Here is a 72,089-nt window from a genome sequence, read left to right on the forward strand (position 1 = left end):
CAATGTATTTTATCGCGTGGCTCAATAACACATAAAATTTCCCAAATAATACTGCAAGTATAAATATCCCCATGTAAATCCCCATGAATAAAACCCCAGCTAAAATCATAATAATTTTATTCCCATGTAATTCTGCAGGTACAAATATCCCCAAGTAAATTCTCAAGAATATATCGCCAACTAAAATCGCAGAAACTATATCCGTAGGTAATTCCACAGGTTATATCCCCAAGTAAATCCCCACGAATAGATCCCCAACAAAATCCGCAACAATAATATCCCTGTCGCACCTCCCTTTTCCGCCCCCGCGAGGGGCGTAGGAGTTTTTTCCAATTAAAGGACAATCAAAAAGGGATTTGTTTATTTATTTCAGAGTCGCCACTTGGGAGATTTAGGGTGTCCCAAGTCACCAATTTTAATCCCGAATCGAGGAAAAGAATGACTCCATATTACAGTCTGCGTACCAGAAATCCGGATAAGGAATTCTGTTAACCCGGGAGAAGGTGTTAGGCATTCCCGAGTTCCGTGGTTCTAGCACGGTCGCTCAACTGTCATATTTGGCTTGATTATCTGATTTAATACATGTTGAACCTATGTGCAAAATTTAACTTTTAACCGCTTTTATCATTTTTCTTATTATTATTTTATACAAGAATTGTGACGTCGTGAAAATGCATCTCGAACCACGTCACAACCAGTGCACACGTGATTTGTTGACGCATTTTGACTCCGTCAAGATCGGGATTTGGGTTACATAAATGCACACCCATATTTTAAGAAAATAACCTTATTAAATATGCGCCAAAAGACTACGCATTATTATACTTTTAGGTAGGACCGTGAAATTTACTAAACGGCCCATCCCGGGATCTAAGTATTTTTTTAAAAAATAAATAAATAAATAAATGAGATTGGAGAATCCTGCAAATTTTTGTATTGTTTACATCTATTTATTTTTAGCGAAATCCTTCCTTATTTTATGAAGATTTATTAATGACTACATTTTTATTATTACTAAGTTTGTCTATAAATATAAAATCAATCTCTACATACTTAAAAATAACATATTAAATAGAAGAGAAAAACAAATATTAACGGAAAGTAATATTACTAAAATTATAATTATAAATACAACATGGAATTGTCAAATAATTTTTTTTTTTTAAAAAAAAAAAACTAATTATCCCATAGTCAGATTAAAAATCATATTGTTAGATGACTTGAGCTATTGAAATTAATTATTTACAAATACTGAAAATTAGAAATAATCTTGATTACTAAACCGTATTTCTAAAAATTAAATAATTTAACCTTAACTAACCTTGTTTTAATTCAAATCTTGTCCTAATACTTGATTCGCAAAATTAATTCATGTTTTAACTGAATTTAGCTACATGATTCCGATTAACTTAACGTTGGCGATACTAAAACCCTTATGAATAAGGAACTTAATCAATTTTGCCAAACTGATTTAATAAAGCCATTTTTACGTTATTTTCTTCTATTTTAATTATTTGACAGTTTAATCAGTAATGAACATGCTTAAATATATACTACCTAATAATCAGGTTAAAGTAAAGCATTATTTAATACATCGCTACAATATGCCTAATTATGCAACACAACGGCGATTTACAGAATAATAATACATGAAATAACCTAAATGCAATTAATAAAAAAAACTAAATTAAAAATTTAAACTTCCATTCTTCATTTTCAGCTTACAAAAGGCCAAAATTACAGTTGTGTACCTGGTATTGTCAACATAAGAAGAAGAAGAAAGTCAGTCACGTAGTACGTAACACAGCAACAACAATAATAACCAGCAATCCAGTCAACAGAAATCTCAGTGACAGATTTGAAAATCAAAATAAAATCCAGAAACACCAACAACAAACAACGGACAGAAACCAAGAGAATTTTCAGATTTTGAAAGGCTAATTAATGTTTAACCCTTCTTTTCTAAACCCGTATATCAGAATATTTATCAGGTGTGTACTACTCTCTCTTCTAATTTCCAGCTCCTTTTTTATTTGTATTTTTTTTCTTTTCTTTTTCTTGAAAGTTTTAATATTTTTCGGAATTTTCTTTCTCTCTTAAATATTCAGCTCTTTTTTTCTCTCTATCTATTTGTCTCCTCTTTTTTCTGTCTGTCCCCAAAATTTGATTCAAGCCTTTCATTTATATCCCATCCCAAACCCTTTAATCAATTAATAACAACCACTTTGTCATACCAAACCCACTATCTTCCCACTCATCCCCCACTACATTAAACAAATATATCAATCCAACTCATTACATCTTGTCCCCCATGCCTAACATAAACAATTATCATATTCCCCTCCACTACATTATGTCCTGTCCCCCATTTATATTAAACAATTATATCACCCACACCCCATTACATTTTGTCCCCCATGCTTAACATAAAGAATTATTCAAAATGTTCAATTCCCAAACTACCCCTCCGACCTTATTACAATTACCATTTTACCCCTGAACGTACTGCAAATTACCAAACTACCCCCATTAGCTATAACCAATTCACCTAATCAATCTTAACCAAAATATAGCCAATATGATCAATTTCTAACAATGTTCAATAACAAATTCAAACTAAATGATGAACAACAAGGAAACAACTAAAATTATCTTGATTGAACATCTTTAACAACAAACAAACCTACTTTCAGATTCAACAACAACAACAACAAACAAATATATTCAGATTTCTAAATTCAATAATCATTTGAACTTAAAATCTAACAATTTTACAACCAACAATTCCTATATTAAAACTTAAACAAAATCATGAAGCAAACTAAAGAAATAATCAAAAATGAAAATCAACAAACAAGAAGATCAAACTATACTAATTTCGGATTCAAGATCAATCAAACAAAGTATGAACATAAATGAAAAGATTCAACAACAATAACAAACAAGCTTTATTCAAACTTCGAATTAAACTTAAACAAAACAAATAAACATATTCAAATCACTAATCTTCAAATAATCAATTAATCTTTTTAAATTAAATCCAACAAAATTATAACAAAGATACATAATCCAAAAATTAAAAACCAAAACATAACTTCACATTAAATCACTGAATTAAAAACGAACTTCAAAAAAAATGAATACGAATTAAATCTATATTAACAACAAACAACGGATTCAAATGATTTAAGCTAACACTTTTCTATATTAAAAATAAATCATCTTAAAATTAATAAAACAAACTGAAAAATAATTTAATTGAATCTTCAACTTAAATCTATCAACAATATAATTAATCAAACTAACAATTTCTACAAAAATAAACAAGAAAAATGAAACAACTGAATAAAAATCAAGAACAAGAATCAAACATTTAATGATTTCATATCCGAAAAATATCAAACAAATTACGGATGGGAACGAAACTTAAACCAACTAACCGGATCGGAACGATGATAAACTCGAACGAAAACAAATCTGCCCGAAAACAAATATCGCACCTAAACCATTTGACGCCGAAGACGATCACGAACGGACAAACGAAGAACTTGAAGGAGAAGTAACGGACAGCAGCAGCGCAGGCAGCAGCGGGGAGCAGAAGAAGAAACGTGAGCAGCAGCACGGAGGAGCTGGAGAAGATGAAGCGACAGCAGACTGGGTTTTCATGGTGGAGCTCGACGGAGCAAGCAGCAGTAATACTGCTGGAGCAGTGAAGCAGTAGCAGCTCGACGAGGCAGCTGGAATGGAGCAGCAACGACGGGCTGGTCGTTTGGAGTGATGGGGTCGGTTTTTCGAACCAACTGCTCGACCATGCTAGATGCAGCAGGAGCCGCTTGGCTTTGGAGCAAAGGCGACAAGGCCGTGGTCGTTCATGGATGGTCGTTCATGGGTGAAGCCGCGGGTGTGTGTGTGTGTTACGTCGCCGTGGTTGTGTGTGTGTGTGTGTTGTCGACGTGGTTGTGTGTGTGGCGTGGGGATGAAGGGAACGGGAGAGGGGCAGCCATGGGAGGGGCTTTGAGCTCTTTTTGGAGAAGAAGGAGAAGAGAGCAAGAGGGGGGATGGTTTTCTTAGGTTTTAGGGTTTTTTTGAGTTTTTTTTTTTGTTTTTGTTTTGTTTTGGGAAAAATGAAAAATGAAGAGGGGTTGGGTATTGGGGTTATGGGGCGGACCGGGTCGACCCGGTTTGAAGTGGACCGGGTCATGAGAAGGTTGAGTATTTTTGGGGCTTGTGGGTTATAATTGAAGAAGTGGCCCAATTCCGATTTTTTTTGTATTTTTGCTCTCTTTTCTTCTTTTATTTTTCTAAAACTAAATTATAAAAATACTTAAATTATTATTAATAACTAAATTAAGTTATAAAAGCGCAAATTAACTCCCAATAACAATTAACGCACAATTAAGTAATATTTAAGCATAAAATTGTATATTTGGACATTAAATGCTAAAAATGCAAAAGATGCCTATTTTTGTAATTTTTTAATTTTTGTAAAACAAACTTAATTACTAACAATTGTAGAATTAAATCCTACATGCAAAATGCGACATATTTTTGTATTTTTATTAATTTAACAAATAAACATGCACAAACAAATACAAATAATTATCCAAAATATCACAAAATTGCACACCAAGGAAAATCATTTTATTTTTGAATTTTTTGGGAGTAATTCTTTCATAGGGCAAAAATCACGTGCTTACAGCTGCACCTCTTTGCCCGAAGACACGATGTAAAACCCCATGTGATTATCCCTAGCAAAACTCGCAGGTAATCTACCTGGAGATATTCATGCGGATTATTAAAGGAAATTTTTATATTTTTTTGGTTCTCTTTTCTGCGGATTTACCTGCGGATATGGTATATGCGGATTTAATTCCCAACTAATTCCCCAAGTGCTATTTTCGCGCTTGATGGCGCTAAATATACCTGCGGAATTTCCCGGGAATTACGTTTTCGCAAGTACCATATTCTTATATTTAGGAATTTTAGATTTTCCCATGAAAATCCGCATGTATTACCTACAGAAAAATTTCCATGTAAAATTCCCATGTAAATGACACTTTTCTTGTAGTGGTTGATACATTTTGTACTATCAAATATTGCTCATACACTTCTGGTATCATGAGAGAAAATTACAATCAAATAAACAATGTAAAACAATTATTTAAGCACAAGAAAACTCTTCTTCATAATATTTTCCTACTTCAGGAGGCAATTTCAATTGTGTTACTTCTTCAGGAGCAAATTTAAAATACGAAATATTGGGTATATATTCTCTCAATTATATTACCTCTTCTGGAGGTGAATTGTAATATATTCACATCAAGAGCGCGTTCATATTTACCAGATTTATTAATATTGTCACATTCAAGAATGAATTAATATTATCAAATGTTCTCATCCTCCAGGAAATCGAACATAATTATCTGAATGCGCATTAATCACATCAAATTGTGATGCTTCAACCTCTTTTAAAATATTTACTACTTCAGGAGCAAATCGAGGCGTGCATTTAATATAGAGAATATTTATGTAGCTTATATTCAATTGTAACTATAGAAAGCCTAAATTATCACTTCTGATGATCATAGGCATATACCACTTTTGGTGGTTAACAAAATATAATTACAATGAGATATACGAAATATAACTACTTCTGGTGGTTGTATATTTCTTGCAAACTCTGCTAGAGTTTAAGTTGATCTAATAATGTTATTCATATTCTTCAAATAACGTAAATAAGATATATTATAGTAAAATATCATTATCAAATCATACCTTTTATTTATGTACAACAATTACATAACCATACTATCTATTGCAACCAACAAAAATTAAAATATTTACATTTCTACAGATTCACCACCGATCACATGACTTATTTCTCCATCTGGGAGTGCAAGGTAATCAGCTACATCTAAATACATAAAGTCTAAATTATCTTCAGAAATAAGATTTGCTTCAGCATTTTTCTGTCTTCTTTAGGGAGGTTGATAAAGCTCAACCAGGTGCTTTGGCGTACGACAAGTACGTGACTAGTGCCCTTTTCATCCACATCTATAGCATGCATTTTCTGCATTTGGTGCTTGCACCGCTTCATGCTTTTGTTCCTTCCTTTTTCACTGCTAGTGGTGAGGAGGGTTCTTTGGTGCATTATTATTACCATGATTAAAATTTCTTTCCCGACCACGGCCATGACCACGACTGGGTCCATGACCTCCTACACGCTTAGCTTGATGGAAGTTCGTCTCATTCACTTCACGGAATGGACAAGAACCAGTAGGCCGACTTTCATAATTTTTCATTAATAGCCCATTATGTTGCTCGGCTACAAGAAGATGTGAGATAAGTTCAGAATACTTTTTAAATTCCATCTCTCGTTATTGCTGCTGCAGGAGCATATTCGAGGCATGAAAAGTGGTGAAAGTTTTCTCCAACATATCATGATCAGTAATATTATCACCACATAATTTCAATTGAGAAATAATTCTGAACATAGCAGAATTATACTCACTGATAGATTTAAAATCTTGTAGCCTTATATGAGTCCAATCATATTGTGCCTGTGGAAGAACGACCATCTTCAGGTGGCCATATCTATCTTTCAAATTATTCCACAGTATGACTGGATCTTTAACAGTAAGATATTCCATTTTCAGGCCCTCATCAAGGTGATGACATATGAATATCATTGCTTTGGCATGGTCTTGGTTTGATGCCTGATTTTTATCCTTGATAGTGTATGCCAGACCCATCACATCAAAATGAATTTCAGCATCAAGCACCCAAGACATGTAGTTTTTGCCCAATATATCCAAGGCTACAAATTCAAGTTTAGAAAGATTTGACATTACATAGAAAAAGAAAGTTCGTACCTCAGATACTTTCAAAGTATTTACTCGAGATGGTAGAGTCTCGTGCTGATAACGTGTTATAAAATAAAGACTGTAAAGTAAAGACAAGTATAAAGAGAAACTGATATATTATTCGAATTCAAACTGATATACATAATGAGCTGAAATCTCTTCTATTTATAGAAGAAAGGAAACTGTTGTGTAAGCTGCTACAACAAGCTGCTGTGTAAGCTACTACTGCAAGCTGCTGTGTAAGCTGCTACTATACCAGATATGGATAATCTTCTACTGAGAGTAATGTTTATCCATAACGGAGTACTGAAAGGATAAACTTATTGTACCCGGTAGGGATAATCTTCTACCGGGGTAATATTTATCCATAATGGAGTATCGAAAGGATAAACTTATTATACCTAGTATGGATAATCTTCTACGGGGGGTATTGTTTATCCATAACCGGGTACCGAAGTGATATGTTTCTTCAAGAGGCTTATTTCCAATAGAGTACTAAATAGATAAACATATTTACGGCGGAGTCCCATATGGATAAGTTTCTTCAGGAAGCTTGTTTACAATGGAGTAATAAATGAACATCCATAATATAATATATTTATAACAATGTACACATTTTATGCTTGGTTTACCTTGTTTAGGGCCCGTTTGGCCATAAAAATTATCACTTTTTTGGAAAATTCTACTTTCTTTTGGAATTAGTGTTTGACCATGAAAATTTCATATTTCACTTGAAGTTGAATTTGGGAAATTTGAAAAACTTCAAATAATTGTTTTCAAAAAATTTTCACTTCAAATAACTCACAAAAATTTAAAAACATCTCCAAATTGTATTTATATCCAAACACAATTTTAATTTTCAAATACCATTTTCACTTAAATTTTTTTCCACTTTATTTTTTGTGAACTTCACAATTCTTATGTCCAAATGCCCACTTAGTTTATTTATCCTTATTTCCTATTCAAAACCATTCTCTAGTTTCTTCTTTTACTGTTTCAGATAAGCATCTGGAATAATTGTTCCTGTGCCACTATCCCACTACAACTGTTCCTTTTTATTTGCTAGATTCGATCTTTCTTTGTTGCCATATTATAATTGGAGGACCCAAATACTTAAAACAAAAGAAATACGTAGTCTACAGAAAGGCTAAAGAACCTTCTTTTCTGCATCAACAAAACCTCCTCCTTTTCTTGTTTTAACCAGACCCCTGATCATATCCTGAACCAATCTCTCTGTTTTAGTTAGTAACCAAACGATTTTCCTCTTCTTTTGAAGCTGTATTTGGGCTGCTATTGTTGTTCAAAATCCATGTCTATACCAATAGAACATGATTACATAGGTTTATCAGAAGCTTCTTTAATGGAAAGAAGTTGTGATAAAATCTCTTCTTCTTCTTCTTCATCATCATCTTCTTCACCTACTGATTGTGAGGAGCTTGAGAAAAGTAATGTTCTAAAGCTCAAGGAAACTGAGCTAAGACTTGGGTTGCCAGGTTCGTGGTCTCCAGAGAGGAAGGCTGAAAATGGGGTGTCTCCTTTTGGCAAAGATTTGGAGGATAAGAATATTATTGTTACCCCTTTGAAGGTTTTTGTTTCAGGAGCTAAGAGGGGATTTTCTGATACCATTGATTCCTCTAGGAAAGATAAGGCTGTTGGTCCTCAACCTCTAAAGTCTGTTGAAGAAAAAAAGTCTACTCCGGCGCATGGAAATGGTGTTTCTCATGCTTCAAAGTAAGTTTGCCCCCCCCTCCCCCCACCCCACCCCCCAAAAAAAATGGCTGGTACTTTGCTTTGCTTGTTGATAGGAAATAGGAAAAGAAGAAACTGTCTTTGTGAGAATTGGACCTATATGTAACCATGAGGGATCATTTAATGCCCATATGTTTTAAAAGTTTATGTATATATATATATATATATATATATATGTATGTATGTATGTTTAAAATAAATAATATTAATCACTTGGCACCCTGAACCCTAGAAGTCATTAGGGGCACTGGTTGTGCAGAATATTGATACCCCGTCTGGTTAAAATCCTAGGTGTCTGTAATGAATGTGACCTACAAAAAGGATAGTCTTCTAGCATATTGCATTTAATAAAAGTATAAAACAGCCTCAAGTGGAGTGAAATTAATATAAAGGATTGATACAGTTGACCCCAACTAGTTTGGAATTAAGGTATTAATCGTTGTTGTTGACATCGGTTTTGTGTAACTGAATTGGATGGACTTGTAACCTTAGGCCCTGTCTCTGTCACTGCGAGAGGCTAAAAGGGATGAAATTAGCCCCAACCCTGCTAATTTTTTTTTCTTATACTAAGACCACATATCTGTACTTGCCAGTCTTAAAAATATAATCTAGAGGGGAAAAAAAGGAAACTGTTTTTGTGATGTAAATAAATAAGTCTTATAGCATATTGCATTTAATGAAACGGCTTCCAGTGGAGTGGAATTAATATATACTATGAAGGATTAATAAAGTCGATCCCAACTAGCTTGGAATTAAGGTGCGATTCTTGTTGTTGACATACGTTTCTCTTGTTTGTGTAATTGAGTTGGATGGACTTGCAACCTTACGCCTGGCTCTGTCACTATAAGATGCTTGAAAGGATTAATTGGCGCGTTAACCTTCTATTTTTTCTTTCTAATGCTAAGACCGCAGACTTGTACCAACTAGTGTGATCATTGTGAAGTCTTGCTGCTTCTCTGTCACCGCAAGAGGCTTGAAGGGATGAAATTGGAATGTAGCCTTGCTAATTCTTTTTGTAATACAAAGACCTACATATCTGTATTTATTAGTGTGAATATATTGAGTCTGTCGCTGCATTTGTATAATTTGGTTATGGGTTTTACTATTAGCCTAATAACTAGATTGCTATTATGTTCTGTATTAGGGCACAAGTTGTGGGATGGCCACCAATTAGATCTTTCCGCAAGAACACCCTTGCCAACAATTCGTTGAAGAATAACGAGACTGAAGGAAAATCAGGAGCAGGTTGTCTTTATGTTAAAGTTAGCATGGATGGTGCGACGTCAAAATCTACACCAACTATGCAGAACTCTCATCAGCTCTTGAGAAGATGTTCAGCTGCTTCACCATTGGTAAAACCTTTGTAGAATGCAAAGAACAAGTACTTATGCAAAGCCTTAGGAGGCAGTTCAAGTTTTGAAATGAAAACTATCTACTATTTTCATTCAAAATAGGACATAACTTTTGGCTAGAGCAATTGATACCAAAATTTGTCTCCCAATCTTTTTAACTACTCCCCAATGTGGAACTTTGTTCGCATACCCAACGGTATGTATTTTAGTGATAGATATTTTGTGTAATCGTTTTTAGGGCAATGCACCTCTGACGGACTTCCAGGGCGAGAGGGGCTTAGTGAAAGTCACTTGATGGATCTTCTCAATGGTTCCGAGTATGTGCTGACTTATGAAGACAAGGATGGTGATTGGATGCTTGTAGGCGATGTTCCCTGGGAGTAAGTTTTTCTTCCAACATTCTTTTCTATGATCTTAAAAAATGGATTAAGTGATTTTGCTTGTCAATTTTGCTCTATTTGGATGACTTGTGTCCGGGCCATCTGTTGTTGGAGTGTAAAAGTAGCTGCTTGGAATCTACATTAATTCTCTTCCATTTCTTTCTTGTTTCATATCGATCTTTTCCGCTGTCTCCAATCTTCAATTCAAGATCCAGAGTGGAAATTTTATGTTATAAAAGTGATTTAATGTACAATTCATCGTCTAAGCAGCTACTTATTGTTTGATTTGGATCTTGAGATAGGATGTTTATAGACTCATGCAAGAGACTGCGGATTATGAAAAGCTCAGAGGCAATCGGGCTAGGTATGTCCTATACTGAATAAGAATCTTGTGCTTGCCATGTAACACTTGCTAGTTCCTCCTTCTGCACTTTTCTATGGCAACTTGCCTCCTTGAGCCGGGGAAAACAATCTTACAGCGACGGATTTAGCGGGGCAGAATGGGGTTCACTTCGCCGGAAATTTATATTGTACATATAAGGCAAAATTCATTTTCTGCCTCTATATATTATATGTTATATTTTGAATCCCTTTGCCACATCTAAAAGCGTAGTTTAGTAGTCCAAGAGGGTTCAAAACTTTTGTGAGGTTGCTTGTTCAATTCCCACTGGCCATAGTCCCTTTTAATTTTAACTTTTTCTTTTTTGAACTCCCTTAGCGGAAATCCTACCTCCACCACTGCCATCTTATAGTCCTGTTTAAGAATACTGCCATGAGTTTTTTACATTGCATGGATCATCGGATTAAAATGTCTTTTATTTGTTAACCTTAAACTGGCTTGAAATGACTCAATTGTACCTCTTGGTTGCAGCTCCAAGGGCCATAAGCAAGTGCAAGAACCAAATTGTTGCCTAAAGTAGCGTTGAAGGCAGAAAGATTCATAAAATGTGATATGCTTTTATGTAAAAAATTTCCTTTTATTGATTTCACTTCTGTGGCCATTCCATTAAGGGAGGAACTGATTTGCTAGGAAGATACGATCAGCTATATCTAGATTTTTGTAGGCTGTAGTGCTTGCTAGTGCTTCTAGTACTTGTTAATTTTAATTTTGTCTTATATACTGGATTTAAATGGACCGATATAGGCAGTGAGCATTCATACAACTTATCCCAACTTGCAGGCAGAGGCGGAGCTAAGATTTGAAGTTTATGGACTCTGAACTGGCCATCAAACTTATAGCTCGTCTTAGTTATTGGGTTCGCAGTTAGATATTTATACGTATTTGATGAATTTTTAATACAAATACAGAATCTAAACAAAAGTTGTTGGGTTCAGTCAAACTCGTACCCAACACTCTACCTCCGCCTCTGCTTGCAGGTTCACTTTCTCCTGTCTCTTAAGATCCAACCTTGTATTAACTTTGTTTCTTTTATGATTTTTGTCTAGTTCTTCAAAATCCAATAAAAGAACTTTCAAGAGTAAACTCAATTGTATTATTTAGATTCATAGAAGCATATGTATCGAATGAAAGGAAAAAACGATTCTAATGAAATTATTAATTAATGCTTATTAAAGAATTTATTTTTAATTACATTATTAGATTAATTTCTAACTTCTACGTGTGGACAGCATAAAAAATATTTATACAATCAGATTATTTAAAAGTAATTACAGTAATTTTATTTAATAACACTGATTAATGACCTTGAATAAATAGAAAGTAGTAACATGTTATAATAGGTCGAATACTAATAATGTAACAAATTTATTGTATTGTGAGTATATATAACTTAAAGTCCTTACATTATAATTGATCTAAGCATGTACATTTTTATACCCACTTTTGATCGCAACCAGGTGAAATTAAAACAAAAAAAGGTATTTTAACATAAATAGCTGACTGAATTTATTGTTCAATTTTCATAGCTGATATACACTAGTTATACACGATCATATACATATTATAAGTGAATTATATATGTGCCGAATAATTTTAGTTTAAGTATTGAGTGGACGACCATTTTAGGTTAATTCTTCGTAAGAAAAAGGGGATTGTTTTGGCAAAAAAGAAAGAAAAAAGGAAAAATGGATTGGCGGGATAAGTGTTTTCGTCATTGTGGGGTAGCTGATAGTTGAGAGCATTAAACCTTCATTAACACCAATACATTACACCATTTCAATTCTTCTATATTAGCATTTCTCGTAGAGAGAGATCTAGACATAGACATGGCTTCAACAATGGACTTTGAGCCTCCAAATTCCCCTGCTTCAGCTCCATCTTTCGCCATAAGACCTAATCACAGCTTCTTGAGAAGTATTTCTACAAAAGAACCTTCTAATTTCTCCGAAGATCTTCCCTATAGCCCACCTCGTTTAAGCACTTCAGTTCTCTCTTCCAATACATGCCACCACAACTCTCAACCTTCAACTCCGCAACTTTCCTTCACGCTCGACAATCCAAAATTAGCCGATGATCATCACTTTCAAACAACTTACAGGTGCATTTCATCAGTGTTAAAAAAAGATGGACAGATCTTGTCTGTTGCTACGTCAAATGGCCTCGTTTATACAGGGTCTCAGGCTAATGTAATACGTGTTTGGAAGTTGCCAGAGTTTACTGAATGTGATCATCTTAAGACGAGGGGGTCTATGGTTGTTGCATTAAAAGTGTCAAATGATATGGTTTATGCTGCTTATGCGGATTGTAAGATTCGGGTTTGGCGTAGGACTTGGGAAGGTGTTATCAAGCATGTTCGGGTTGCTAGTATTCCTAAGGTTGGAAGCTTTGTCCGGAGCTATATCTCTGGTCGAGATAAGATGGTAATATACAATATTTATTCATTTTTTATATGTGTTTCTATAAAGGGCAGCCCGGTGCACCAAGCTCCCGCTCCCGCTATGCGCGGGGTCCGGGGAAGGGCCGGACTACAAGGATTTATTGTACGCAGTCTTACCTTGTATTTATGCAAGAGTCTGTTTGCACGGTTCGAACCCATGACCTCCTTATCACACGACAACAACTTTACCAGTTATGCTAATACTCATTCGCAGTAGTTAACTGTTCCTTAATATGCATTAATGGTAGGACGTACGGTGTAGGCTGGCATACTGCTCCTTTCACTGTGACTCTGCTAGTGTAACATGCTCTAGGGGAAATTTGTTATGCATGGTTTTAGCCTGTGATATAATTCTATTTTACTTTCTTTGGGGCATAATTTAAGAACCAGAATTTATAGCGTAAGGCTGCGTACAATAGATACTTGTGGTTCAGCCATTCCCCATACCCCGCGCTTAGCGGGAGCTTAGTGCACCGGGCTGTCTTTTTTTAATTTATACAGAATACAAAATAGAGATATTCGTGGGACAGTCATGGCCTATACCGACAATTACATTTTTGCATAACAAGTTGTGTTAGTCTGAAAGCTTATGTGCCAACGGAAAGTGGGAAAGTTAAAGTCCGTCTGGTTAATATCAGCTGCTGCAAATTTGGATCATCAGATTATTATTTGTTCAGGAATCTGTATCCAGTTTGATTTGGACTGGAAAAAGTTGAAGCCTGGACATCTTTTAGGGCTGTATTAATTGCAGCAAACCAAACCTTGACATGGACAGTGCTGGGAACATATTTATTACCATATGCGGCTACAGCTTTGTGATTAAAGCACACCAGTGTCAAATTTAGCACATTTCAATTTTCAAAAGCATCTAATTTAATGCATACTCTTCAAGTCTTGATATGCTTGTCTAATCAGAATAGTTCATGATCTTCACTTTTTTGTGTAGATAGAAAAATTAAATGCCTTTTAATGAATTGTGACAGATGAAGCACATGGGACCAATATCATCACTGGCAATTAACATATCAGATGATATACTTTACTCAGCTTCCCTTGATAAAACAGTAAAAGTATGGAGAATTTCTGATCTCAAATGCATAGAGACAATCCAAGCCCATAACGATCCGATAAATGCCATTGTTGTTGGTGATGATGGTGTCCTCTATACTGCTTCTGATGATGCCACAGTCCGAGTATGGCGACGTAATTTTTGTAGTGGAGATAGGCCACATTCCCTCACTGTGACATTACCAGCTAAATGTTCACCAGTAAAGACATTAGCATTAACAACTGATGGTGGGGTATTGTATGGTGGTTGCAGTGATGGTTACATTCATTATTGGATAAAAGGTTGGTTTTCAGGGCAATTACAATATGGGGGTGCACTTCTTGGACACACACATGCTGTAATGTGCTTGTCCAGTACGGCTAACTATTTCATCAGTGGCTCTGCAGACTCAACGTGCAGAGTCTGGTTTAGGGAGCAAGATTGTCAACATGTTTGCGTGGCGATCTTGCAAGGTCACAGAGGACCGATTAGGTGCGTTACAGCTTTCCCAGGATGCGTGAATAATGAGGAGAGTGAAGATGGTTGCACCATTTGCACCGGAAGTCTTGATGGAGTTATCAAGATGTGGCGTGTGAGATGCACCAGCAGTAGCAGCGATAATACGGGCAAAGGTTCTTCACAGAATGCTTGTGATTATTTTGAGATCGCTTAAATATGGATGACACCCTTTTATTTTTCTTGCAAGATGTATGTTTTACAACTAGAGACGGATCCAAGATTTTAATTAGCAAGTGCAGACAGACTATCACCTGACTTCTGACTTGTTTGTAACAATGGCTGCGGATTTTGTCCAGGTTTCAACTTTGAGATACAGAGTAGAAGAGGCCAATGAATTCTTTGTACCATGTCCTCGCAGATTGAGATCCAGCACCATATATATAGCTACTAGCAATAGATAAATGTTCTAGTACAATATTTATAATTAAATTTTCCTTTTAATTTGCATTATTTGAAATTTACTACTGGGATCAAACGCTTACCATCACACCAAAAGCTATAGTTGATAGCAAGGGCACAACTTTATTTTTTAACAAAGCCCGCCAAGCAAGCTCCATGTTCGATTATGATTCCAACGTTGGCCACCTTAGCCCCCTAGCGGGCCTTGCCTTGGCTGGATGTTGGCGTTACCTAGCAGCATGTTGCTCTTGGGAATCGAACCTATTAGAAAGGCTTTGATACCACTTGTTAGGATCAAGCGTCGTACCAACAGCTATAGCTGATAGCAAGGGCGCAACTTTATTTTTTAACCAAGCCCACCAAGCAAGCGCCATATTCGATTATAACTCCAACCCATGCCACCTCAGCCCCCTTGCGGGCCTTGCCATAGGCAGGATGTTGGCCTTACCCAACAACTACGGGTTGACATTTAAATTGACTCTACATGCTTTTGTTTTTTCCTTCTAGGCCCGGGTGAAGGGTGGTTGTTCATCCTACGCAATCCATCTATTTTATTTGTGGGGAAGTTGTGTCTTTCTTTCTAACTGTTTAAAGCTTTAAAGACAATTTACACAATTCGATACAGTAACATATAAGTAAACTGTTCCATTTAAACAGTATTTGAGAGTTCGAGAAGACACGGACATTAGTAAAATGTTTGGCATACAATTTCAACATTTAGCCAGCCTTGTGACATTCTTGATTGAAGAAAGTAAAACACTAGTTCAGTGATAGAGTAAGAGACCTTGTAAAATTACGAAACAAGATAGAATTGAGGCAAGCAAATTGTCTGTTTGAGACAAGTGCATTGCTGGTAAAATAATGAATTTACTTTCCAACAATAAGGTTTAACTCATCTAAATCTGTTGCTGTCCTTGTCGCGGCTGCAATTGTAATTCCCTCCCTGCATCAGAAGCCAACTGATTGCTGTGAGATTGTCTTCTCTTCCGTAGCTGATAAATAGTGTAACAAAAAATCTTTAAACCGATAAGGGATCCAATTATTATCAGCGCCGAGAATAAAAGTGATTTGGTAGAAGAGTGCTTGCACCCAAACAGGATGCTTAGACACACCATATGGTTGTGTCAAACAGTAGTGGCAGATTCAGAATTTAGACGTTGTGGGTTGTGGATTTTGAATTGAGAGTGTAGGTTCTAAAATCAGGATTGCATCAATGTTTCATAAAAGATTTGTACTTCCTGCTTGAGTATAAATATGAAGAAGCTTTCTGATTACTGTATTCCTAACTTGTTCATTGTTTAATACTATTTTGCCATGACCTTTTCCCCTGAATCAAGTATACTATTCTTGAAATCTTGAATTCGGTGGCAAAAGATGGCAAAAGGAAAAGTTCCTTTCCTTGGAATAGTTCTGTCTGTATGAGTGCGTCTCTTCTTTTGCAGATACCCTCTTATTTAATTTGGTGGTATCACAGTAGAGATCATATGTCTGTTCTCATTGCTCTCTCCTATGATTAAAAGCATATGCATTTCCGGTAGTGTTAGAATTTTCTGAAAAAGTAAATACTATATCGATTTCATAGATAAAGTTATAGAGAATCTTTGAAAAAAACTTTCTCTCATCATATATAAAATATAGTATACATACTATCTTTGGGATCTTATCTTTGATCCTATACAGCTGCTCAACATCACTTTTAGTGCATTAGATGATAAGTGATTATATGGAAGTCCTTGCTTATCTTTGCAACTGTTTTGTAATTTACTAAAAGGTGAACTTAGATTATCATAGTGAGATTTTATGTTGAATTCAGCGAATTTGGGCGGAGGCACATTGGCTTAAGCGGTGTCATTCCATATCACTTCGTCACAAAATTTACTAAACATGTACGAAAATTGAACGATTATGTTAAATAATATGAGGGTAGTTTAGTCTTTGTAGCTAAAGGTTGTTATTAACCGTTAATGGTTGTTAGAGAGTTAGTTAATTAGTTAAATATTCACAACTAAATGTGATGTATAAATATCTGTACTTAGCCTTTAATAAACAATACAAGATACATAATTTCTTAGCTACATTCGTCTCTTTTCCTCTCTCTCTAAATGACTGAGTCTCCGTCTTCTTCCTAACATCTTCACCTTCACTGTATTTCTCTGTAAATTATAACATGGTATCAGAGCTTTTAATCTAAGAAAAGTAGCCTACATCTCGATCCTAAATACAGAATCTATTCCATTCTTGTTCGTTTCTGTTTTTTGTGGAAAAAAATTACAATTAACAGATTCTTGAATCCTTGAGTCAACAAGAAAATGGCGATTTCGGATGAACAATTGGGCCAAACACCAGGAATTCAAATCACTCGTGACCAAGTGAATCAAAATACCGGAAATCAAGCAACCGGGATCATCCACTCTTCTTATCCCCTGCTGATATAAGTGGTATTCAAATCATTTCATTTCAATTGACTGGAATTAAGAACTATTCCATCTGGGTTAGGTCTATGCGAGTAGCCTTGTTAGGAAGAAATAAGTTGGGCATGGTTGATGGTACATGCAAGAAAGAAAAATTCCCATAATCAATGTGGAATCACTGGGAAAGAGTCAATGCAATTGTGCTATCTTGGATTATGAATTCAGTGGCAAAAGGACTTCTTGGAGGAATTATGTATGCATCAATTGCTTAGGTGGTTTGGGAAGATCTTTCAGAAAGGTTTAACAAGGTTGATGGATCAAGAAACAATAATTTGGACAAGGAAATAGCAACACTCGCAAGACACAACTTCTGTATCTGCCTACTTCTCAAGATTGAAGGACTTATGGAAAGAGTTTGAGGCTTGTGCATGCACCTGGGTGTGACTGTCCAAAATCAAGAGAATTTGTGGTGTATTTGCAGAAGTTGAAGTTATACCAATTCTTGATGGGATTAAACGATTCAACCCTCAAGTTAGGAGTCAGATCTTGATGAGAAGTCTTATTCCCATAGTAAATCATGCATATGCATTAATTGTAAGTGATGAGGGATAGAAGTCTGTTGCTGCTACCTCAGGAATTTTACAAGTCAGATGGAAAACTATGAAGTTGCTACGTACTCGAAAGCTAGAGGAAATCAGAATCTGAACCAAAGGTTCAGAAGAAACTACAATTTGTACTGTGAATTTTGCAAAATGAAGGGACATAGCAAAGAAAATTGTTATAAGATTGTGGGATATCCTGCAGATTTCAAGAACAAAAGAAGAGGAAATGCTAATACAAATGCAACATATAATGTCAATCTAATGCCAGAACTGATCACTTTACTGCTCAAGATCATTAGCAACTACTTCAATTATGGACAAAATACAAATGTATAGGATCATGTCAATACTGGAGGCAGTTCTCAAAGCTCTACTCTGAATTTAGAAAATTCAGGTCTTGAGAACTATGCTCTCACAAAAACACAATATGAACATATTCTTCAAATGTTGAACAAAACCAATGTGCCAAATTCTGCTTCAGCAGCTAATGTGGCAGGTATTGATATAGCTCTATTAGTTTCTAATTGTCTTAGTCAGTGGATCATAGATTCAGGAGCAACAAGCCATATGGTATCTGACAAAAACTTACTGCATGAGGGAACAGTAATTGAAACAAAAAATCCAAAGAAAGTATTATTACCAAATGGTGACATTATTACGGTTACTCATACAGGATCAAGTTCTATATTAGAGAATAACACAATAACAAATGTGTTTTATGTTCCTTAATTCAAATACAATCTATTGTCAGTTTCTAAGCTAACCAAAGATTGCAATGCTCCACAACATTCTTTCCTGATTTTTGTGTGTTTCAGAAGCTCTTCACTGGGAAGGTGAATGAGATTGGTAAAGAGGATGGTGGCCTATACCTACTATATACTAACATAGCTTAAAGGAACAGAATGGATGCCTTAACTACAAGAGGAAATGATACAACTGAGGCGGACAAATCAGATGTGATTCTCTGGCATAGAAGATGTGGTCATGTGTCTACACAGACTCTTAGAAAGTTACTACCTATAAATATTGATACTATCAAGAATAGAATAAACAAATGCACAGTGTGTCCTTGTGCTAAACAGGCTAGATTGCTATTTCCTACAAGCAGTATTCAAAGTAGTAGATGTTTTGATCTAATACATGTAGACTTGTTGGGGCCTTATAGGATTGCTACATTGGATGGAAACAAGTATTTTTTGACTATTGTAGATGATTTTTCAAGAATGACTTGGGTGTTTCTACTAAAGCAAAAAATTTGATGCATGTATTTCAATTCAACATTTCTTCAATTATGTCAGAACTCAGTTTGATATAACAATAAAGGCAATTAGAACTGATAATGGTACAGAGTTTGCGAACTCTGTGTGTGAACAATTGTTCAAAAACTTGGAATTCATATATCAAAAAACCTGTGTATATACCCCTCAGCAGAATGGGGTAGCTGAGGAGAAACATAGGCACATATTAGAAGCCACAAGGGCTATTAAGATTTCAAGCTCAAATACCTATTAAGTTCTGGGGTCACTGCATATTAGCTGATGTCTAGTTAATAAACAGAATGCCCCGCACTGTCACTGGAAACATATCTCCTTTTTAAAGGTTATATAAAAGGGAGCCTTCTCTAATGCATCTTAGAATATTGGGCTGCCTATGCTTTGCTAAAACTGTACAAGAGCATGACATGCTAATGCCAAGAGCAAAATTATCTATACACATGGGATACTCAGAAGTTCAAAAGGGGTACATTTTATATGACCCTTCAGTTAAGACATTTTTCATAAGTAGAGATGTAATATTTAGAGAAGATATATTTCTCTTTATAAAGAAAGAATAGCACTCTCAACCAATATTTGTTGATACAACACCAGATTCAGGAATGCAACTGGATAATCCTACAATACTATTTGAAAATAGAACAGAAGCCACAACTACTAATGAGGGTGACAACACTGGAAGAGGCAAAACAGATAATTAGCACAACACAGAAGAAAGTTATACGAAATGCATACAGAATATACAGACATGGATTTCTATACAGAATCTACACAATTTGATCATAATTCACATGAAATGCCATCTACTACTACTGAGATACAAAATCAACCATCAACTGAAGTCAGAAAATCCTGTAGAGACAAACATCCTCCAGTCTGGATGAAGGATTTTGTATCTCTAAATATTCATCAAAGTGTACCATATGCACTAAACAAATATATCAGTTATGATCATCTCTTCTCTAAATATCAGTCCTATGTAGCTGCAACTTCATCAGTTACTGAACCAACTAACTACTCTGAAGCAATTCTAGATCCAAGATGGATACAAGCCATGAATGAAGAGATAAAAGTTCTTGAGAACAATCATACATGAGATATTGTAACACTACCAGAATGCAAGAAGCCTATAGGATGTAAGTGGATTTACAAAATCAAGTACAAAGCCTCAGGTGAAATTGAAAGGTTCAAAGCTAAATTAGTAGCCAAAGGCTATAGCCAAAATGAGGGAATTGATTATCAAGAAACATTTTCACCAGTTGTGAAAATGGTCACAGTAAGAACCATTCTTGCCTTAGCAGCTATAAGGAAGTGGCATATACATTAAATGGATGTATATAATGCCTTCCTTCAAGGTAATTTATTTGATGAAATTTATATGGAATTACCATAGGGATTTAAAAGTTAGGGGGAGAACACTGTGTGTAGACTTGTTAAATCCCTGTATGGGCTCAAACAAGCTCCTAGACAATGGAATGCAAAACTGTGTGAAGCATTACTGAGGTTCAACTTCAAACAAAGTCAGTATGATCATTCTATATTCATCAGAAAAACAACTGAAGGTACTACTATAATTCTAGTATATGTAGATGATATGTTAATCACATGTGACAATCTGCAATTGATTGAGGAAACAAAAAACCTACCGCACAATGCATTCAAAATGAAAGATATGAGAGAGCTAAAATACTTTGTAGGAATTGAATTTGCCAGATCCAATCAAGGAATAACTATGCATCAGATAAAATATGCTTTGGAACTAATTTCAGAAGTTGGCTTAGCTGCAACCAAACCAGCAATAACTCCGATTGATGTTAACATCAAATTAATCTCTAAGAAGTATGATGACTTCATTGGTAAGGCAGAATGTTCAGAAGAAGAAGACAGATTGGTTGATCAAGCTTCCTATCAAAGACTAATAGGAAAACTACTATATTTAATTGTAACTAGGCTAGACATAGCATTTGGAGTTCAAACTCTTAGCCAATTCCTTCAACAACCCAAAAGATCACACATGAAAATTGCTTTAAGAATAGTAAAATATGTTAAAAGTCAGCCAGGGCAAGGGATTGTGCTGTCAAGCACTCATAACAATACAATCACTGCTTTTTGTGATGCAGATTGGGCTGCATGCCCTTTGACTAGAAAATCAGTTGCAGGGTTCTTAGTTAAAGTTGGCGACTCCTTAATTTCATGGAAGTCTAAGAAACAAACTACTGTATCTCAAAGCTCTGCAGAAGCTGAATACAGAAGCTTAGCAACAACAGTAGCTGAACTCATTTGGCTATATGGTTTACTAACAGAAGTTGATACAAAGATCCAGTTACCTATCAATATCTACAGTGTCAACAAAACAGCTATACAAATAGCTGCAAACCTAGTCTACCATGAAAGAATTAAGCACATTGAAATTGATTGTCACTTTATGAGGGAAAGAATTCAACAAGGACTCTTCATCACTAAATATGTTGTAACAACAAATCAACCTACTGATATTATTACAAAGGGACTAACCAAAGTGCAACATGAATATTTAAAATCCATAATAGGTGTGATCAATATTTTCTACCACATAGTTTGAGGGGGAGTGTTAAATAATATGAGGGTAGTTTAGTCTTTGTAGCTAAAGGTTGCTATTTACCGTTAATGGTTGTTAGAGAGTTAGTTAATTAGTTAAATATTCACAACCAAATGTGGTATATAAATATCTGTACTTAGCCTTTAATAAACAATACAAAATACAGAATTTCTTAGCTACATTCGTCTCTTTTCCTCTCTCTCTAAATGGCTGAGTCTTCTTCTTCTTCCTAACATCTTCACTTTCACTGTATTTCTCTGCAAATTACAACAAATTAGCGCAAAAACACCACTCAACAAGAATTGCTCTTTAGCTGACCTCTCATATGGTAGGCTTGCCCTGCCACTTTTTGAAAACCTCCTGATGCTAATCCATAAGAGGCAAGATTTGGCCTTCTTTATATAATGTTGTTCGCCCTTATAAAGATCTAGATCGTGTTCGGTATAGACTGCTATAGGGCCAACAATATTACTAGCTTGTACCATTTCATTGACTAAATATAAACGAAATGATGCAGGCTCAATATGGAATTCAAAGTACATGGCTTCTGGCTTATAATTGTCTACAGACTATATTTGTTTAACCCATTTTATAAAGTATATTTATTAACTTAATGTCTAATGTGACATTAATTTAACGATGGGACTCGAGGAAACAAGATGGGATTCAAGGATCATAGTAATATAAGTGCACGAAATTACACCCAATGACCTTGAAAATGTATGGTCTTGATCTTTTGACTTCCGCTTGCCCGATGGTCAAACCTTTAGCTTTAAGGTCAAAAATGTTGCTCATGGGGCAAGCGACGAGCAACATTTGTTAAACTTGATGTTATAGGGCAATCGTGGTAAAAATATCAAGATCACCCACTTCCATGTTGGTTCCATTGTATCTTGACCCGGATAGAGAGAGGTTAAGCCCCATAAACGGACTGTCCAATTTGTTCGCAGCCCAGATACTTGGATCTGTTTCTGGCTATATCCCCATTGACAAACCCATGTAAAACCAGCCATTTTTTTTCGCTAAAAAACCTAGCCATTTGAATCTTAAGGAATTTCAGTTTTGTGATAAATATTTAAGTTGTATATATATTAGCGGAGAAAAATAATTTTTCAAATGTCAACATAATTGACCGTTATATATTAATAGATAACGTGTTTTCTTTCACGTCTATTTTTCATGCTATCGGTCCACATTTAATATAGACAATTATTTGTTGTTAGAATTTACGTAACATGGTAATGTATACAACAATTGCACTATTAATATTAAAAAAAGGATCTTTATATTAATAGCCGGTCATATTCATTTGTTTACTTTTCCTGGTTATATACATAGTTTAAACATTGACATAATTATACACATATAATACATAAATTATGTATATATATATATGTTATACCTCTACCGGTTATTTTTAGTTTAAGCGGTTGGGTGGATGACTATTTGAGCTAATTATACTTAAAAAAATTAGAATCGATAGGTAAATAAGGACCTTTTTTGGGACAAGGAGCCATCCTCTGTATTTTCCCGCTTAATGTGGCAACAATGAAAATTTTGTTAGCTGCTAAATTTGTTCTCTAAAGACGACGTGGTCAGTAGCATAGCTAAAAATTTCATGAAGAGGTTTCAAAATATGAAAGAAGTAAATATATAAAGAAGTTATGAGATTTCAACACTTACTATATACATAACAAAAAAATTTGACCTAGTATATATAGTATAAATTTTTTTGGTGAAGGGGATTCGGGGACTCTGCCCATGGACGTGGCAACGACTTACCAACAGAGTAGCATCAAGGTATATTTATAACTTTAGTAACTCAATTTTTCCTTTGGTCAAGCTTATTGAGTCCCTCCAAAAGAGAAATACCAAAGACAATCTCAACATAAACTCTAGAGATAGACAAAATCCAAAAATTCAAAGATATTGTAGTAGTTTAAGAGACTGATGATTGATGCCGCAGTATAGGAAAATGGTTTTGTATACATAGAAGTCCACTTCGTGCATATGAACTAGTTGTTTTTCCATCAGCATACGCGTGCTCGTTCTAACCATTTTGTGATTTCTATGATTACAACTTAGAATTATGATATACTCAAGTTAAGTTTTTCAATTATGAAAGATCACCTGACAGTCTGAAAACACATGCGGTGTTGAGAAAGAGAGGGATACAGAAAATGAAAGAATACTAATATATTTCAATGTATAGAACTGTAGGATTTACAATGTATTTATACAAGCAAAGGAGTCTCAATTATCTCTTGATTACTAGCCTACTAATTGCTAGACAAATATCCATGAAATTGGGCAGCTAATTTGCTCTACAAATTGACTATTAGTCATAATGGGAGATCCCTGAAATTGGGCTCTTAAATAAGGTATAGTCAACACCCAATGCTATGTATCACAAAGCATGAGTTTGGACAGAAGATAATCGTACTGACTTCTTGCCGTAGCCTTTGTGAACAAATCTGCTAGTTGATCTTTAGATGATATATATCTCAGGTTAATACTCCGATCTTCAACCAATTCTCTGATGTAGTGATAGTCTATGTCTATGTGCTTGGTATTTTCATGATGAACGGGGTTGGTTGCTATTTGAATTGCACTGGTATTGTCTCCATATAATGTGGTCGATCCTTCGATCTTGATGTCAAGTTCTTATAATAGCCTTCGTAGCCAATGATTTCAGAGCATGCAACAGACATACTTCTATATTCTGCCTCTGTGGATGACTTCGATGTTCGGGATTGTTTCTGATAATTTCATGAGATCATGCACGAGCCAAGCGACATGCACCAGCCAGTAGTGGATTGTCTTGAATCAGGGCATCCATCCCAATATGCATCAGCATATCCCACCATATCCAGCGATGAAGATGATGGAAACAAGAGACTTCGATTCACAATACTCCTTATGTATCTAATTACCCTTAGCAAAGCTGAATTGTGGATCTTGTAAGGCTTAGTGACGAATTGACTTAACACTTCTACTTCATAAGAGACAGCAAGACGACTCATGGTAAGATATATAAGTGACCCAACCAAATGTCTATACAAAGTTTGCTCTCCTTGCTCTTTTCTGTATTTCGTATTCGCTTCCATTGGAGTATGAACCTTCTTATCATCTGTGAGATTTGCTAAATGAACAAAATCTTCTGCATACTTTAGCTGACTCAATCGTATGCCTTCTTTTCCATAAGTCAGCTCAAGCCCAAAAAACATGTTAGCTTACCTAGGTCCTTCATCTTGAACAAGGAGTCTAATAGGTTTTTCAAATGAGAGATTCCAACTTCATCATTTCCTGTGATAATTGCGAGCATGTAATTTTTGCCTCACAAAAATACTCCTATAAAATTCACGAAAATAGATTTTTTCTAATTGTTTTAATTTTTCATAGAATTTCTAGGAATCTCTTGTTAATTATTATTTGCATTTAGTTGCATATTTAATATCTTAAAATTATAAGAAAACACCAAAAATTTTCAAAATCTTCATTGCATAACATTTTAGGTTTTACTTGCATTTTAGGATTTAATTACGTTTATTAGTTGCATTATTAAATGGAAATCACAAAAAATACCATGGTCATTTTATATTTTTAATTTTTAGTCTTAAATTATTAATTTCATTTCATTAGTTTTAAATTAATTAATTATTTAAATGTTAGAAATAGATAATTAAGTTTAATTCTACAAATTTAATTTAATTTAGGACCTAATTTAGGTTTTAATTAATTTGATTAAGATTTAAAATCAAAGATACCCACAAATCCGCTCTAACCCAAACCCGCTCCGGTCCAGCCCTTAATGATCCAAAACGCTGGCGTTTTAGTAACGCCGATCTCAGCCGTTCATTTCTCCTAGTCCAACGGTCATGAACTCCCTTACCCCATTCCTTATAAGTCTCGGAAAGCCCCCCCTCCCCCCAATTACCCCAATTACCCTCACCAAACTCGTCACCACTCTCTCACCCCTCTCTCACCACCCGTGGTCTCCGCCGCCGGTACCCTACGACGGCGGACAGTCTCCAAACGACCCCAAATCGTCACCACACAACCTCCATCCTCCCCTCAGTCTAAATCCCTCATTAATTTTCCCAAAAAATCGCCCAAACTCCGTGAATTTCAAATGTGGAAATCTCAAAAAAAAACCTAGCTTTACCCTTTCTTTGTTTTCTGGCAATACCAATTCGACTTGACTTAGAACCTACCTCGATCGATTATTCTTAATAAGAACAATCGATTGACATTGGTTTTGGCTCATTTCGAAGCCACCGGAGTTCCGACAGAAATACTATCACCGACCTCCATGGTTTTTCTCCTGGTTTCGACCTAGTTCAAAATGGTAATGCTTTCTTGTTTCCTTTATGTATTTCTTGTCAGTAGCCATGTTCGTATTTAGAGTTCACTTCAGATTGTATTTGTTTAAACATTTGGTTTTGTTTCGGTTTCTGATGTTTCGTTATTCATGACTTGTTTGTTCTCAGATTAGTTTAGTCGTATGCGTTTTAGGATAATTGAATCAAGCTTAATTAATTTCTTAATTTAGCTAGGTTTAATTGGTAAACGTTTAATATTGATCTGTCTTGTTTGTTCGTTGATTTGGTTTTAATTGGTTGCAACAGACTTAGATTGATTTTTGCTGTTTGAATGTCAAAAGGGTTTGGGGGATGAACGTTTATTAACAGGAACTTAAGGGGTTTAATTAGGAAGAAAATCAGGGAATTTTGTTTGGTCACACAAGAAACTTCTAGATAATGGACAACTATCCCAAGTTGTTAATGAAAATATTGAGAATGAGATAAAACATTTAGAAATAGGACAGTTGTCCAACAATTGGTTAAAAAAGATGTTTTATCCCAAAATTTTAGCTGACAGATTCTTTTTTCTAGACTTTCTCATTCTCCCTTATAGCACACACATAGCCTATATAATAAGGATTTTCATTCTGCATTCAGCGATGGGGAGTCATACAGCACATAGGGATCTCTTTTTCATCTCCTCTAAAAGCAAAAGCCAATTTTTTTTTGGAATTCAAAGTGACTTCCAAATTTGGAAAACTAAAATCTCAGGAGTTGCTTCTATGACTATATCGTTTCATTCCATTGGTTCCTGATTTTGCTAAAGTTAGTTTTGGACTGAATTTGAGGCCTTCCTCTGGGATTTACTGATGTTGGTTGCCGTGTTGTTGATTTTTCATCAAGCTATTGTGGAATCTTGTGTTTAGCTGCCTCTCAAGTTCAGAGATTTATTTTCTGTTCCTTTTGTTTTGCTGCTACTAAGGTATTGCTTTGACCTCTTGTAGATGTAACCGTGTCTTGAAGTAATGGAATACCTAATGCGATTGTAGTTGCATAGTGTTTTGTTTTGAGTATAGATCATTGTGTGTTCTTATATGTTTAACATGTATGAGTCTGATTCTGTTAGCCATGTGATTAAGGTTAAGTTGTCACAGTCAGCTAAAATCTACACTAATGTGCTCATCTATGTTTTCTGTTGAAGTGTTTATGGCTTGACTGCCATTGTTTGAGTTAATGGTATAGGGTGCATTGATACTACTGTCTAAGACATGTTCAGATTCATTTAAGCAGTAAACACACGCTTGAAATAGTGTCATTTCTTCATTTTAAGTGTTGGCTCATGAAATTAATGGTGTAATCTTGATTTGATATTAGCATGTGGAGGCAAGGGCCAGTCAGTTATTGGATTTGATCACTAGTTGATCAAATCCATTACTGGATAAATTTTTGGACCCAAATCAGGCAGTAATGAAGTGAATGAAGTGCTGGGGTTTCAGGCTGATTAAGTTAACTAGCCCAGGCGTGACCGGAATAGGGGCATAGCTTTCAATTAATGAAATTGAAGGTTATGGTTATTATAGCAATTCATCAAGTGTAGCAAACTCAGTCAGTTAGGATTATGTAGTTTTTTTTTGGCACTCCGCTAGGCAAGCGCCTAGGGCTAGTTTTTTATTAATAACAGAAAAAAGAAAAATACAACAATTAGGAAAAGCATAAATAAGGGGGACAATAGCACCGTTAGTGTTACCCATATGCCTTGGATATATAATCACTCCTCTGCGCCTCACACTGCCTTATGATGACAGCCTAATGTAGAGGATTCATGGTGTAGCTGTCGGCAACGTCTCACGAGGGCATATAATCTCATAGCCGTGTGGATAATTTCCAAAAGCATAAGACTAAGGCAACACAACTCGGGCTAAACCTTACCTTACTAATCCTATTGAGGCAAAGAAAAGGCCTCACCTACTAGCAAGCATGTAAAAAATAAGAACTTGAACGGACCAAATATTCAATGATCATCACAGAGTTTATAACATACTCTGTGATGATATTACAAATGAGAATACTAAGAAAGTGGTAAAATAGAATGTAGTACCAATTTGATTCTTGTCCCTTCTTTTCCAAACTTGTAAAATCTTCAATTTGTAATTCTTTGTTGTTTTCCTGAACCGTGTTCAAAACGTAATCAAAAAACATCATTTCTTTTTTGGACGGTTGGACCTCGTTGACGTAGTTGGGGCAGCCTTCTTTTGTTTGACAACTCTCATTGGAAAGTCGCCTAACATTTAGAAAATCACTAACCTTGTCGTCCCAACTATTTTTCCTTGTATGTGCTTTCTTTATTTTGCCGCTCTGCATAGGTGATAAATCGCCTTGTTTTGCTGCATGTGACCGACATTCTTTCAAAACAACATCTTCTTCTCCTTCCTCATACATATCTCTACCCACATTCACAGGATGCGGATAGTTGTCGACGAGGTCCTATGTCATCAATGCATTTCCTTATTGTGTATTTGCCAAAGCTGTCGTGTTGTGATGTTGCTTTATGACTTGCATTTTATTCCTGTTTTTACTCACATTTCCTGTACTAACAATTTGCATTGAACTTTCTGAGTTTCGATGTGTAGAGTCTGCCAATGCATCAAGCAGTTTTCTATCTTCCTCAGAAATCATAGGAGTACTGGAATCCTGTTGTTTCTGTCCAGCATTTGAGTTCATTATTGTAGTACTTGGTGTGCTTTCAAGTTGTTGTTGTTGTCCAGTCATATTGCTTACAGTAATAGCTGTTTTGGTTGTCACCACATATTGCTGCCCAGATTCAGTAACAACTCCAGCTGCTTTGTTTGCAATGAGTTGCTGCTGCTGCCCAGATTCAGTAACAACTTCAGCTACAGTTGTTGAATTGAGTTGCTGCTGCTGCCCAGATTTCTTTGCTATTGCTTTTCCTTTCGATTCAGCTTTTGTGCATCTTTGTTGTTGCTCAATGTTGGGGATGAATTCCGGAGCTGTGGCATTAAGCCTGCGACTGGATCCTAGCTTGGAGGAACTTCCAACCTTTGGCAAATTTGGTGAGAATACTGTCTCTTCATCACCACTACACATCTCACCTTCTTCAGCAGAATCCCTCACAAATTGAATTTCCAGATCTTCTTCATCATCATATTCACACTGATCAACCCATTGCTTATAGTTAACTGCCATCTCCCCCACAAAGCCAGCACCCCAGTATTCATCATCATCATCCTCATGTTGGTCATCCCAAAATTTGGATTTAATACCTTACTCTCCAAACGTTTCCAAAGATTGTGATGGTATTTCAAAGACGAATTTGTTCAATGTCACAGTTGGTGGATTAACCATATTGGTGTTCATTATCATTGCATTTTGCGCGTCTTTAATGATTTTTTCCATATGTGGACTGGAAAAAAGTAGTGTTGGAATGTTGGAACTTTGGGCTTGTTTAGCTACTAGCTCGTTGCGTAGGACATTTGTTTCACTTGTAGTGCATGGAACAATTTGCTGTTGAACCATAGTACCATTTAGTGTTGATGAGTTGATTCCAATTTCCTCCTCATGTACAAGTGCATCAAAAGAATTTGGAGTGATTATATCCTGTCGAAATGCTGGTACACTCAAATGTTGTTGCTTAGCCTTCACAGCTGGAGATGTATCTTGTCGACTAGGAGATCTCATCACATCTATCCAATCATCTGCAAATTTTTTCGACTGCCCAGCTTGTTCCTGTTCATTAGAACCTGCTGGTTTTTCTTCAGCCATGATAGCATTTGTTCCATTATATACATTCACTACACCTTGAACACTAAGAGTTTGAATCCCTGCTTTAGCTCGATCACCAGCTGAAATTCCAACCCTCAAAGGAGCTGCTGGAACAGCAGCAGTTGCATGATGGTCCACCCAATTTTGAGGCTGCGTAAGATCCTTGATCACTGCCTTAACACTCTTTGGATCAGTTTTGCTTCGAGCCCCTTGGCGATTCTGCCCAAAAATTGTAACAGCTGAATCAGTAGCAATGTTCAAAGCACCAGCTGTAGCTTCTTTCATTCGTTCAAAAACTTTTGTAGCAGGTATATCAGCTGGGAGTTTGGCTTTCTTAGGAGTAGATGCATCCCCTACTGCTAACCCTTGTTGCTTATTGCCAGTAGTTAAATCAACCACTTGCACAACTATTCGAGTACCAGCAGGTATACATTCACCATCTCTCTTTTGTCCAGCATTAGGTACCACTAAATCACCATTTTCCTTTTCATTAACTGTAATACATTGTTGTCCTCCATTAGGTTGCAAAATCACCTGTTGTACACTAGTAGAAGCAGGAAAATCCATCAACCTCCTATCCTCAACAGTCTGTTGTTTCTGTACCTGGTCCACGAATAAACCCTCAACCTTATTCCCAACTTGATCTTGCACTTGTTGGACCTGTATGTCATCAATCTTCGTGTTCACAACCACTACTACCATCATTCACAGTGGCCTTCAAAGTATGTTGCTGCCCAGAATTTGTATTTTTTTCAGGTCCTTCAATGGGCTGTTGGTTAGCTCTTTTTTATTCAGATAATCCCTTGCATCACCCTGTAGTTTCTCCACTACTCCTGTTGCATCAGCTTCGTCCTCCACATGTTCATCATGTACTACTCGTTTTTTTCCTAAAAGGATGCGACAATTAGATTCGTCATGTCCTTGATGCTTGCAGTGATTACAATATAGAGGTAAATTATCATAAGTAACTTGTTGAAGCTGTTCAACGATCTTTCCAGTTCCTTCATCAACATATTTAAGCCTTATTTGTTCTGGATGCTTGTCCAAAATGTCAAGGATCACCTTGACCCTAGTTGTACTTGGCCTAGACCTAAGTTGAGTAGCCTTATCAATAGCAATAGGCTTTCCAACAGTTGCTGCAATGGACATTAAAGCACGCCTGGCAAATAATTCAGGGGGTAAACTTGGAAACGAAATCCATACCGCTGCCATATGTGTTTCTTCTTTTGGGTTGTATCCAATCGTCCATGGGAATACTCTAACCTGGTGTTCTTTTTCTTTGCTCGTAAAATAAGTAACTGACCTGGTGAGACAAATTACGAAGTCGTCGTAATGATCCAGTCGTATGAGTAATTGTCTTTGCGCTAGAAGACCAATCAAACATTGGCCTTTGACACCAAACAGTTTTGGCAAAATTGTACGCAAGTCTTGCAAGTCTGGAGCATTAGGAGAAACCTTCACGACAATGGCTTGATGCAAACCTTCCTCCCTTGCAAAATCTTCCCGTTCCTCCATTGTAAACAGTAGCGTTGGGATTCCATGAACTACTTCGCTTGGCTTCAAAGTTGTTTTTGTAACTTGTCCTGCTGTTTGGTTATTGATCAAACTAGCTGCATATGAATTTGGAGGGATGAATTTAGATTGCTCTCCCACAGCCAAAGGCTGGGGAGAGGACGATGTATTCATAAAGTTCTTCAAAACTCCATTGAAAGAAGAAGAAACTAACGAAAAGTTATACTTGCTACAGTAACCGGGTAAGAAATTTTAAGATCTGTTTCAATTGGCTATAGATCTAAGCACAAAACCAATTGGGGATTGTGCGCATAGAGAAGATGCTTCTATTAACACCAAAATTACGAGAATCCACCGCCGGATGTCGGATTTATGGCTCGTGAATAGTAATGGATTTACTATTCACCCTTCTCTTCTCTTCAAGTCCATAGAGTAGTTTTGTTTCTTATTATAGTTGTAATCTAATTGAAAAGCCATTTAGTTGTAATTTGAGGTTTCCTTTATATGTGTAGTTCATCTTTAATTCCTGAGTATTTGTTTGATAAATTGGTTCAAATTTGTATTATGAATGTTTAAGAAATTGTTTCGTTTTTTTCCATTGGTAATAGAGACCAAAGGAAATTCAGTGTTTGGACTAAGGCTGTCCAACGGGACGGCCCGTCCCGCGTCCGGTCCCGGCCCGGCCCGACCCAAGTTAAACGGGATGGGCCAATGTTAAACGGGACACGGGATGGGACGGGACGACCATTTCGTCCCATTTATCCTGTCCTGTTTTGTCCCCTCCCGCCCCGTCTGTCCCGTCCCATCTTGTCCTGTCTTGCCTGTCCTGCGAGTCTTTATGGTATATTTGTGGAATTTCTGTTGTATTTGGTTAGTATAAAACAAATCCAACTTATGCACCGACATTAATGAAATGATTGTAAAATTTAAAAAGTATTTTTTTTCTCTATTCCCTAAGTTTATTTAATTTCTACAATACTTAATCCATATTTAAAATTAAGAGGTGCAAAGTGACTTGTTCGTAAAATTTATCAAAATTTAGCAATTCAAGAATATGAACAACCATCTCTCTAAGACATCCAAGCTAACATATATTCTTTTGTTAGAATCTAGGTCAATGTTTGATAAATATAAATCTATAGAAACAACAAGTGGTGAAACTGCTCCTTCTACTTCTAAGTCTAGAGTAGAAATTCTTATGGGAAGATATTGATGATATAACATGTTTTGATTCCTCTACTGATGGTGAACTTGATTCTTAGCACCAGAGAATGCTTTTAGCGCAACAATATTTCAAATCGGAGATCATAGACATTCATTAGCAGAGGACAACCTAGAGATTTCCGTATTATTCAGAGATTGGATTAATGCAGAAAGAAGAAATTTTGGTTTTGAAAAATTAACACTAGGGAAGAAGAAAAATACAATGAGATACTTAGCATTGGGACCGATGACGGCATGGAGCTCATAGAACATTAATCAACATTCAACACTGCCAATTCCACAACAACGTCCGAGAGATATTATTGATAAGTTACAAAGAAGCTATAGAGGAGCTTACAAACATTCAATATTAGTATGATAATTTGTAATTGGCTACTAAGAGGCCTAGTTCAAACAGAACCCTTCCTAGAAGGTGGCTGCGTAGATTAGGTGCTCTTCAAAAGAATTATATTTGTATTTGAGATTTGAAAGTTCCATTAATAAAATAAAAGGCTCTAAGCGTTGATTTTTTTTTATGAATTGTCTTAGTTACTTAATAGTTAATACTTTGAAATTATATTAAATAAATTATAACTCTATTATAAATTTACAATTACTAGAATATTTCATTACAAGTCTTTTGTTTTAATATTTTATAATTCTTTACTTAGTTTTCTAATTTTCGTTTTAACATAATAACATTTAAGTTTATTAAATAAGTCAAAAATCTAGCCGTTCAAACTTTAAAAACATAGTAATTTTCAAAAAACTAGACGTTTTAAAAAAAAATACACTTAACGCCCACAAACCTGTCCCGTCCCATCCCGCCCCATTCCGTTCTGTCCCGTCCCGTTTGTTAGCGGGACGGGATGGGATGACCGTTTCGTCTCGTTTGTCCCGTCCCACCACTGTCCCGCTTAAATATCGTCCCGTTCCGTTAATTTCGTCTTGTCCCGTCCCGTTGGACAGTCATAGTTTGGACATGGATGGACTCAATTAGGGCCGAAACTGATTGAATTTGGGACATAGCTAATCTGGTTAAATTAATACGAAGAGACCAATGGACTCTGAATTCGTTAGGTCAATGCCATTCGCCATGGTTTCGGTTGATTGCTCTTTTAATACCTAAATAGCAACGATTCTGTTAGTTTAGCCAATTTTGTAATTTAGCCATACATAAACAATTCGTAATTCCTAAACGTCCTTGAAATTCAATAATTGCAATTAGTCTTTGTATATTCCTAAGGCTCCCATACCTATAACTATAAATCCTTAGGCTTTCATGGAAAATTCTAAAACAGCTTCTAGAAAGAAAAGTAAATCGATTCTTAAATATCGTATAACGCTTCAGGCGCGCTCTAATTGTGATTATGTACACGTTCGCATGACATAATTATGATCTTCCCCAAATAAATCAAAGTACGCGTTCGCACGACTTTGGCAAAACAATCCTAAGTTAACAAAGTGTGATTAATTGTGTAGATGTACGCGTTAAAATAGATTTACACACATGTGATTTGCTTCGAAGATAAATCCATAACGCCATAATTAAAAGCGGTGAAAAGGTAAATTATATAGGTGAAAAGGTAAATTAAAAGCGGCTTAATTAAATAATTTTATTAAGCCAAGTATGATCAAAGCGACCATGTTAAAACTACGGAATCCGGAAATGCCTAAGACCTTCTCCCGATTTAACATAATTTCTTATCCGGTCTTCTGGTTTTCGCGGACTTTAAAACATAGTCAAATTTTCTCGATTTAGGATTTAAAATAAACCGGTGACTTGGGACACCATAAAATTATCCCAAGTGGCGACTCTGAATTAAATAAATAATCTCATTTCGATTGATGTCACTTTAATTGGAAGAACTCCATATTCCTTTGGAAAAAGGAGGTGTGACAATAATCATGTCATCTATGTAAATAAGGGGAATAGTAATACCTGAGCTGGACCGATATAGGAATAATGAATAATCTGAGATGCTCTGAGTGAAACCAGCACCTAGGATTGTTGTTCGAAAATTTTCAAACCAAGAGCGAGGAGCCTGCTTTAGTCCATACAAAGATTTTTTAAGACGACATACCTGATTTGCGCTAGAATATTTATAACCTGGTGATGGATTCATATAGACCACTTCTTGCAAGTCTCCGTGCACGAAAGCATTCTTGACGTCCTGTTGATGTAACTTCCAACTTTTTATTGATGCTAAAGCAAGCAATATATTGTCGTCATCTTAGCTACTAGAAGAAAATGTTTCATCGTAGTCGATTCCATACTCCTGCTTGTACCCTTGAGCCACCAATCTTGCCTTGTATTGATCTAGGGATCCATCAGCTTTCATATTTATTGAGTACACCGATCTACTTCCAATAGTTGTTGCATTTTCGAGTCTATCCACCATATCCCATGTATCATTTTCCTCAAGGGCAATCAATTTTTCATGAATTGCATCCTCCCAACATTTCTGACCACTTGCCTTCATATAAGAACTTGGCACAACTATAGAATTTAATGTTGTTATCAAGGCATATGATCTGCCATATGTGAGTATCCATATCAATCTGGAGGGGGAACGTGACAGAGTGATTGTCTAATGGCATTTTAACGAGGAGGAGAAGGTTGGTTATTAAGATTTAACGGAATATTATGTGTCTCAAGTTGTTAAGGTAAATAATTAATATTTGCTGGAGTAGTATCATTATCAAAAAAAAAAAAAAGGCCAGAGTCATCAGTAGTACCTGTTGTAGCAGTGGGCAAGTTCGATGATGGACCAGTGGATAGGTTGTTATGGCCAACAGAATTATGAGTGAAATGTTTTGCAAAAAGGATTTAAAAGAATTTTCAAAGAAGATAACATGTTGAGAAATTCTCAATGAATGACGTATTGGATCATGACACAAATATCCTTTTTGAATATCATTGTATCCCACAAAAATACACTTAACATCTTTAGATGATAATTTATGACGTTCATGATCTTAAAGAAGAACAAAACATACACAACCAAATACTTTAAGATGAGTAGTCGGGCAATTTTTTAAAAAGAATAAAATAGGGCAGTTCTGTTTAATGATTGAAGATGATTGTCTATTTATAAGATAAATAGATGTTTAAATGGCTTCAGCCCAAAATATTTTTGGAACATTTGATGTATCAAGAAGAGCTAATACAGTTTCAACAACATATCTATTTTTACGTTCCACCACACCATTTCGTTCAGGTGTACAAGGACAAGCATGTTGATGAATAATGCCTTTTTCTTGAAAAAGGTTAGTGAGGTTTGTATTGACATACTCCCCTCCCGAATCTGAACGAAAAATCTTGATCTTTTTTTTTTCAAACCGGGTTTCTATAGGGTTATAAAATTATTTGACAATGTTTGGTACCTCAGTTTTTTGTTTCAAAAAGAAAACCAAGTATAACGAGATGCTTGGTCAATGAATAAGATAAAATACTTGTATCTCAAACGAGATATATCTGGAGAAGGACCCCAAACATCACTACAAATTAAATCGAAAGGAGTAGAATAAGTACTATTGCTTAATTGAAATGGAAGTTTATTACTCTTTGATCTTGCACAACTCTCACAAGGTAATTTTGGGGGCAAAATCAGTGAGCGTTTATCCAACAAAATACAAGATTTCAACATAAAATTTAAATGAGAAGAGTGTGGATGGCCTAAGCGAAGATGCCACAAGTTCCACATTTTATCTAAAAACTCGATATCTTTTTTTGAAGCCGATAGAAAACATTGATGAAGCTTGGAATTTGTAGATTGAAGAAGGAACAGCCTGCCAACCTTACGCCCCCTGGCCATCGTTTTCCCTGTCAATATTTTCTTAATAACACAACCGTTAGGAGAAAATATTACCAAACAATTCTGTTCTACGGGTTGTCCAACAGATAAAAGATTTGCAGTAAGTTTTGGTACACAAAGAACTTTTGAAAATGGTCTAATGGAGCCAATGCCTGATGCAGATAAAATATGACCATTTGTTGTAACAATTTCATGTGTAGAACACATTTTATATAAATCAGAAAAAAAAATTTAATTTCCTGTCATGTGGTTAGATGCAGCCGAATCAATATGCCATACCATTGAATCCGAAATTATATTCTTACCGGGGTATGTAGCAATCAGAGCTGTAGAGATTGCATTAGGAAGAGCCGCCGCCAATGATTCTTGTATCATTTTATGGATATTGTTGCGATCAAGCAATGATGGTGTTTGATGTGTACCAACATCGCTTGCCATCACCTGAAAGGCTTTATGAGGAGCTGAGCGTTTTCCTAACGAACTAGGTTTCTTACGGCACTCTAGAATAATGTGACCATCCTTCTTACAATAGTTGCAATAATTTCGCGTCCACCGTGAGCGATGATGTGTCATGTTTCCTTGTAATGAAAACACTTAGCTGACTTGTTGGAGTTGCCCAAGGAAGAAGAACTTCTGTATGCAGCCATGGCAGTGTCCATGGAAAGGGGATTCTCCATAGAACCTTGAGACCCCAATCAGGTTTCTTCTCGAAGAACTTCGGAAACCACCACATTCAAAGCTGGTAGTTTTTCCTTGTTGAGAATGCTGGCACGCAACGGCTCGAACTCAGACCTGAGTTTCATCAGGAATTGGATAGTCCTTATCCTCTTTATAGTAGTCATGAGATCCTTCAGTCCAGCCGTAGGGATTGAAGCAGCAAAAACCTGATCTTGCTCAGCCCATAATGTGAGTAATCCAGAATAAATGAAACAAACATTTTTCTCACCTTGTTTCGATTCTGCAAGTAGCCTTTCCAACTCAAATTCTCTAGCCAAATTTTGTTAGTTACCGAGGGAATGTAGATGACTCCACATTTCTGATGCTTTCTCAAAGGATGTCAGCTCCATAGCTATATCAACAGAGACAGAATTGATAAGCCATGTGCTGATTTTACCATTGGCAGCCTCTCAATCTTCTTTTTCTTTGTCGTCTGTGGGTACATCCTTTGATCCATCCAAAATACTAAGGAGACATTTGCTGAATTCTGAATAAATTATATATGCATATTCAATCAATTTCTAAATACAAATACAAAATTATGGACAAAGTGCTCATTAATACATTGGTCCTAAATTTGAAAAATATGGAGACAGATGACCGCCTAATGGAGGATATGGTCGGGCCGAGAAGTGAACTGTATTGCTATTAGGATTGACCTTCAACAAGCAAAAAGTATTCTTATGTCATAGTATGTATTACTACTATATAGAAGCTGGTTGGGAAGCAGCTGGGGTCGTCATGCCTGCTTACCAAGGGGCACTTTGGTCATTTCAAATTAAATTTTTAATTTATCTTACGCAGGAATAAGTTATACTTTATGTTGCACATGCTGTACTTTGGAGAGAAAGTTCCCCAAATTGCATATAAGTCCAACACGGTGAATCTAAATCATCAGCTTTTCTTCTCTCTTGGCTCTACTACTTCTACAATTCCTATAATCTTTTGGAGTTGTCTTTGATTTAAATTATTATTTTCGTGTATTCCATGTACACCCACCTTCTCTTGCTATGAAGTAACCCCTTCACCAGGTATCAAAGTTAATGCTTGTGATTCCTAAAAATTCTTTGTTTCTTCGAATTTGAATTCTCTGAGTTTATATTTCTTTTTTATTTTCTCTGTTTCTCAATTTGGGTCTCTCTTTATTTGTTCTTTTGCTCTACTTCTAAGATTTGATCACTGTGTTTGGAGGTAATTGCTTCTCTTCTTCTTCGTGCATTGCTTCTGGGTTTAACAAGTCTAAGGAATCACCAATTGTTTGCTAGATTTCAATTTTTTTAGGCAGCTTTGCTTTCAGTTTGCCTTCTAGGTGTTTGTGAAATTGCCTTCTGAAAATTTTAGTTTTGCACACAAAGAGGGTGAGATGCGAATCAAGGTATTAAGGGATGAAAAGACTGTTAGCTTCCATGATGATGAAACCATAGTGATTTGCGCTGATTGTTGGTGGAAGACAGACTTAAAAGAGAGCTCAAGAATATACCTTCTTTTTGCTTAAAAGAATGTTGATATTTGAATAAATGAAGTCTACTCTTCACAATATGTACTTTCCAGTAGCATCAAAGAAAGGAGGAGGGGCACGTGAAATCTCATTGCTATTCTTTTCTAAGGATTGAGTGCATAGGAAGCACGATATTTAGATGCACTTACCACAAAAATAAAAAAGGGACGTTGACCACCGTAGAAAAGCTATTTGTGAAGAACTCCTCGGATTAAATCCTGATATAATTTGCCTATAAGTAATTACAATTGCCTCTTGCTTATTGGTATGTTTACATATGTTCATACTTTAGATATAAAACTGATTGAAGAATTTTATTGATGTGATTGAATAGGAGATGGATAAGTATTATGATCTACTAAAATTTTTGAATAAAGTTGGATATCTCTAAGGTGCACAGGCAGAAATGCTGCTTGGTAGTCTCAAACTTGTTGCAATAGTCACTCTCAAGCTACATAAGATAATAAGAAGGTTGTTTTCTGAGTTAGTCAAGATGATTTGGCGTATCGAGAATGATGAGTGATGGAGATTGTGTGAATGGTTTATGTTTGGAAACTTCGCGGAATTATCTTCTTAGAGTAACTTTTATGTACAGGATTTCAATGGCAAGGGCCAAGGGGTGATCAAATCCATCTGCTTGTTTTACTCAAGAAATTACCAAGTCTTATGGCTGCACCAAAATGGCAAAAACGATATGCAGCAGTTACAATCATTTGTGTCACTGCGAAACGATGTTTAAAGATTTATGCCAAAGCTTTGCATATTATTATTGAATTTAATGTTTGATTCTGCACTCAAGACTGCTCCTCTCTTGGATATGTGCAGTTTGATCAGAAATTTGATTGTTATAATTGACCACTTCTACAAATAGATTGCTAAGCATACACACACACAAAAAAAAATTGTGATATCTTCTAGCTAGAAAACTTGAAATGGCACAATGATTCCTTTCTTTGTTTTTTTTTTAATGTTATTTCTTAATTTCAATGTAAGTGTTCTTCCTTTTTTTTTCAATTTTCATGCTTTGTTTTCCTCTCGTATCTTTCTTCTTTTTCTTGAAACAGGAATAAAAAATAGCTAGGTCGGCAAAGATTAAAGATTAGTCTAAGGATTCCAATATTGTCTTAAGTCGTGAAAAAATGATTGAATGTGATGTCCCAAGACGAAGAATTGGATTCCAATCATGAAAAATGAATATGTCCCTAAATAAAATGTACAAAGTCTGTTGACATACAAAATATGAAATGTGCTTTATCACACCTGGAATTCCTTTTTCAAGACTTATTTCTCTATGAACCTTTAGGTAATTCTAGCTTTTTTCCTATCTTTATGCAGTAATTTATGATAAAATATTTAATCACTCATGAGCTATCTGATCTCTTCATATGTTTAGGAGACTGATTGTAATCTGAATTTATTCTCAAACATATATCCTACCTTAAAATTTTTCGAATGTGAAAGTTTAACATATTTGTAGATAGATAAGTAGTTAAACTTTGGTCTATGTGCTTAATGTTTTATATGTATTTGAGAAAATTTCGATTGATATAATTGGATATCTTTTGCTGATGTTAAAACTTCTTCCCTAGGTTGATGAGTTGCAGAACGCAATAGAGGAATAACAGAAGAATTTGGTTGAAGAGATTAGGAATGCAGTTAATGATCATATAAGAGTAGGCTGGAGGATGCTACTGGGGATCCTGAAGTAATGGCTCTGAATTAGCGAGTGAATTACAACTAAGCTCCATGATTATAACTTTATTCTTTCATACATCAGCTAATTGTAGCAACAGATCTCCTAATGCAGTTCAAGTCTTTAACTGCTATAGCCTTTGTATGATGCATATGCTACTTCATATTAGAGGATTTACATCTCAGTAACTAGCCAACTGCTTAGAGTGCAATGCTAATATTGCATAAAAGTACTGGTACTCGAGAGGCATTTCCTTCTTCGTAACAGTTTCTTTCAGGTTATACTAGGTTTTCTTTGATCATCAGCAAAGTTTAACACTTTCGAAGTTGCTCAGAGTCAAGTCAATGACTTCTGGTAGTCTGAGCTTTATCCTTATAAGTATAGGATAAGTTGGGTTCATTTTGGTTTGGTGCTGTCAATGTTAAAGGCATAATCCAACTGGCTGCAAGGATCATGTTTGGTAGGGTCAAGATGCTTTACTTAGAATTGAGCATGAGAAATAGCATATCCCCCTATGTTGCACATGTAGCTTTAAGTGTATTGCCTTGCATCTTAGACACACTTTTCACCTACATGCACCATATGTCTAAGAATGTTCGGATCTTTAACAATATCAATATAGAATACTATTTATTATCTTCCTGAGTCTCAGTTTAATAACTTGGATATATAATTTTCCCTTGTTCTTGAATCTTGACATTCATATATAAAATACAGTATAATATAAAATGTTGTCCTCGTGCTTGCACTGGCCTATCCCATATAGTTTATGTATATGTGATAAGTTGTTGATGCAGATGGCTGATGTGAAATTACACCAATAATTAACGTTCAATAGAATAGTACTTTAAGGGGTTGTTTGGTATGATGGATACATAAAAATAATTTTGAGATAAAAATTTAGTATCACCTTATTCCTTGTTTGGTTATTAATCCTAGGATAAGTTATCCCAAAATTAAAAATAGTACCGGGATAATTTATACATGTCAGAGGGCGCAATAGTAATCTCAGGATAAAGCAGTAAAATTGATAATCTCAGGATTAATACAATATAGTACCAAATAGTCAATAAAAAATAATATCATGATAACTATTCCCAAGATAATTAATCCTAACATAACTTGTCTTCAAACCAAACGACTCCTAAGTGATTAAATTCCGTGAATATGGTCTCGTTAGCAACTCTTTTATTTAGGGTTCATCATTTTCTTCTTCTTCTTCTTCCGGAAATTACATTTACTAATGTGAAATGTTCTTTCAACCAAAAAGGCAAAAACTATTTTAGTATCATATACTATATATACTTGGTTATTTTAATAATGCAATTGTTTACTACAAGAAAATTTATGGAAAATACCATTGGTAATATTACAACTGTGTTCTAGCTCTAAAGCAATCGACTATGATTAGTTATAAGTGATCTCTTGAGTTTATCAGTACTTGTCTGATTTTGTATGCAGCGAATTACCTCAAAATGTTCTACATATGCATAAATGTTGTAGATTAACCTTCTATTATATTTCATGTAGTTGGGAAGTCCTAACCTCAAGAATAGAGCAAAAGGGCTATTATCAATTAGAACAATATAATAGACTTTCCATTTGTCCAGATCTGGAAATCATTCATGAATAGCTCAAATGTCTCCAATAGAACAAAAGAATAAAAGTCGAATATCCAAAGCCTTAAAATCACAAAAAGAGAAATTGCAACGAGTTTAGGTAAGCAATAATGGAAACTTATACCATTATCATAACTATGAGAATATACAGAACAAAACCTAAATATTCTTTCATTAAAAATCAGTTTGAAAAATGAAAGCAACTACCTAACACGACCTGAGCTCACTAAAGATTATTCCTTATCTCCATCCAGCATGCCATATATATCTCATTATTATTAAACCCTAATTTTCCAATATATTAAGCAGATATACAGAATTCTAGTTAAGTCCACCTCAATTCTTATCCACACATTTTAAATAAATCCAACAAAACAGATCAAACAACCCCATTCTATTTGTCCATGGTCGGTCAGTGCACTTTGTCTGGACCAAACCCCATTAGTGTTGCCCTCGTATCCGAGATTAGGATTTTGAGTTTTTGGATTTTCGATTCTAAGAAAAAGCTGGTTATTAGATTTTGAATAAGAAGAATTAATTTAAATAGTCATCTATTCAAGCACTAAAACTTAAAATATTCAGATATCGTGTATAATTATTATATAATCTATGTATATTGGCTAGACAAAATAAATAGTAGTAAATTCGACCGATTATTTGTGTTAAGATAAATATTAAATTAATTTATAATATAAAATTAATTTAGAACCAAAATTATTGGATTCAGTGAACTCGTAAGCAGATCTGTTTGCACCTATCAACTCCATTTTCTAATTATTATTTTTCTCACAAGGGACCTCCCATGACCCACCACAATGTCTTAATAACGGTCGGTTCACATGGATATTATTGACTGTCTTCCAGACATTTCCATAAAGAGCATGTTATTGACAGCTAGGATTTGTAAGAAAAAGAATTGATTGGATGTGTATGGCCACATATACACTTATACTTTTATTCTCCTTATCTTCTTTGTAAGGAGGAGATGCCCATACAGTGAAAAACACATGATGTGCATTAATTAACTTAATTATCATTTTTTAATACTATTTCGTAGTATATATAGGTGACAAGAACGGGCTCTTCTTGTCATCAGAAAACATTGTCTCTGTTTCCATTTTCTTCAATTCTATTTAGAATCAATTTAATTAGTTTTTTGAAAATGCCTGCCATAGCTTTTGGTCGTTTCGATGATTCATTTAGTTTGGGGTCTATTAAGGCCTACATTGCTGAATTCATCTCTACATTGCTCTTTGTCTTTGCTGGAGTTGGTTCAGCCATTGCTTACAGTTAATAACTCTTCCTCTTTTTTCCTTATATATAATTACTATATCACTCGAATCATTTTGTTCACATTTATAATGACCTTTCTATAAAAACATAATTATATAACAATCATTCACTATGAAAGTCAAGTTTCTTTTGGAATTAATTTTCATGCTATGTTATAATATATATTCTCTATAACACCACATCACTATAACGACAAAAAATTTGAAACAAACAATGATGCTATAGAGATGTTTGACCGTACATAGTAACTAAATGAATTTGGTGCGTAAAGTTTCATTTGATGAAAAATTTGGCCGCTACGTACAGTAATGCATGAATTAATTTACGTGGTTAGTAAATCATGCCCATGCAAGTAAGTGGAATAACTCTGTCTTAGGCGGATCTAGAGTGTGTTCAACAGGTTCAACTAAATCCATCACTTTCAGTTGGTATACAATTTTGAGAATGTAACTATTTACTACATATTACATATATTCTGAATTTGTTGACTCTAAATTCTAAATTTGCCTTTTGATCTATTTTGTTTTCTTTGAATTATGATTCTAAACTTACTACTGCATTGGATATGCAGACAAGTTGACAGCAGATGCTGCTCTTGATCCCGCGGGGCTTGTAGCAGTTGCAGTTTGCCATGGGTTCGCTCTGTTCGTGGCGGTTTCCGTTGGGGCTAACATCTCCGGTGGTCACGTTAACCCCGCCGTTACTTTGGGATTGGCTCTTGGTGGCCAAATTACAGTTCTTACTGGCCTCTTCTACTGGATTGCTCAACTTATGGGCGCCACTGCTGCCTCCTACCTCCTCAAAGTTGTCACCGGAGGATTGGTAAGTTCTTCAATCTCTCGAACGATATTTAAGTTATATATATTGACAGTATGATTTTTTTTATATTGGCAGTATAATTTAACTTGCTGTTACATATATATCTTACTAATTAACCATGTTCTTGATCAGTGTAGGCACTAACTTATGATTGGATTTTTAAGTATTCTGGTAATATAAATACTTTTTACATCATTAATACATTAAATTTTATTGAGCTTTCTTATGAAAGTGGAAGCATCCTTCCTAGACTTCTCATTATTCTCAATCTACATAACACAATGCAATTTAATTCCCATGACTATACCACATGCGAGTCTAGGATTTAAAATTCAGAATGAGAGTGATCTTATTATATTTATATATTTTATTTTATATTCTTGCATACGCATGTTTATATAGTTGGAGCTGAAAATAGTACGTTCGCTTAAATCTATATAACCCATTCTAGATCTGCTTCTAAGTACACCTAAATTTCAATTTTTAGCCATATTTTGACGTCTAACTTGTTTTTTTTTTCAGGCTGTTCCAATCCACAGTGTAGCAGCTGGAGTAGGAGCTGCTGAAGGAGTAGTGATGGAAATAATCATCACATTTGCATTGGTGTACACAGTGTACGCCACAGCAGCTGACCCCAAGAAGGGTTCATTGGGCACAATTGCACCCATTGCCATTGGTTTCATTGTTGGTGCCAACATCTTGGCTGCTGGCCCATTCTCTGGTGGTTCAATGAACCCAGCTCGCTCCTTTGGACCTGCAGTGGCTAGTGGTAACTTCGCTGGTCACTGGATTTACTGGATTGGACCCCTTGTTGGTGGTGGCTTGGCTGGTCTTATCTACAGTAATGTGTTCATGAACCACGACCATGCCCCTCTATCCACCGATTTCTAAGTTAGAATTTGATCATTGTGTCCAAAATCCATTTGCCTTTTGTAATAAAGGAAGAAAAAGGTAATATTTTGCTTTTTCTTTCTTTTGTATTAGTAACTTTTGTTTTTGATTTTTTGTTTCTTTCTCTAGCTTTTGGTTTGCAGCTGTACACATCCATCTTTTGGTGACATGTTGCTGTCTACTTGATTTATGAATTTGGGGAGATCGAAAGGCAACCATTCATTGATATTGTCGTGTTTTATCTTTTCAAAATTTACTTTTTCCCCTTTTATGCTCTTGTGGGTAATTTTTAAAAATTTGCGAATAGTAGGGATGAATTTGGCCGGATAACGATATGGATAAATTTGGCCGGATACCGAATAGTATAATAGAAGGTTAGATTTAGACAATATTCAAAAATAGAAAGATAAATTTGAACCTTTTCCCGAGGATGTTTGATTGGACACATAGTTTATGGTCAAAAACAAATTATAAAAATTTATATGGTTATAAATTATCTCGTTAAGAATAACATAAAAAATTTAAAATTAAATTATTATTAATTAGAAAAAATATTATTCTTTCGAAACTGACTAATTAAAAAGAAAAAGAGTATCATGAAATTTGGGACAGAAGAAGTAGCTCACATCTTGAAAAGAAAAAGAAAAAGAAAATCATCACAAACCCCTTCCTTGATTTGGCAATGAAAAGTTAAATGAATGACTAAATCAAGCCGACAAACAAATTAGTAAATGGACACATTTAAAAAAAAAAGAGTGCAATCTCATCATGAAACGGTTCTTTTGATTTGTAAAACTAGTATTTGTACTATCAAATTTATCACTAATTACCTTTCACGTGCATCTACTGTTAATCATTAGAGATTTATAAAATGTCAGTTCAAGTACTTACCAATTCACCTTAGATCACGCAAGTGTAAAACCAATTAATTTTATCAAAGGCCCCCTTCTTCTCACTTTCCCTCCTTTTTAAACTAGCCAACAACTCTAAAAAACAAGGGGGGAAAAAAGGAATTTTTTTAGTTGTTGACTTATTATATGGAGTAATGATTGATTATCTTACCAGAAATGCCTTTTCCTGTTGTCCCTCATCTTGATGAAAGAAGATGTAGTTTATGGTGAGACGCGTCATTGACGATTTAAAAATATTTTGACTGTTTTACATCGCTTTAATCTATATCTATATTATATTAAAAGCACGAAACTCTTTAGCGAAATGTCGTTTGCCTTTTTTACCCTTTAAAAATAAAGTTCATACTAGATAAAATAGTCATTTAATTATTCTCCTAATATTTAATACTTTAAGATCGACTAAAATATTGGTATTAAATATTTTCCCATTTGAACTAGGCACAAAATCCTAAAATTTAGGATTATAAAGTCAATTGAAATTTTACCTTACTTAAATTTTGTTTTTATTTGAACTATATATGTTACATAATTATAATTCTTGTATGTTACTTTTCATGGGAGAGGAGTAAATTACCGTGTGTTGTTAATGAAACTAAAGTAACTAATTGATCCAACAATTTTATGGCTAATATTTAAGAGGGCACGTAAAAATTGTGCACGTAAGTCAAACTCTTGATTTGTGTCCGTGCGATGCGCGGACACAAATCATGTCGGATTGTGATTTGGATTATTTGAATTATGTATAAATAACTTTAAAATATAAACCTTCCAGATAAAATTTATAGATAATCATTTGATATTAATTAAGAAGCAAGACATGAAACTATTTCGCAAATCTCATATTGGATAACCTGTTTTCTTTTTCTATATTTATATAATCCAATAGGTTAATTTTAGTACTTGAATTTTGTTTCGTTATCAATATTAAAAATTACTAACTATGTCATGTGGTGATTTGTCTCGTTTAAACATATTAAATTATATTATTTTAATAAAATTCTCAATATTAGTTTATTTTTTTTGTCTAAAGCTTAAATAAGTCTTATTCTTTTAAATTTTACACAATTGTTTTTTGTTCTTTGCTTATAATTATGAAATAATTTATTATATAATATTATTATACTTTTATGTGAGTTTTTCGGCTTACTAATTGACTTAATATTTTGCTTATTATCCTTTTAATAATTATCGATAAATATTATTTTTTTATTCTTGAAATTTAATATATTTTACGCTTTTATTCTCTTACTCGAAACTATTTTACTATTTAAATTTATAAATAATATTTTGGAATATTATTCAATAATTTAATTTATTTTATTTTAAATTAATTTAATATATTCTCACATTATATCTATTTTTTTTCTTTATACAGTTTCTTCCCTACTAAGAATTTTAATTAATATTTTACCTGTAATCAAAATAATATCATATTTGACTTTAAGTTGTAACTTTGATTAGTATGAAATATTAATATATAAGTTCCTTAATTATTATATTGTAAATCTATTAAGTTTTTTTATATTTATTTTTTGTATGACATGCAATAAAAAAAATCTCTTTCAATTTCAAGATACAAAATTTAATTTTTAATTTTAGTTAATAAAATTACTTATATTAGATATTTATTTTATTTTTTAAAATTTTAATTCTTATTTAGTAAGACTTTAATTTTTGGTGGTCATATCCATTGGATTTTGAGCATTCTCATCATAAATTTAAGAACTTTCTAATATTAAGCAAAATAGTCTTTTCCTTTCATTTCTGATATTTAATTTTTAATTATTTTTTTTACTTTTGCTATTATGTTATCAAATATATGGTATTATCACAGTTTCATACGACTTTTAATTAATTTTCCACTTTATTTAGTATTATTATCCATTACTATCCTTTAATATAATATAGATAAATTTAGAAATATTTTAATCTTAAAATAAATATCTATTTTATTTTAAAAATATTGCTTGAATTCTTAAGTTTTTTAAATTTATCAATAGTATCTTTAAGTGTTTTATTTCACTTTATTTTGTTTTCTAAACTAATTCTTAGCATAAATATTCTCACGCTATTTTTAATTTATTTTTAATATTTTTAAGTTCTTATTTTATCTGACATAAGTTGTGTGGTATTATCCACAATATCATCTTTCTTATCATAATAAATAAATAACAACTTTCTCATCTCAAATTTAAATAAGTTTTATCATTTTTCTGTATGATGAAAGTTTTGATTAATTTCTCTCTATTTATTCCTTATTTTTCAATACATAATATTATTACATTGTTATGTGACTTTCATTAGCTTGTTTAATTTAATATCTATTTCTACCACACTCATTTTATTATTAATCATAAAAGTTAATTTCTTATTTGTTTGAACACATATATCTAATGATAATATTTTCATATCATTTTATTTCTCCATTTACTATTTCTAAAAATAATAAAATTATGAAATGAAAGAAAGCACATCAAGTGGTTAGTTAATAATTATATTTGGAAAGCTATCAAAATTTATTTAGTATAAGAATGTGAGTCAATTTTATTTGATTTCTACCATAAATTAAATTTGATCAAATCTAAGTTGTTTTAATCCTTATTAAATTTGTCTAAAAATCTATTTAATTATGTCTTAAAAATACTAAGAAGAAATATTTCTATTTATATTATTTCTCCATGTACTATTTCTAAGTGACATTTTCTGAATATGCCACTCGGCTTAATGTCATGCCACACTACATTCCTTTTAATATATATATATATATATATATATAATATTTAAGTTTTTTCTTATCTTACAAATAACTTTATACTTTATGTAAGATCTTATTTTACTGCTTGAATTTTTTTAATTTTTGAAGTCAATAAATCTTTAATATCTTAAGTAAGTTTTATTTTATATTTTAACTTACTTCAAAGTATAAATAGTCATAGGTTATCTCAATTTACGTCTTTCTATTTTTTTTATATTTTTCTATTTTAGTTTTCTAATTAATTTTTTTCCTCCATATTTCTAGCTAATTTATAAGAAAATTTATGAGTGGATCAATGTGTGTGTGTGTGTGTGTGTGTGTGTGTGTGTGTGTGTATTAAGAGAGAGAGAGATTAGATTTGTCTAAGATATATTTAGATTATGTATAAGATTCATTAAATGTTTTCATTTATAATTTCTAATAATTAATGTTGTCCTACAATTACCAAGTGACTTTATTTTAGCTTGGCACTTGGCTTAACCACAATTCATACTACTCTTCTTTTAATATAATATAGATATAGATTCCTATTGAGGTGGCATAAAGTTAGACTTTAAAGAGCATTGGGTAGTTCTTTTTTCTTTGAACAATAAGGACTTAGAATTTGAAGTATACTCAAATATTTTGTCCACTTGATTGTCTAAATATTAAGAAATAGTTATATGATTAATTTTTAAAAATGTAAAATTATTTTAAACGGTAAAAATGTTGATCAATATATATTCTGTATAAATAAATAAGAGAATTCGAAAAACAAGTACTTCAGAAAAAATTCATAAGTAAAATAAAATAATAATCGAGCAAAAAATATATGAACTGTTAATAATAATCGAGTTCGGATGCTTGTATGATTACTAAGGTATCAATAGAATAAGGCTATAATTTTAGCAGTATCGTAAAATGAGTAAATACTTTACATTGTTGGTAAACTATCTTGAAGCAAATTTTGGAATAAGTAACATAAAATATACATGCATGCACGTACCCAAGTTCCTCAGGTAAAGTTGAACGATCTTTTTAACTTTAGTCAAACGCTACTCCTGTGACTTTTTTGACAATAAACCAAGTAGGAGAACAAACTGAAGGAGAACTAATAGAGTAATCTTTTGAATATTATTTTATTCCTTAATTATTGAGTTATTATATATGATCAATATATATGATCATCTTTAGTAACTTATACTTTTATTTTATTATTTAAATACAAATTTTAAATAAATTAGTATTCATTGAGATAGAATACAAGCGTATCACGCGTATCTTGAGACTAATTAATTAAAACAACTCAAGCTTGCAATAGATGTACAACTATTAGCTCCCGCTAATTTGTTCTAGACATCGTGTAAAAACACTCTGAACTATTAAAAACAATAATACTAGAAATTAAAGAGCTTTTTAAGATCATAGTCCATTCTATCAAGTCTTTATGTCCGAAAAAACTTATAAATATTTGTGCATGCAGCTTTGCCAAACCGGCTGAAATATAAATAATTTAACAAGACAAGTAGAATGAAGATAGCACAAATTTTTTTTCCCAATACGACAGAACTTCGAGGATCTATTGGAAACAACCTTTCTACCTTCACAAGGTAGGGTAAGGTCTGCATACACACTACCCTTCCGAGACTCTATTATATGGGATTATACTGAGTATTCTGTTGTTGTTGTTGTACGTAATACGATAGAACTTCAATTTATACCAAAGTTGTGCATGCCTGTCATAACTTGTGAACTAGGAAAATTTTATTCATCCAAATTTATACCAAGTTATAAATTGTCTCAAACATAACTTGTGAATAAGTTGTACCAAAGTTATGCATGTCCACCATAACTTGTGAATGAAGAAGGTTTTACCTATTCGAATCCAATAAAATTTTATGAACAATTTGTACCAAAGTTATGAACCACCAAGCAACTTGCGAAATTGTAATTTTCGCCATACATAAGTCATAACTTGTGAAAAAGTTATGATCCACCAAATTATTATTGCAAAAATCTATATCTATTCTATATATACTATATTAAAAGCACGAAGGCCCTTAGCAAAATATCGTTCGCCTTTTTTACCCTTTAAAAATATATTTTACATGGGATAAAATTGTAAAATCAAAAAACATTCCTAATATTTAGAAGTTCTAAATTAAAGAAGTTTTAAAAAAGTATATAATTTAGTGTTTGATATTTCTCCTAATAAGGATACAAAATATTAAGACACTAAAAGAATACAAAAAGTAGGAGGAAATTTTCTTTTCCAACTAGAAAACTCCACGATATATTTTTTTTAGAAACTTAGTTGTTTAATCCATTTGTTTTTGTTCTTAAAATTTGCGACGACATTAGGTTTCAAAATATTAATTGTTGTTGGAAAATATATGAATTACTAATTTGTGATAAAAAAAATTAATTTTCATAATTAATCTACAAAAGTACCTAAATTATTATTTTTTGGTAAAAAAAACTAATATTATTAGTAAGAAAATTTATTACAGAATTCGACTTTACAAAATAGGAATTAGTTACAAAATTCATCTCGTAGTTAAAAAGGATATTTTTATAATCTATCACTAATCTTGTCACTGAATATGATTAGCGATAGATTTTTATTATTTAGCTATATAATTGGCCCATCACTATTTTTTTTTCCTTTTTGTAGTTGATATGCCTATAATAAGTACTTATACAATCATTTTAATACGAATCTAAAATAAAAGAAGGGGATACATAATAAAACACCGATCTTTCAAGATTATCTCGGTTATTTTCATGCTTAGCTAGGTCATTCGCAACTTTTTGACTAAATAGGATCAATAGTCGTTATTTTCAAGAGCTTATATTTTTTAAAATTTTATTTTCAAGGGATTATATTTTTTTAATAATTTTATATACATCGATATAGGATACGCGCGATGCGCGTGTATCCTAAAACTAGTTTCTTAAGCGTATCCTAAAACTAGTTTCTTAAAACGCGCATCGATACCACTAGCTCAATGTTTGGGCCGCTCAAGCCTATATAAGGTAGTGAGTACCCCGGGGATAAGTGTACATACAGTCTTTCTCAGGGATACTATGTAGAAATTAGCTACAATTTTAAATTAAAAATCTTAACATAGGGCCATGAAAGCTGATGTAAGGTAATGAGCCACACAAAAAATAGGATCAATAGTCGTTATTTTCAAGAGCTTATATTTTTTAAAATTTTATTTTCAAGGGATTATATTTTTTTAATAATTTTATATACATCGATATAGGATACGCGCGATGCGCGTGTATCCTAAAACTAGTTTCTTCAGCGTATCCTAAAACTAGTTTCTTAAAACGCGCATCGATACCACTAGCTCAATGTTTGGGCCGCTCAAGCCTATATAAGGTAGTGAGTACCCCGGGGATAAGTGTACAAATCATTCTCAGGGATACTATGTAGAAATTAGCTACAATTTTAAATTAAAAATCTTAACATAGGGCCATGAAAGCTGATGTAAGGTAATGAGCCACACAAAAAGTTGCCGCTAGAAGGAGGGGTTGAACCTCCGACCTTATGGTTAACAGCCACATGCTCTAACCAACTGAGCTATTCCAGCTTCTTATGAATGTTTGTCAGAAGATTAATTTCTATTATTATGGTCTCATGTTAGACAATTTTCCTTCAACTTTAATACTTGTTGTTTTCAGTTAATTAATACAATATATTTTTTCTAGTAGAAAAACTTTTTATGCCTGATTAATATAGTATATGTTTTGTAATTCTATAGTTAAATTATGTACATACATCCAATATTTACGCTAAATCAACAAAAATATATGACATTTGCCAATACATACATAAATCTCTGTTACTTAATCACAATGGCTATTATTACTCACACTTGACACTTTGGTGAGGTAAGATACTTTTTTCTCTCTTTCACCGTATGTAATATTATTACTCTTTTGAAAGTCAAATAAATTTGTATACCATATATCTACAAATATTTTTTAAATATTTTGAGTTGCTAACTATTTTCACTTATAATTTTTTTTATATACATTAATTTCAAAAAGTTTGAAAATTTTCACATAGTAGTTTATCTATCTATCTATATCTATATTATTATAAAAGCATGAATACAATGTCGGTTTACAAAAATAACCTTATAATATTAAGCATAATAACTCACAATAAAAGGACATAACTGGAATTCTAGATATTAGCGTTGTAATCCTATTAGTTTTAGGATATAATACTACACGTTAGGAATCCTACATGATTACCTTTAGGAATACTATTAGTATAATTACTTTCGGGCATAGACATATAATACTACATGTTCGCGTATAAACCTAATACCTTTAGAAACACGTTAGCTTTCCTTTTAGTATAATTACGTTCGGGATAGACACATATTTTTAGTCATGTAATCCTGTTAATTTTAGGATATATTACTATTAGGATATACTTCTTAAAAAATTTCTATTACTAATTTTAGAAATGGAGACCCTATATTATGATTATTATCGCACGAATATAATATTAATAGATAAAAATAGCCCTAAAATATTAAACAGAATAACTCGTAGGGAAATGACATAACTGTAATAACTTTATTTTTAGACTGCAATACTTTCTATGTTAATTTTTTTAACATATAAGATTTTTAAATTAATAAATTTTTGTCTATTAAATTTTTATTAAAAATATGTAGGAAGGTTTAATAAAATCAATTTCATAAGAATCCTCTGTATTGAAAATACATTAGTACTCCATAATATCCAATAACAAGAAAAAATAAAAGTAATGGCAAATGGACTGCATAGAGCGCATACATTGAGAAAAAAATATCCCCATGATAATATATTTTTATCCTATATTTGAACTATTTTCCAGCTCAAATGATATTTTTTAATTAATTTTTCGTGTAATTTTAAAAAAATATACCCAATTATTAAACATCAACTAAGAAAATATTTAAGAATATAAATGTGTGAGAAAGAGAAAGAAAAATGATTGATAAGAGTCAATACCACTAATAATTCTGTAAATATAAAGATCTACAAGTGGAACGTTAGATCGATCTTTTTACTCTTTGAAAATAAAATTTATGTGAGAATAAAATTATAATTAAGATTACATATTCCAAACATTAGATGAACTAATGTTAAGAATCTGAATCAACATAAAAATACATTATTTTTTATGTTAAGACCAAATAATTAAATATTTCAATTAATTATTTAGTTAGAGGATCCAATTCAATCATTTTTTTAAATTAATTGTTTTTAGGGTATATAGATTTATTTCATAAAAAAGTGTTAAAGATTAAAAATATTAGAACACTAAGCAAAAAAGGTTAGTATGGTATTAAGAATCAAACGGCCATACAAGTGTAAGAGGAAGCATAATCAAAGCTAAATCCTGAATAAGAACAAGCTTTCAAGACTATATTATAAAGAGTCGACTTTGGTATAAAGGGATTATCCTTTGTAGATACCTTCGATGAAATCGAAATAATATTCTGTGTCAATTACTTGCAAATGTCATATCAAAAGGCATGATACTGTCTGCAATAATAACAATGGGTGTACCAGCAACGATTTTATTATGAGACTACTCATTTTAGATTTGATATACCTCTTCAAATAACTGAAATAAACATCACAAATATATCAAAGCAGAGCAATAATGTAGCTTTATAAGAAAAATTGATAATATGAGTTGAAGCGCTTATAGGGAAGTGTCAAACTATCAAAATAATTGCTCGGAGTTCTAGAGATATATTGGATATCAATGAACAATTTGGTGGAAAATTAATGGTTTGGGAGGTGATTTCTGTCAAGTACTACCAGTAGTTCTAAAATCGACGAAAGCAGAGATTGTAAAAGCTAGCTTGCCAAAATTATACTTATGGTCTCAAATGCAAAATATTTGTCACGACCCTAAAACCGACCGGTCGTGATGGCGCCTATCGTGAAACTAGGCCAACCGACACAAACTCCAAATCATACCGTTATTCCATAAAAGTCATTGTTTTTTAGCCATTAATTAACAAAATCTCATAATATAAGTCTAAATAACCCGTGCGGAAATATAACATAAGCCCGACATCAGGGTGTCACAAGTCACGAGAAACTACAAGATCTGTCTAAGTACAATAAAGGCTAACAAAGTCTAGAAGACAATACTAATAGAATCTAGGGAAGATATGAGGGAAAAGAATAGGGATGCGAACGCCATGCAGCTACCTTGTCGACTCCAAGACCTGTTGAATGAATGATCAACGCTGGCTATCAAAACCCGCAACTCCTGGATCTGCACACAAGGTGTAGAGAGTAATATGAGTACGCAAACTCAGTAAGTAATAAAAGTAAATGAAAGCTGAGTAGTAAGAAAACAGATAATTTCACGTCATAGCACTACAACAAATACAATACATTTCCAAAGCACTACAGAAATCAGTTATCTCGTAAAACAAACTCAGTTTCAGTAAAAACCTTTCCTTTTAAAAACATCTTTCAATAGTTTCAAACAAGTGATGAAATAGTGAGTAAAAATGATAGAAACGTAAACAGCCCCTCGGGCAAGACATGTACCATAAACCGCCACTCGGGCAAAATATTAACAGAACCAGCCCCTCGGGCTACCTTACAATCACTCGTAATTAGCCCTTGGGGCAACAACATAGAACAAAAATAGTCCCTCGGGCAACATCACATCACTCACACTAGGTACCCGCGCTCATTGGGGTGTTTAGACTCCGGAGGAGCTCCTACAACCCAAGCGTTATTATAAGCCATCTCGTGGAGTAATAAATCAGGCCCTCAACCTCTCATATATCACAAAAACAGTACAGCACGCTGCAGCGCGCAGCCAGATCACATGATATCCTCACAACACAGGCCCTCGACCTTACTTAGTCAGAAATCTCTCAAGCTACTCGGGCTAACAGTAAAACAGAGTGCTCAGCCCAAAATATCGTTTATAGGATCAGAACAGAGTAAATAAAACCGAGTTATGAAATCAGTAAAACATAGCATGACTAAGTGTAGATATTAAACCAAAATAATGAGGAAACAGTAGTAAAAAGCCCCTAAGGGTCCGAACAGTTGGCACGAGGCCCAAATATAGCATTCAACCCAAAACATAATAGTATTTTTTTCAAAACACAATAGTATCAAATAGTTTTCAATCAAATGCGTGACTTAATAGTCGTACGGGACGGACCAAGTTACAATCCCCAATAGTGCACGACCCCACGCTCGTCATCTAGCATGTGAGTCACCTCAAAGTAGTGAAACTATGTGAAATCCGGAGTTTCATACCCTCAAGATAATATTTACAATCATTACTTACTTCAAACCAGTCCAAATTCTAGCCCGCGATGCCTTTGCCTCTCGACTCGGCCTCCAAATTCTCCAAATCTAACCAAAATCAGTATCATAATATTAATACGCGCGAAAGGAATAAAGCCCAAGCGAAAATAATCAAATTAACTCAAAAATTCCGAAATTGGCCAAACCCGACCCCTGGGCCCACATCTTGGAATTCAATAAAAATCACATCACTATAATCCTTATCCTTCCACCAAAATCGGACCTCAAATGGCCCCTCAAATCCGCAATCAAAGCTCTCCAAAACTCAAGCCCTAGCCTTCAGTTTTAACCCTTTAATCTCACTAATTTCATGTCTAATCTGTTAGAAATCACCATAGAATTGAGTATTGAGTTCAAAAACCTTACCTCCAAGTGTTACCCCTCGAATCCCTCTTTAATTCCTCTCAAAAAGCTCTAAGTCAGAACACAAATGGTTGAAAAATGACATTTTTGCGAAGGCAAGAATTTATATGTTATCTGCGGTCCAAATACCGCACCTGCGACCCCCGCACCTGTGACAAAATGTCCGCATCTGCGGAACTTCACTTAAACCCTCTATCCGCACCTACGATCAATACACCGCACCTGCGGGCTCGCATGTGCGACTCACATTCCGCATCTGCGATGCATCCCCAGCCAACCAACCTCCGCTCCTGCGATGACCGCAGGTGCGATTATGATAGAAATACAGTAGCTTCAGTTACAACCCCATTTTCCAACTCTCCGATAACCCGTCGAAATCATCCTGAGGGCCCTGGGACCTCAATCAAACCTACCAACAAGTCATATACCATTATCCAAACTTGTTCCAACCCTCGGAATACTCAAAACAATGTTAAAACATCAAATCACTCTCGTATTCAAGCTTAAGGATTCCAAAACTTCCGAATCCCGCAAAAGATGCAAAAACTTATCAAACCTCATCTGAATTACCTGAAATTTTGCATACACGTCACAAATAACACAAAGACCTACTCCAATTCTCGATATTCCAATCCGACCCCGATATTAAGATTTCCACTGCCAACCGGAAAACGCTAAAATTCTAATTTTGCCAATTCAAGCTTAAATCTACTGTGGACTGATTAGATCCAACCCTGCACCACTACAAAGTTGCGAAAGTGGTCGAAGCAGCTTTTACCCGATATGGTAGGGATCGAATTAGAAGTGGGAATTGGATTCCTATCTAAACTAGAGATGCGTAATTGCTCTTATTTGCACTTCCAATCATAGTTGGTCTTTTGATTACTTCTAATATTATGCTAATAAGATGCTAAATTAAGCTAAGAGTAAGATACTTGAAAGGTTGTCTAAATGGTTAAAGAGGATCTAGGGAAGTGACGTTCTCCTAGGTGAATACTTGATGGGTTCTCGAATCTAAGGCAAGGTTGTCATGTTGGGGATTACGATATAACCAATGCACGAAACTTTTCACTCTATACCTCTCGGTAGTTTGAAAGATTTTGCCCTAATTGACTTTCTCAAGACCAATTGGGTATGATAATTTGTGCAAGCAATTTAGGTTCAAGTCGGGTAGTACTATTTCTAGGTTTAACCCTTTAATTGGGGCTATCAATCTCTTGAATACGCCCCAATTCCTTGTTGGACTAATTTTCCTAGACTCAAGCCCTCTTTCTCAAGAAGAACCCAAGTCAAAAAGGCACAAACTAGTGTTTGCAACCACTAATTCAACATGGAAAACACAAATTAGTCCAATTTTCAAACGCCCATAGACATTCAAGCCTTAAAACTCAAGACCCATCAAATACCCACACTAGGGTTGAGCCAAAACCTTAGCTAATGGGTCTAGCTACTCATAATAATAGAAGAAAACTGATAAATAGATGAAGAATAACCCATAAGATTTAATTACAAAGTAAGATAAAGAAACTTCAGTGTTAAAGTAGCTACAAATTGCTCAAAATAGTAAAAAATCTCCGTTCACGAGCTCAGCTAAAAGTCAAATTACAAAGGATGGCCTAAAAATGGAAAAAGAAAGTATTTATACTAGGCTAAATTTTTTGGACAAAAATACCCCTAACGAGGAAGTGGGGTCCACGCAAAATGCACTGCGGACTGCAATGAGGCTTCTTGGCTTAATTGAATCTTCTCTGAATCTGGCCATCGCGGGCCGCATAAAATGCACTACAGCCTCGGTGGCATGAGGTGCGGTCCGCATAAAAAGGACCGCGGACCGCATTGGCTTTAACTTCAAACTCCTAACTCTATAAACTCCCATCTTTGCAGACCGCACAAAATGGGTTGCGGCCGCAAAGAGGCCACTGCGGCCGCACTAAATCCACTGCGGTCCGCATTGCCTTAGGCTCCAAAAGTGCACCTCTCTAATTCTCCTCACTGCGGACCACACTAAATGGATTGCGGCCGCAGTGGATCTGTTTTAATTGTGCTTGGACTTATTCTTGATACTTGTGCATGTTTCACTCCTTTTTGAGCTGATTTTGACTAATATTCACCTTTTTGACCAAACCTTGCACCAAAGTACAACATATAAGCCTTTGGGACTATTTTGTACATATTTTTAATCAAAACTCAAGTAAAAAGGAGTGTAAAATGGACTAGAATCCCTAGTTATCAACTCCCCAAACTTAAGCTTTTGCTTGTCCTCAAGCAAACAAAATAAGACCCACCTCTTAAGAGTAAATCCAAGAAAATTTAGCTGCCCTAAAGTGACCTCATCTAGCATCAATTGGGACTAATAATTGCCCTCAATTCAAATGAATCATTAACAACATTCGACCTTCTAAACACCATGGATTTATCTTGTGCATACAGAATGCGGGGCTAATCTCCCGAATATCAGCTAAGGTCCATCCAATTGCCTTCTTTCACTTTTGAAGCACCACCAATGTTGCATCAACCTGCATGTTAGTAAGACAAGAGAAAAGAATAACTGGCAAAGTTGAACTAGGGCCTAAGAACTCATACCTGAGGTGTGGATGCAACGACTTTAACTCCAACACCGGAGGTTCCTCGATTGAAGGTTTTGTTGGTGGAGTCTTCCTATTCTCAAGGTCCAAAGAGAGTTTCCTAGGCTCATAAGAGTAAGAGCCCATTCCATGTAAAGCATTCACGCATTCCACTCGGCCTTCAACCTCATTTACATCAAGATTCAACAAAACAGCCTCTAGAGGGTCCTCCACATTGATCATTGCACTAGTATCATCAACTATCACTGCCGTGACAAAATCCACAAAAGAGTACACCTTAGAACTGTTGGGCTGCTTCATTGACTTGCACACATGAAAGACCACTTTCTCATCACCTACCCGGAAGGTGAGTTCCTCTGCTTCCACATTAACTAAGGCCTTCCCAGTAGCAAGGAAAGGTCTTCCTAATATGATTGGAACCTCGTAATCTACCTCACAATCCAAGATCACAAAATCAGCTGGCAAGATAAATTTGTCCACCCGGACAAGAACATCATCAATAATACCCAATGGTCTCTTCATAGTTCTATCTGCCATTTGCAATCTCATGGAAGTCGGCCTCGGTTGTCCAATACCCAAAGTCTTGAAAATTGAATAGAGCATCAAGTTGATACTTGCCCCAAATCACATAGAGCTTTTGCAAAGTCCGCGTTCCCAATGGTGCAAGAAATGGTGAAAACACCGAGATCTTCTAGCTTTGGGGCCATTGAGTGCACTAATGCACTAACTTGGTGGGTCATCTTGATAGTTTCACAATCCATGGATCTTTTCTTTGTCACCTAGTCCTTCATGAATTTAGCATAACCCGACATTTGCTCTAGAACCTCCACCAAAGGCATATTAATGGATAAGCTCTTCATCATGTCAATAAACTTCTTAAACTGATTCTCATTTTTCTGCTTCGCGAGCCTTTGAGGATAAGGTGGAGGTGGCCTTGGCAAAGGAGCCTTAGCTTTAGGTACAACCATTTCCGGCATGTCTATTACGTGTTCCCTAGACGGGTTCACGTTATTCTGAGTCTCCACCTCGGCATCTTGAATATCAATCCTCACTTCCTCATTCACGTCACCATCAATCATATTTTCAACCACCAAAGAAATCTCATCTTCTTGCAACTCAACTTTATCACTCAAAATTTCTTTTAGCTTGGAGGCATTCACATCACCACCTCGTCCATTTCTTGTAGTTACCGCCATAACATAATTGTTCCCACCCTTCGGGTTAACTACCATATCACTTGGTAAAGCCCCCTAAGGATGAGTATTCAAGGATTGTGAGATTTTGCCTAATTGAACCTCCAAGTTTCTGATTGAAGTATTGTGGGAAGCCAACTGAGCATCAGAGTCCGCATTCTTTTTCATCATCTGTTCAAATATCATTTCAATTCTCCCTATTTTATTGTTGGAAGAACTAGGACCTTGGGATGGAAATGGGGGTGGATTGTTTGGTTGTTGATACATTGGGGGCCTTTGAAAGCCTTGCCCCTGATTTCCTTGATTGCCATTATTCCAACCACCCTGATTGTTGTTACCACCCCAATTGTTGTTGTTGCCATTCCAATTACCCTGATTGTTCTGATTATTGTTCTGATTGCCCCAATTGGAATTTTGGCTGTTGTTTCCCCAATTACTATTCCCTTGTTGTTGTTGATTGCCCCAATTGCCTTGGGGTCTCCATTGTTGTTGGTTGGAAGAATTGGCCCTTTGGCCCTGATAATTGTTCATATATTGCACTTCTTCATTCTGCCCATCATAACTATCATCTTGGAATCCACCACAATCTTTTATTCACTAGCACTTTGACACCCTCCATAGCATTTACTTGGCACGGATTTTGAACCTGTTGTAACTGTGCCTTCGCTAGCTGGTTCATTGTTGTTGTCAGCTCTGCTATAGCCTGCCCATGGTCATGTAGCTCTTTCTGTAAGTGAGTGAACGTGGGGTCACCCTGTGGCACATTGGCTCTACTTTGCCAAGCGTAGGATGTATCAGCCATCTAGTCAAGAATGTCACAAGCCTCATCATCATAAGACAGTTTCATGAAATTACCCCCAGCAAGTTGGTTCACTATGCACTGATTTGTTATGTTGATGCCCCGATAGAAAGTCTGTTGTATCATTGCCTCAGTCATATCATTGTTGGGACATTCCTTTACCATGAAATGGTCCTACATATAGCAATGCACAGATTATATTGATAGCCCCAAAAATCTCTATGTGCCAATGCACAGATAGCATGATTATTGTTCCGTGTACCTCCACTCACAAGTGCTCAACCACTCAATACTGTATATGGCCATCCGGCCCAGGGAAGATCCATCCCAGAATATATATCAACTGACCGCAGTCATCTAGTACTGAGGAAGGCTGTTCTAGCCCGGTAGAGAAGATCCATCTCCAGGTATAAGTACTCCGGACAAGATCCATGTCCAGGGAAGATCCATCCCTCAATATATTCAACTGCGCTCACTAGGGGTTTGCTACAGACCCCGGAGGGACTCCTACAACCCAAGCGCTATAATAATCATCAACATAACCGCTGCGGCGTGTAGCCCGATCCCATATACTACTCACAACCAGGCTCTCGGCCTCACTCAGTCATCACTCTCCAGTCTCACACACACAGGCTCACAATGTCATGATACTAGCCCGAACAATGATATGAAGTGCCAAATAACAATAATCGAGACTGAGACATGATATATAATGCATGAACAAGACTGAATACAAAATATCAATGAAGATAATGATATGACAACAAAAAAAGACCACTCGGGTCTCGACAGTATCAGTGTGAAGCCCTAGCAAGATATCTAGCATGTTTTCACAGCGCATTTACTCAATCACATGATAGAAACACAGATATCAACAAGAAAGAGTTACTAAGCGGTGCCATGGAATGATCCAGGCTGCAATCCTCACGGTGCACGCCCACACGCCCGTCACTTGGCATTTGCGTCGCCTCAATAGTAATCATAGAACTCATAGTTCGAGGTTTCGAACCTCAGAACCAAGTTTGGAAGCATTACTTACCTCAAGCCTAGCCAAACTCTAACTCACGAAGTCTCTGCCTCTCGATTCGGCCTCCAAATGCCCCGAATCTAACCAAAATCAGAACCATAACATCAAAATATGCTAAGGGAACAAAGCCCACGCGAAAATAATCAAATTACATCAAAAATCCCGAAATTGGTCAAACCCACCCCCGGGCCCACATCTCGAAATCTGACTGAAGTCTCAAAATCTGACAACCCATTCAATTACGAGACTACCCATGCTAGTTTCACTCAATTCTGACTCCGAATCGGCTTTCAAATCCCAAAATTCATTTTACGATGTTCTATAATTTTTCCCAAATTTTCATCCCAAATCTCTACTCAAATGATGAATCCAACATTAGAATCATGTATTTTAGCCAAAATTGAGTTAGAATCACTTACCCCGAGGGGTTTCTTTAAAATTCCTCGTAAAATCGCCAAAGCCCGAGCTCTCTAGGTCAAAATATGAAATAAAACCCCAAATCTTGTATTTATAGTGCACCTCTCAGATTTCCATCACCGCGGACCGCGGTAAAACCACCGCTGACCGCGCTTCTGGTGGCTGCAGAGGCAAGCCTTAGTATTTTGGCCATAACATTCTCTACAGATGTCCAAATTATGGTTTCTTTACCTTTCTGGAAACTAGACACGAAGGGCTACAACTTTGTTTTTGAATCATCTCAAAAATCCATGTATATCAAAAGATATAGGCTTCCGAAGTCGAACCAACAAACTTGCGGATTCTCCTTCTGGACAGCCCCAACGGTAAAACCACCACCCCAGTGGTAAAACTACCGCCCCTAGCGGTAAAACTTCCACCCCAGCGTTAAATTTAAGCACCAGAACCATTGCCTGAGTTCCGGCAAAGCCCAGACTCGCTCAAAACTCACCCGAAACATACCCGAGGCCCTCGGGACCTCAATCCAAACATATCAACACCTCCCATAACATCATTAAAACTTAGTCGAGCCTTAGAATCACTCAAAACAACACCAAAACACCAAGTCAACTTCGAATTCAAGCTTAAGAACTTAGGAACTTTCAAATTCCACAAACGATGTCGAAACCTATCAATTCAACTCCGAATGACCTGAAATTTTGTACACATGTCATGAAGGACACTACGGACCTACTCCGATTTTCGGAATTCCATTCCGACCCCGATATCAAGATTTCCACTACCAATGGGAAAGTGCCAAAATTTCAATTTCGCCAATTCAAGCCTAAATATACCACGGGCCTCCAAATTACGTTCCAAACACGCTCATAAGTTCCAAATCACCTAACAAAACTATCTGAACCATAAAAACCAAATTCTGAGATCGTTTACTCACAAGTCAACTTCTGATTGACTTTTCCAGCTAAATGGCCAACTTAAGAGACTAAGTGTCTCATAACACTCCAAAACTACTCCCAAACCCGAACCAACTAACATGATACAATGAAATATAGCTGAACAACACATAAGAAAGCAGAAATGGGGAAACCGGAGTGGTAACTCAAGAAACGACCGGCGGGGTCATTACATCCTCCCCCTCTTAAACAAACGTTCATCCTCGAACGAGTCAAGAAACATACCTGAAACCTAAAATAGGTGAGGATATCTGATCCGCATCTCCGGCTCGGTCTCCCAAGTAGCCTCCTCTACGGGCCGACCTCTCCACTGCACTTTCATCGAAGGTATATCCTTTGACCTCAACTTTCGGACCTGCACCTCCAAAATGGCCACTGGCTCCACATCATAAGTCAAATCATCATCTAACTAAACCATGCTGAAATCCAAAACATGATATGGATCGCCAATATACTTCCGGAGCATAGAAACATGAAACAAGGGATGCATACTCGACAAGCTGGGTGGCAAAGCAAGCTCATAAGCCACCTCCCCAATCCTTAGAAGTACCTCAAAAGGCCCAATGAACCGAGGACTCAATTTACCCTTCTTCCCAAATCTCATAACACCTTTCATGGGTGAAACCTTCAGTAGAACCTTCTCTCCAACCATGTAAGACACATCATAGACCTTCTTGTTAGCATAACCCTTTTGCCTGGACTACGCTGTACGAAGCTGCTCCTGAATCACCCTTACCTTGTCCAAAGCATCCTGCACTAAGTCTGTACCCAAAAGCCTAGCCTCACCCGACTCAAACCATCCAACTGGAGATCTACATCGTCTCCCATATAAATCCTCATATGGAGCCATCTTAATACTCGACTGATAACTGTTGTTATAAGCAAACTCTACGAGCGGTAGAAACTGATCCCATGACCGTCTAAAATCAATGACACAGGCGCGCAACATGTCCTCTAATATCTGAATAGTGCACTCAGACTGCCCGTCCATCTGAGGGTGAAAAGTTGTGCTCAACTCAACCTGAGTACCAAACTCTCTCTGCACGGCTCTCCAAAACCGCAAAGTAAACTGAGTACCTCTATTTGAGATAAAGGAAATGAGGACACCATGCAAGCGAACAATCTCTCGGATATAGATCTCTGCCAACCACTCTGAATAATAGGTAGTACACACATGATTGAAGTGTGCGGACTTGGTCATCCAATCCACAATCACCCAAATAGCATCGAACTTCTTCAAAGTCCGTAGGAGTCCAACTACAAAATCCATGGTGATCCACTCCCACTTCCACTCTAGAATATCCATCTGCTAAAGCAAGTTACCCGGTCTCTGATGCTAATATTTCACCTGCTGACAATTGAGACACTGAGCTACAAATCCCACAATATCCTTCTTCATTCTCCTCCACTAATAATGCTGTCTCAAATCCTGATACATCTTCGCAGCACTTGGATGGATGGAATACCGCAAGCTATGGGCCTCCTCTAGAATTAACTCCCGAAGCCCGTCTACATTGGGCACACATATCCGGCCCTGTATCATTAATACTCCATCATCACCAATAGTCACATCCTTAGCATCGTCGTGTTGAACTCTGTCCTTAAGGATAGGCAAATGAGGGTCATCATACTCGTGCACTCTGATGCGATCAAACAAGGAGGACCAAGAAACCATACAAGCTAAGACCTGGCTGGGCTCCGAAATATCCAACCTCACAAACCGATTGGCCAAGGCCTGAACATCAACTGCGAGAGGTCTCTCCCTAACAAGAATAAATGCAAGACTGCCCAATACCAACTCTCGGAGCATCACAATTCACTGTATATGAACCTGAAGCTGATGGCAAAACTAACACTGGAGCTATAGTCAAGGCAGTCTTGAGCTTCTGAAAGCTCGCCTCACACTCATCCGACCACATGAAAGGAGCACTATTCTGAGTCAATTTGGTCAAGGGTGATACTATAGATGAAAATTCTTGAACGAATTGACGGTAATATCCCGCCAAACCAAGAAAGCTGCGAATCTTAGTGTCTGGACGGTCTGGGCCAACTTTGAACCGCCTCTATCTTCTTTGGATCGACCTGAATACCCTCACTGGACACCAATGCCCAAGAAAGCCACTGAACTGAGCCAAAACACACATTTGGAGAACTTTGCATAAAGCTTCTCCTCCCTCAATCTCTGCAACACAACTCTCAAATGCTCCACGTGCTCCTCCTGACTACGCCAGTATACCAGAATATCATCAATGAATACAATAACGAACGAGTCACGATAAGGCCGAAACACGCTGTTCATCAAATGCATGAACGCGAGTGGGGCATTGGTCAGCCCAAACGACATTACAAGGAACTCATAATGACCATATTTGGTCCTGAAGGCTGTCTTAAGAATATCCGAGTCCCTGATCTTCAACTGGTAATATCCTGAACGGAGATCAATCTTGGAGAACACTCTCGCTCCCTGAAGCTGGTCAAATAGATCATCGATACGAGGCAAAAGATACTTGTTCTTGATTGTAACTTTGTTCAACTGCCTGTAATCAATGCACATCCTCATCGTGTCATCTTTCTTCTTCACAACTAGAACAGGTGCACCCCCACGGCGACACACTAGGCCGAATAAACCCCTTATCAAGGAGTTCTTGAAGCTGCTCCTTCAACTCTTTCAACTCCGCCGGTGCCGTACGATACAGTGGAATAGAAATGGGCTGAGTGCCCGACACCAAGTCAATACCAAAGTCAATATCCTTGTCCGGAGGCATGCCCGACAGGTCTGTAGGGAACACATCAGGAAAATCCCTCACTACTAGAACATAATCAATACTAGGAGTCTCTGCACTAACATCCCTCATGAAGGCCAGATAAGAAAGACAACCCTTCCCAACCATCCGCTGGGCCTTCAAAACTGAAATCACTCTACTAGGAACATAATCTGTCAAACCTCGCCACTCAATCTGTGGCAACCCCGGCATATCCAACGTCACTGTCTTAGCATGACAGTCCAAGATAGCATGACGCGGGGATAACCAATCCATGACCAATATCAAATCAAAATCAACCATACTAAGCAATAAGAGATTCACTCGGGTATCCAAACCCCCAATGGTCACCACACACGACCGATATACACGGTCCACAATAATAGTATCGCCCACAGAGACTCGCGAGGCATATCCAAGTAATGAACAAAGTATGATGACACATATGAAAAAGTGGAACTAGGATCAAATAATACAGAGGCATCTCTGTGGCAGACTGAGACAATACCTGTAATCACAGCATCTAAAGCAATAGCATCTGGTCTAGCTGGGAGGGCATAGAAATGGGCCTGACCACCACCTGATCGTCCTCCCCCTTTAGGGCGATCCCTGGCTGACTGACCTCCACCCCGTGCTGACTGAGCGGGTGGGGAAGTAACTAGTGCTGAAGTCAAATGCTGACTCCTCTGCTGAGATGAACCTCCCGTGAGATGGGGACAAAACCTCTTAATATGACCCAAATCTCCACACTCGAAGCAACCTCTCCCAGAAAATGGCGGTGGGGACTGAAGGGAGCCCCGCGCACCGGGATGCCCACTAGAAGAACAAGGCATAGATGAGCCCTGAACCGATGTGCCTGAGTCAAACTCTAAGCTGAAAGGGCACTGAGAGATGAGTGAGCCTGCTATGAACTATGAGATCTGTGGCAAGATGATCCACCATGGTGGCCCGAACGGGCTGGCTGGGCATGTCTGAATGGACGTCCTCTGCCGTACTGAAACTGACCTCCCAAAGTAACACCCCCAAAGCTACCAGATCCCCGAGGCCTCTTGGCCTCCCTTTAACTTGCTCATGGCGGCGAACCGACTCTATATCTCGAGCAATGTCGACCACCTCCTCAAAAGAAACACCAGACACCCTCTCTCTGGTCATAAGAATCCGTAGCTGATAAGAAAGGCCATCCATGAATCTCCTGATCCTCTCCATGTTTGTAAGAACTAACCAAACGACATGATGTGCTAACTTAGAAAACCTCATCTCATACTGCATCATAGTCATATCATCCTAACGCAACTGCTCGAACTACCTGCGTAGTTCCTCTCTGCTGGACTACATCATATACTTCTCCAGGAAGAGAGAAGAGAACTGCTGCCAGGTGAGGGGCGCTGCACTAATAGGCCTACGCTTCTCATAAGCCTCCCACCAAGTGCAGGCAGCTCTAGAAAACTGAAAATTAGTAAATGAGACCCCACTAGTCTCCAGAATACCCACTATACGCAACATCCTATGACATTTATCCAAGAAACCCTGGGCATCCTCACTCTCTGCACCACTGAAAGTCGGAGGCTGAAGTCTACCAAACCTCTCCAATCGACGCTGCTCCTCATCAGGCATAATTGGAACCACATAATCTTGAGCAGGTGCAACCGGCTGGGCTGGTGGTGCCTCCGGTGTCTGCAGTGCCTGAACAACCTGCACGAGTGTACGGGCGGTGGGAGTTTGAGTGCCTCTCCCGACCTGAAAGTAGTTGCTGTAGTAGTAACTGCAACTGCCTGAGCAATATTGGTGCACACAGTCAGAATCTAAGCCAAGGTCTCTTGGAGACCCAGAATAACCATCGACACAGTTAGTGCCCGAACTGGAGCTGCTGGAGCATCCCCCGCTGGAGCCTGATCATGAACTGGGGCGGCTAGTGGATCTGCAGGTGCTGCCCTAGCTATTGTACAGGCTACACCTCTACTCCTACCACGACCTCGGCCCCTAGTGGCCCCAACTGGTGGTACTGGTGGTCGTCCGTCCTGACTGGTAGCGCGTGTCCTCACCATTTGTGGGAGAATAGAGTAACATAAGTTTAGTACCAGAATCAACAGATTTTCGCACGATAGGAATTCAAGAATGTGAAGTTTTTCCTAAAGGTTCTGCAGCCTCCCGAGGATAAGTACAGACGTCTCCGTACCGATCCACGAGATTCTACTAAACCTGCTTATGACTCGTGAGACCTATGTAACTTAGGCTCTGATACCAACATGTCATGATCCAAAAACCAACCTAGTCGTGATAGCGCTTATCGTGAAACTAGGCAAGCCAACTTATTTCCACATTCTCCATATTTCATTTAAAGCTTAAGAAAAATCATATTTTCAATAGAAATCCGATAAAAGGTAAAAGTAGAAATCAAAACAAGTAGAAAGAAATACAAGCCCGACCTCGGGTGTCACTAAGTCATGAGCAAAATACTACATCTGTTCGAAATAAACAAGACGAATATAGTCTGAGAATATCCAACAAATATACTAAGGGGAAGATAGGGAAGGAAAAGGTAGAACTGCGATCGCCAGGCAGCTACCTCGCAATCTCCAAGGAAAAGTCTCCAACTGCTATGATTAGCAACCGCTATCGTGACCCGAAATACCTAGATCTGCACACAAGGTTCACGGGGTAACGTGAGTACACCAACTCAGTAAGTAACAAGTCCAAACTATGGACTGATAGGTAATGACGAACCAAACCTCAATAGTTAATACAATTTAAATTATACAGAAAGTAGACATGCTTGCACTTCAAGTAAAAACTCAACAGTAAATGATACAGTCTGAACAATACGTAGTATAAAGCTCAGGAAAAATCTCTATGTACCAACGCACAGATAGCATGATCAATGATCCGTGTACCTCCACTCACAAGTTCTCAACCACTCAATACTGTATATGACCATCCGACCCAGGGAAGATCCATCTCGGAATAGATATGTCAACTGACCGCAGTCATCTAGTACCGAGGAAGGCTATTCCATCCCGGTGGAGAAGATCCATCCCGAAATATATATATCAACTGACCGTAGTTATCTAGTACCGAGGAAGGCTATTCCAGCCCGGTGGAGAAGATCCATCTCCAGGTATAAGTCCTTTGGACAAGATCCATGTCCAGGGAAGACCCATCCCTCAATATAATCAACTGCACTCACTGGGGGTGTGTTACAGACTCCGGAGGGGATCCTACAGTCCAAGCACTATCATAATTATCAATATAACCGCTGCGGCATGCAGCCCAATCCCATATACTGTTACTCACAACCAGGCTCTCGGCCTCACTCTCCAGTCTCACACACACGGGCTTACAATGTCATGATACTAGCCTGAACAATGATATGAAGTGCCAAATAATGCATAAACAGGACTGAGTACAAAATATCAATAAAGAAAATGATATGATAGTAGAAAAAAACCACTCAGGTCTCGACAGTATTGGCGTGAAGCCCTAGTAGGATATCTAGCATGTTTTCACAGTGCATTTTGTAAGCACGTGATTTTTACCCAATATGAGCATTATTCCCAAAAAATTCAAAAATAAAATAATTTTCCTTGGTGTGCAATTTTGTGATATTTTTGAATAATTATTTGTATTTGTCTGTGCATGTTTATTTGTAAAATTAATAAAAATACAAAAATATGTCGCATTTTGCATGTAGGATTTAATTCTACAATTGTTAGTAATTAAGTTTGTTTTACAAAATATAAATATCACAAAAATAGGCATCGTTTGCATTTTTAACATTTAATGTCCAAATATACAATTTTATGCTTAATTATTACTTAATTGTGCGTTAATTGTTATTGGGAGTTAAGTTGCGCTTTTATAACTTAATTTAGTTCTTAATAATAGTTTAAGTATTTTTATAATTTAGTTTAAGAAAAATAAAAGAGGAAAAGAGAGCAAAAAATAAAGAAAATCGGAATTGGGCTCAAATTTAAGTCATAGGTCCAAAGACACCTAATCTTCCCAAACGACCCAGTCCATTTCGAACTGGGTCGACCCAGTCCATAACCCAACACCCCTATTATCTTACATTTCATAAAACAACACAAAACAAAAGAAAAGAAAAAAAACCAAACCCTAAAAAAGAACCTAAACCATCCGCCACCCCCCTCCTATCTTCATCTTCTCCAACCTCCAAGCCCAATTCCCATGGCTGCCCTTCCTCACGCCTCCACCACCTCAACACACACACACACATACACACGACATTCTCCATCGTCCCATAGACCCCAACACGAGCAGCCATGGCTGCTTTCCCCCCGTTTCCCGTTGTCAAAACCAAACGACCATTGGAGTAGCCTCACGTCCACCACTGTTGCTGCGTTTTCTTCCGGTCGTTGCAGCTGCTACTGCTGATCCTTCGTCATCCATGGAGGCCCTTATGCTTCCATCTTCTCAACCACCCTTCTGCTTCCATCTTCTCAACCTCAAGTCCAAACGACCAAGCTGCTCCGTTCTCCAAAACGCAGCAATGAGAGCTGCTCGAAACCAGCCCAAAAACGAGCTCCACCGTTGCTCCATCGTGCTGCTGCATCGCTGTGTCTTCAGCTTCACCATTGCTGCTGCTGGTCACGTTTCTGCTTCATCTGCTTCTCGCCGCATCTGCCTTCGTCCTCTTCGTCGAGCTCAAGCTTGAGCTCGACATCCATGGTCGCCACTGCTTCATTCCGCTTCAGCTTCCTCGTCATGCTGAACACACAGCTGTTACTGTTTCTGTTTCTTCTCCTCCTTCCAGCTGCCTTGTCCAGCTTCTGCCTCATCGGTACAGGCAGCCATGGCTGCCATTACGGCGCCTCAACATCGAGCTTTGGTCCGTCGAGTCTTTTGTACGTCAACTCGAGTTGGTCGTTCAACGAAAGGTTCCGTTTCTCCATTCTTAATACCTGTTGTTAATTTGTAAATGCTTTACATAGAAATGACAGCCTTGTTGCACCCCTGATTTGTTTGGATTTGTTGATAAATTCATGAAGGTGACAGATTCATGTTTGTTATATTTGAAGTTTGTTAGTTCTTCATCAAGTAATTTAATCTCGAGTGTTTATTTTAGTGTGAATCGTTCATTTTTGTTATGATGTTTGTTTTAAGTTGAAGTTAAATTGATTATTTGAAGATTAGTGATTTGAATATGTTTATTTATTTTGTTTAAGTTTAATTCGAAGTTTGAATAAAGTTTGTTTGTTATTGTTATTGAATAGATTTAATTCATGTTCATATTATGTTTGGTTGATCTTGAATCCGAAATTTGTATAGTTTGATTTCTTGTTTATCATTTATGATTATTTCTTGAATTTGTCTCATAATCTTGTTTAAGTTTAATATAGGAATTGTTTGTTGTAATGTTGTTAGAGTTAATTTTAAGTTCAATATTATTGAATTTAGAAATCTGAATATACTTGTTTGTTGTTGTTGTTGTTGTTGAATCCGAAAATAGGTTTGTTTGTTGCTAAAATATTGTTCAATCAAATTTTAGTTGTTCTTTGTTGTTCAATTTGTGTTCATGTGATTTGTTGTTGAAATGTTGAAGAAATCATGTTCATGTGATTTGTTGTTGAAATATTGAAGAAATCATGTTCATGTGATTTGTTGTTTGAACATTGTTAGAAATTGATCATATTGTCTATATTTTGGTTAAGTTTGATTAATTGATTGTTATAGTTGATGGGGTAGTTTGGTAATTTGTAGTACGTTCAGGGGTAAAATGGTAACTGCAATAAGGTCGGAGGGGTAGTTTGGTAATTGAACATTTTGTAATTCTTTATGTTAAGCATGGGGGAAAAAATGTAAT

General features: G+C 35.9%; 2 protein-coding genes, 2 long non-coding RNA genes, 1 other non-coding gene and 1 pseudogene across 6 annotated transcripts; 5 read left to right on the top strand and 1 right to left on the bottom strand.

Annotated features, from left to right (window-relative positions):
* The first annotated feature begins 7,953 nt into the window (after nucleotides 1-7,953).
* Nucleotides 7,954-11,479, top strand: LOC107786002 (auxin-responsive protein IAA27-like; annotated as a pseudogene).
* Nucleotides 11,480-12,423: 944 nt separating this feature from the next.
* LOC107786003 (protein JINGUBANG-like) lies at nucleotides 12,424-15,092 on the top strand. Its single transcript, XM_016607433.2, has 2 exons — nucleotides 12,424-13,164; nucleotides 14,165-15,092. Exons 1-2 carry the CDS (start codon nucleotides 12,571-12,573, stop codon nucleotides 14,900-14,902), a joined length of 1,332 nt encoding a protein of 443 aa, XP_016462919.1. The 5' UTR covers nucleotides 12,424-12,570; the 3' UTR covers nucleotides 14,903-15,092.
* Nucleotides 15,093-25,946: 10,854 nt separating this feature from the next.
* LOC142174180 (uncharacterized) lies at nucleotides 25,947-33,344 on the top strand. The gene is made up of 2 exons (XR_012703526.1): nucleotides 25,947-26,360; nucleotides 32,871-33,344. It is a non-coding gene; the product is annotated as an uncharacterized LOC142174180 (long non-coding RNA).
* A 4,738-nt stretch (nucleotides 33,345-38,082) lies between these two features.
* LOC107786004 (uncharacterized) lies at nucleotides 38,083-40,801 on the top strand. Its single transcript, XR_001648037.2, has 2 exons — nucleotides 38,083-38,377; nucleotides 39,440-40,801. It is a non-coding gene; the product is annotated as an uncharacterized LOC107786004 (long non-coding RNA).
* A 2,433-nt stretch (nucleotides 40,802-43,234) lies between these two features.
* Nucleotides 43,235-45,385, top strand: LOC107786005 (aquaporin TIP2-1). 2 transcript variants are annotated; one of them, XR_012703612.1, is made up of 4 exons: nucleotides 43,235-43,445; nucleotides 44,021-44,271; nucleotides 44,791-45,219; nucleotides 45,289-45,385. XR_012703612.1 is itself a non-coding variant. In XM_075240544.1 (3 exons), exons 1-3 carry the CDS (start codon nucleotides 43,319-43,321, stop codon nucleotides 45,157-45,159), a joined length of 747 nt encoding a protein of 248 aa, XP_075096645.1. In that variant the 5' UTR covers nucleotides 43,235-43,318; the 3' UTR covers nucleotides 45,160-45,385. The 2 variants fall into 2 exon arrangements, 1 of the variants encoding a protein (XP_075096645.1); XM_075240544.1 differs by having other exon boundaries at nucleotides 44,791-45,385.
* A 6,944-nt stretch (nucleotides 45,386-52,329) lies between these two features.
* TRNAN-GUU (transfer RNA asparagine (anticodon GUU)) lies at nucleotides 52,330-52,403 on the bottom strand. The gene has a single exon. It is a non-coding gene; the product is annotated as a tRNA-Asn (tRNA).
* Between the last annotated feature and the right edge of the window lie 19,686 nt (nucleotides 52,404-72,089).

The sequence above is a fragment of the Nicotiana tabacum genome, chromosome 20 (genome assembly GCF_000715075.1).
Source record: "Nicotiana tabacum cultivar K326 chromosome 20, ASM71507v2, whole genome shotgun sequence".
Taxonomy (NCBI): Eukaryota; Viridiplantae; Streptophyta; class Magnoliopsida; order Solanales; family Solanaceae; genus Nicotiana; species Nicotiana tabacum.

Bases quoted from the DNA above. Each gene is read 5' to 3' on its own strand.
- LOC107786005 (XM_075240544.1), top strand. From the start codon at position 43,319: ATGCCTGCCATAGCTTTTGGTCGTTTCGATGATTCATTTAGTTTGGGG. The intron at 43,446-44,020 runs GTTAATAACTCT...TTGGATATGCAG, and splicing joins TGGTTCAGCCATTGCTTACA to ACAAGTTGACAGCAGATGCT. The intron at 44,272-44,790 runs GTAAGTTCTTCA...TTTTTTTTTCAG, and splicing joins AAGTTGTCACCGGAGGATTG to GCTGTTCCAATCCACAGTGT.
- LOC107786003 (XM_016607433.2), top strand. From the start codon at position 12,571: ATGGCTTCAACAATGGACTTTGAGCCTCCAAATTCCCCTGCTTCAGCT. The intron at 13,165-14,164 runs GTAATATACAAT...GAATTGTGACAG, and splicing joins TCTCTGGTCGAGATAAGATG to ATGAAGCACATGGGACCAAT.